This window comes from Mangifera indica, chromosome 1 (genome assembly GCF_011075055.1).
Source record: "Mangifera indica cultivar Alphonso chromosome 1, CATAS_Mindica_2.1, whole genome shotgun sequence".
Classification (NCBI taxonomy): Eukaryota; Viridiplantae; Streptophyta; class Magnoliopsida; order Sapindales; family Anacardiaceae; genus Mangifera; species Mangifera indica.
In genome coordinates, this window is record NC_058137.1 from 13,762,837 (window position 1) to 13,834,925 (window position 72,089).

The following is a 72,089-nucleotide window of genomic DNA, read 5'->3' on the forward strand; positions in this document are numbered from 1 at the left end:
ATTTCAGGTAGTCTATAGCCTTAATCCCTTAACTCCTTTGGATCTAACTTTCTTACCTCTTGATGTGCAAGTTCACAAAGATGCCAAGGAGAAAGCTGATGCCATAAAGAAGCTCCATGAAACCATCAAATTTCAAATCATGAAAACCAATAAAGCTCACAAGAGAATGATCAATAAGTATAAGAAGCCATCCCTCTTCAAACCTGGTGACTTAGTTTGAGTGCATTTAATAAAGGAGCAATTTCCAAGCAAGAGGAAGAGTAAACTTGCTCCAAGGGTTGGTGGACCATTTGAAGTGCTTGAAAGAGTGAATGACAATGCATACAAGGTGAATCTTCTGGATAAGATAAGAGGAGTGTCGACCACTTTCACTATTGGGGACCTTTCACCATACATGGAGGATAACCACTAGGGCTGGATTCGAGCCGAGCTGAGCTCAGCTCGCAGACAGCTCGGGCTCGGCTCGCTTTATTTAGGGGTAGCTCGAGTTCGGCTCGAGCTCGACTCGAGCTGAACTCGGCTCGACTCGAGCTGAACTCGGCTCGGCTCGAGTTCGGCTCGTTTTTTGCTTGGATCGTTTTTGGCTCGGTTCGGCTCATTTTTCATATCAAAACGACATCGTTTTGTGTATATATATATATATCAAAATGACGTCGTTTTGTAAAAAAAATTTTAAAAAAAATCTACCCTGCCAAGCTGAGCCAGCTCGAGCTCGATCGAGCCGAGCAGAGCCCGGCTCATTTCAGGCTCGAACCGAGCTGAGCCGAGCCCGAGCTCAAACTGGCTCGGCTCGAATCCAGCCCTAATAACCACCTTGAGAATTTGAGGGCAAATCCTTCACAACTTGGGGAGGATGATGCATATTTGACCACCTCTTCACTTTCAGCCTCCAAACCTACCCCAAGCCTACTTACAACACAAAAAGCTAAGGAGTAAGAATTTCTAACAATGCACTAGCCTAAGGATATCAACCTTCTTCATTTTTTGCCCAAAACCACTTTTGGGTATAATCTCATTACATGCACCCAAGGTCCAAGTGAATAATTTACTCCAATTGATCCAAAAGTATAACTGTTGAAGTCCATCAATGGCCCAAACATCCAAGCATCATTTTGAGAAGCCCAAAGAGCCCAAAATTGGGTTTTAGTTACATTGGAACTAAGTTAGAATTTAGTTGTTTTAGTTAGGAAACATCATTTCTAAAGTTAAGGAAAAAGCAACTAACTTTTGTTTTTAGTTAATTACTATGTATAGGTTTAGTTTAGAATGAATGGCTTAGCTTAATTCATGCCATTTTAGTTGATTTTTGTGGGAAATATTGTATCGTTGCCATCCATGCCTCCTATATAAAGAGGTGGATCTTCATTTGTAAAAGGTTTGGTTTTGCTCTTGAATGAAAATTTGAAGAAAGCTTGTTGGCTTTTTTTGCTCATTTCTTTTATCCAATCATTCTTAGTGGAAGATTGGTGGTGGAAGACCCCAAGGTTGGTGGAACTTTCCTTTATGCCTTGGTTAATTTTCTTGTTACCCTTGAAATCCAAAGTGTGAAGATTTGAATGTGTGTTGTATGTCTCAGGTACTATTCACAGTGTGTGATTTTACAATTTCTAGTTTTTGCCAACAAACTTTGAAGCTAGTTTTGACTGCCTTATTGATTGAGTTATGGTTGACATTATATACCATTAGAAAGCTCTTTGAATGTTTTTCCAATTATATATAATTTGCATGATTTAGAGGTCATTTGATTGGATAAAAATTGAAGACAAATTGTTGTTGTGCTAAATAAATAGTAACTTCCATAATTGAGTTTGTGTGTTGTTGCATTGTCTTGATGGAAATGCACTAAATCCTTTTGTTTACCATCCTCATTTATAGAAAAAGCTTCAAACCAAGTACTACTTTCAACTATAGAGTTCACTATCTTACTCTTTATTTTCTTCATGTTTTTCACAAGTTTAGACTTGCCACTAAAAGAAAGGATAGAAGACACATGCACATTTTACCTACCAACTAGAACAAATTCTTGAGGGCTGAACTTATTCTTTTGATAGGCACCTTTAATTTCCTTTGCACCAGCAATAGTGATTCGGATGTTTTATTACCAAAGCACTTACATCCATTACATTTTAAATTCTTGAGGGCTAAACTTATTTAAGATCTTTCAAGAGACAAAGTTAGGGCATTCAAAATCAGCATGGATCTCTACACCAATTTTAGCATACTCTTGTCTAATTCCTTCTTCCATAATTGAATCCACATACAATAGCTTCCCTATTACACTTCACTATTTAGAATTCTAGAGGAATGCCATGGAATTTTATCCAAAATGCCACCTCTTGAACATCGTTGATCATCATAGGTAGGTTCATAGCTCATTTCCTAACCAAAAAAGGTTGGCCACCAATCATCCAAAGGCCTTCTTCAACCGCTTTTGTAACGCCATCCATATCTTGGAATTTAACAATAAAGACTTAATAGAGAACAAATGAAATAGAGTGGTAGGTGGAAAACATTCAAAAAGTTGTATAAATGATCCAAAGGAAATAGATGACATCGCATATGATATGGCACCTAAAGATGATGTGGCAACCTATTTATCGATGTGGTGTGATGACATAGAGCCATAAAGGAAGCCTTATGCATGTGAAATAAGGATTCCTAAGTCTTATTTAATTAATATTAGTTTTCCTAAATAAGTTATAAGTCCTATTTTTATTTTTAATAAGTGTCGTATTTTGATTTAGAAAATAATAAGTTTTAGGAAGTTATTGTTTAGGAAAGTTTAACTTAAATAAATTTCCTTGGCTTAGCAAAATATATATATATATATATATATATATATATATATATATATATATATATATATATATATATATATATAGGTTTTCTTACGTTTTATGTTTTTCTAGTCTAGCTAAGAGATATAAGTCTATATAAAGGCATGAGTTTTGTTATTAAAAGCATTCAATTCAAGTTGTTAATAAAACTTCTTATTTGAGTTTTCTTAAGAATTGTTTTGCAAATTGCATTAAATTCTGATTATCTTTTTGTGTCTGTTAAACGATGTCAAGCATAAACGTCTTTGTGAATCATATCACAACCCTATTAACACTTGTCTTGCATGAGTTAGAACCATAATGAAATCACATCATAAGTTAGAACCATGAAGGGACTAACTATATAGGCTAATGAGATACAAGCCAACATATACATATCAGAACCTACATAAACCACTCCTAATCTACAAAAGACAATTCCAATTCTTCCTAGGTGAATACAACTAAGAAAAGAAGAAATTTCTACATAACCTAAGTAAGGAGTTGATGAAGAATCGGAAGGTGATTATACCTCAAAGCCATAAACAAGAGAGAGGAAAGCCTATCAAAATCATGAACCTTACAAACTCAAGGTTGATCTTTCTAGTTTTAATGGTGTAATGGATATTGAGCAATTTCTTAATTGATTGTATGAAGTGGAGCAATTTGTTGATATTATATAGATCAAGCCAGAACAAAAAGCAAGTTTGCTAGCTCATAAATTAAAGAAAGAAGCTGGTGCATGGTAGCAAAGGCATTAAGAATAGTTAAGGATAAGGGGACAACCAATTTGAGAGATTGGGAGTTGATGAAAGCTTTATTAAAGTCTTAGTTTCTACCATTCGATTACAAGTAAACATTGTTCGAACAACTTCAAAATTACTACCAAGGAACCAGAACTGTGGCTACCTATATGGAAAAGTTTCTATGACTACAATCCTGATGTAAGTTAAGTGAGGCTGAATACTAACAAGTTGCGAAGTATGTCAATGGGTTGAACTATTTTATTCAAGATTACTTGGCAATTCAAAGCATATAGTTTATAGATCAAGCTTAAAATTTTGCTATACGAGCTGAAAGAATTTTGAAGAATAGTAGACTTTTGAGGAGCGACATAAATAGGTGACAAAAGATTGAAATAAAGAACCCTATAATTCAAAGTGATGTGAAAACACAACAAACCAAGCCTAAACCAATAAAATTAAAGGGAAAAAAGAAGGTAGAGCCAAGCAAAGGTTTGAAGTGTAGTGAAATTAGGCACAAATCAAGCAATTGTCCTAGGAGGAAATTCATTAACTTGTCATGAAAAAAGAGGATGGAAAAGAATTTAAAGAAGACAACATTGAAGAGGAAGAAAAGATAGAGAAAGTGATAAAAGAACAAGGTGAACACTTGGTATACATGGTAAGATGAATCTTATACTGTTTTATTGAAATTGATGATTCACAATGAGAAGTTAAGTAAAGCTAGACAAAAATAGTCTACCTACCAATAACAATTATATGTAATATTTAGATGCTTTATGACATGAGAGCCTTATTTGTTACCAAGAAGTTTATCATTTATTCAGACCACCAAACCCATCAACACCTTAAGGATCAAAAGCATATAGACTGAATGTTGGCAAGAAGGGTTTCATACCTTGAGATATTTAATTATATGATCATCCATAAATCAAATACAGCCAATAGATTGGTAGATACATTGAGTAAAAAAGCAGCTTTGTTAGTCACAATTGCCTCTAAAATTACCAAAGTTGAGCAACTTAAGAAGCTATATGAGAAGCATGAAGATTTTGCCAAGGTATGGAATAATTGCTTACTTAACCTTCCTATGGGTGATTTCATTATTCATGATGGATATTTGTTTTAGGGGAGTCAATTATGTATTCTAAGGAGCTTATTAAGAGATAAGCTAATTAAATAGTTGCATTCAAGTGATTTGAGTGGACATATGGGTAGAGATAAAATTATAGCTAGATTAGAAAAGAGGTATTATTGGCCCCAATTAAAACGAGATACAGGGAAGTTTGTCGAAAGTTATCTTACTAGCCAAATTAGTAAAGGACAAAAATAAAACACAAGATTATACATGCCATTATTTATCCCTAATGTTCCTCAAAATGATGTTTTCGCAGATTTTGTGTTAGGGTTACCAAGAACTCAAAGGGCATCAACTCGGTGTTTATTATGGTGGATAGATTTTCTGAGATGACCCACTTTATTCCTTATAAGAAGACAACCAATGTTCATCATATGGTCAAGATATTTTTCAAGGAGGTTGTTCGTTTACATAGGGTTCCATTATCAATTGTTTCAAATAAAGATAACAAGTTTTTGGTGGCATTTTGGCTCATTTTATGGAAGAGATTTGAGACTAAATTAAAATTTTGTAGTATTACACATCCAGAAATTGATAGACAAATAGAGGTGGTTAACCATTCCTTGAGAAATTTAATTTGATGCATCTATGAGATAAAGAAAGGCCAATAGGAGTTTGCCTTAACATAAGTAAAATTCGCCTACAACAATTCAATAAATAGATCAATGGGTAAGAGTCTTTTTGTTATAGTTTATACAAAGATCCCAAGACATATGGTTGACTTAGTGAAAGTGTCTATGGGAAGGAGAACTAGTCAATAAGCTTTTAATTGGCTCTTGTTTTATTGTTACCTAATTTTTAATAAAGTTTTTGAATTGAAGTGTGATGCTAGTGGAATTAGGATTGTTTTCTTCAGCAAAAAGTTAAGTGAAGGTAGACAAAAATGGTCCACTTACCAACAAAAATTATATGTAGTATTTAGATTTTTGAAGACATAAGAGCCTTATTTGTTACTGAGGGAGTTTATCATCTATTCAGACTACCAAGCCTTTCAACACTTTAGGGATCAAAAGCATATAGACCGAATTTTAGCAAGATGGTTTCATACCTTGAGAGATTTAATTATATGATCATCTATAAATCAAGTGTAGCCAATACAGTGGTAGATACATTGAGTAGAAAAACAATTTTGTTAGTCACAACTGCCTCTAAAATTATTTGAGTTGAGTAACTTAAGGAGTTATATGAGAACGATGAAGATTTTGCCAAGGTGTGGAATAATTACTTAACCTTCCTATAGGTGATTTCATTTTTCAGGATGGATATTTGTTTAAGAGGAGTCAATTATGTATTCCAAGAAGCTCATTAAGAGATAAGCTAATTAAATAGTTACATTCAAGTGATAGGTAAAGATAAAACTATAGCTGGATTAAAAGAGAGGTATTATTAGCTCCAATTGAAGCAAGATACGAGGAAGTTTGTCAAAAGTTGTCATACTAGTCAAATTAGTAAGGGACAACAACAAAACAAAGGATTATACATGCCATTATCTAACCCTAATGCTTTTTAGGATGATGTTTCCATGGATTTTGCATTAAGGTTACCAAGAGCTCAAAGGGCATCAACTTGGTGTTTGTTGTGGTGGATAGATTTTCCAAGATGACCTACTTTATTCCTTATAGGAAGACAACCAATGTTCATCATGTGGCCATGATATTTTTCAAATAAGTTGTTCATTTACATGAGGTTCCATTATCAATTGTTTCAAATATAGATAACAAGTTTTTGGTGGTATTTTGGCTTACTTTGTAAAAAAGATTTGGAACTGAATTGAAATTTAATAGGATTGCACATCTATAAACTGATAGACAAAGAGAGCTAGTTAACTATTCCTTAAGAAATTTAATTTGATGCATTTATGGGATGAAGAAAGGCTAATAGGACTTTGCCTTCTCACAAGTATAATTATGCCTGCAACAGTTCAATAAATAGATCAACAAGTAAAAGTCCTTTTGTTATGGTTTATATGAAGATCCTAAGACATATGGTTGGCTTAGTGAAGATGCCTATGGGAAGGAGAGCTAGTCAAGGAGCTTTTACATTGGTTGACGATTATGTATCTATGTTTGAGATGGTTAAACAAGCTTTGAAGGAAAGTAATTTGACTTATGAAACTATCATTGATAAATATAAGAGGAGACAAGTGTTTGACATGGAAAATGAAGTTTTGGTGTTTCTTAGAAATGAGAGACTTTCAATAGGTATACATGGTAAATTGAAACAAAAACGTTATGGGCTTTTCAAAATTTTGAAAAATATTAATGATAATGCTTATGTGGTGGACTTAACTAACAACATGGGGATTTCTAACACCTGTAACATGGCTAATTTGACAAAATTCTACTATAAAATTGACTTATACAGTGATAAATCCAATCAAGTTCTTTTCTAGTGGTGGAGAATAATGGATGACCAAGGAAAGAAGGTGGTAAGGTGGAAAGCATTCGAAACATTGTAAAAATGATCCAAAGGAAGATAGATGACATGATACATGATGTGGCACCCAATGATGATATGTCACATGATATGGCAACCTATTTGGCAATATGGTGTGATAATATGGGCGTGCACGATAACATAGAGTCAAAAAGGAAGCTTTATGTATATGAAATAAGGATTTCTAAGTCTTATTTAATTAATAAAGTTTTATTAATATTAGTTTCCCTAAATAAGTTAAAAGTCTTATTTTTATTTCTAGTAAGTGTCCTATTTTGATTTAGGAAATAATAAGTTTTAGGAAGTTATTATTTAGGAAAGTTTAATTAAATAGTTTTTCTTATATTATATGTTTTTCTAGTCTAGCTAGGAGAAATGATCCTATATAAAGGCATGAGTTTTGTCGTCTGAAGCATTCAATTCAAATTATCAATAAAACTTCTTATTTGACTATTCTTAAGAATTGTTTTACAAATTGCATTGAATTTTTGTTATCCATTTGTGTCTATTGAATGATATCAACCCTAAACGTCCTTGTGAATGATATTATAACCTCATCAGCACTTGTCCTACATCAAGACTCCTTGCCCCAACATTGTTACATTAACTATCTCATAAGCAGCCTAGGGATTTTACAAATTTTTTTCACAACCATGTATAGAGGTCTTTTACCAAGGAACTGTAACATCCGAATTCAGGTGTGTCAGTGAACTCCACTTTCAAAATTACCCCTAAAGTTGATTTTATAACTTGTTGTGTAAAGAAATTGCAAAAGAATTATAGAAAACTACTAAATGAGTAATATTTTTTCAAAGGGGGTAAAATGGTCATTTTATAAAAATTCAAGGGACAAAGTGGGAATTAAAATTGAAGGGCACACTTGAAATTATATAGTGGTGCTAAGGGTTTTTGGTAATTGGCTAAGGATAAAATAGTAATTTATGGAAAAGGTTAAGGGCAAAATGGTCCAAAAGGCTTATAAACTTATGCTATTCATTTTCTCTTTCATTTTTGCCGAGAACTCCATGGTTTTAGCTAAGCTTTTTCCCTTAACCAAAATTCGTCCAAAAACCTAGCTAAACCACTTAATTTTCAAAGGCCCTAGTTATAAAAAGTGTAGATCTATCAATTCTGATCAGTTCTAAGGTAAGAAATTTAATTTTTAAGATACGTAAAATTTGGGAGTTTGATGGATGATTATATTTTTGGTTGATTAAGGTTGTCAGAAAGAAGAAAAGAAGGTGAATAAGCTTAAATCACCTATTTGGCAAAGAAAAGGTAAGAATTTCATACTTTACATACTTGAAGTAAATTTGAGTTAGGTTATTTAAATAACTTTTACTTATATCAGTGTGTAAGGTATTAGAATTAAGGTGATTTATGCTTAAAAGGATAAAGAAATTTATTAGGATTCATAATGTAATTTTTGGCCATAAGGGTAAAAAGGTAATTTTGGCCATAAGGGCAAAAATGTCATTTTATGTGATATAGATTAATTTTGCTTAATTATGTGCATAAGATGTGTGATAACCCTTATATTAAGCCTACATTGTATATTTTGAAATTAATTAAATGTATGAGATATATAAATGCATGAGAGGAGAATATGATATTTGATAAAGAATGAAAAGAATAAGAGAAAACAATGAATGAGCATATTTCATATTATGATTATATATGCATACATGAGAAATCATAGCATATGCATGATTTAGAGGAAAAATATTTTTTTAAGTCATGCATACTTTTAGAAAATGGAAAATAAGTATTTTTGGTTTTATAATGACTCATATGATACAGGAAAGCAGAAAACATACTAAAAACCCTTACACGCTGTGTGGACAGCAAAGAAAAAAATCAGCTGTACTGTGTGGACAGCAAAAGAAAAATATCAGCTGTACTGTGTGGACAGCAAAGAAAAATATTAGCTGTACTGTGTGGACAGCAAAGAAAAAATATGCGTGTAAGAGAAAATTATACTTTGTATGGTGACTGCAAGTACTGTCATATGTAGTCTAGACCGGTCAATGAGAAAGAGAGAGAAACAAATTAGTAAATATTTTATGAAAGTAAATTGCATTAGAATCATACATACAAGCCTATGTGGCCGATAAAGAATTAAGAAAGATGTATGATCAGAAAATAGAAAAGTCATGACACTCATACATGCATAAATCATAACGAATGAATCATATTTGTATAGTAAGAAAATGAATAAATTGGTGAAAGAAGAGAATTCTGATATGTGTTTAATGCGTGTCCGTGTCAATAATTTTATATATGAGTAGCCCAGACACGTTGAGTATGAAAGAGATTAATACTGGTATGAAATACTTTAAGTGTTTAGTATAATTTTCTTACTGAGCCGTAGTCGCTCACTCCGTTTAATTTAATATTTTACAGGTAAAGAAATGCAGCAAAGGTTCCCAGGGAGCACTAATGAGACATGAGGCTAAGGGAGGAAGGCACCATATTTTTTATTAATATATATATATGTTTTGATGTATATGTGAATATATGCCTATATATATATATATATATATACAGCTAGTTATGAAAATTGATTATAAAGTTTCTGTGGGTGATAATTTTTATAATTGTTATTATTATGTATTTATTTTACTAATTGTGATTAAGTTGATGAAAATCCAGTCGATTGGTAGGACTGGTTTGTGTGAATTGCAAATTGGGAGTGTTACAGGGCATAATAAAAAAGAGAAAAATATTCCCCGGGCCCTCTAAAATAGGGGAACTCTTGCCATTTTTCTGTAACACACCTATTGATTAGGAGAGGTTACATGAACAAACCAACAACACAATTTTTATGTGTTTGCACCTAACTCAACTACCTCTTAAGGTGGAGAAACACAAATTCAGCCATGTTAATCCTTACCAACTGGTTCAAAGTATTCCAGGGAAGTTTTAGCTTTATGACAAAAGAAAATAGACTTTTAGGATGATTTCGCATCAAGAGCAACTTTGGAGGACAAGGAAGGTAGGGGTGGAGATTGAACAGAACCATTATGAGGAACTATTATAAGGTTACCTGAAGAGGGGAGGGTTAACAAAGAAGAATTATTATAGGTGTTCATTTTAGGAAAGTAGAGAGAGAAACCTAACCGGGATGAAGACTAAATTTAATGTGCAGAATACGTGCACTCCAAACAAAGGCATGCAAGGACGTGAAGAAAGTGATAGCACATAAGACATACCTCAAATGTAACACCTGGATTCAAGAATGCTAGTAAATTATACTTTCAAAATTACCCCTAGAGTTGATTTTATAACTTTTTGTTTAAAGAAATTGTAAAAGAATAATTTAAAACTACTAAATGAGCAATAATTTTCAAAGGGGGTAAAATGGTCATTTTAGAAGGATTTAAGAGACAAAGTGGGAATGTAAATTGAATGGCACACTTGAAATTATATAATGGTATTAAGGGTTTTAGGTAATTGGCTAAGGATAAAATGGTCATTTTGGAGAAGATTAAGGGTAAATTAGTCCAAAATGCTTATAAAACAACCAAACTATTCATTTTCTTCTTCCTTGGCTAAGGTTAAGGGTAAATTACTAAAGTTTTTCTTCAAACAAAACATTCACCAAAAAACCTAACTAAACCACCTAATTTCCAAAGTCTCCAGTTATAAAAAGTATAAATCTATAAATTCTGATAAGTTTTAAGGTAAAAAGTTTAATTTTTAAGAGATGTCAAGTTTTGAGTTTTGATGGATGATTATGCTTTTGGCTGATTAAGGTTGCTAGGAAGAAGAAAAGAAGGAGGATAGACTTAAATGACCTAATTAGCAAAGAAAATATAAGAATTTCATACTTTATATGCTTGAAGTAATTTGAGTTAGGTTATTCAAATAACCTTTACTTATATAAGTGTGAAGGGTATAGAATTAATGTGATTTATGTTTAAAAGAATAAAGAAATTCATTAGGACTTATGATGTAATTTTTTTGACATAAGGGTATTTTAGACATTTCTTATTCCTAGAGTTAGCTTAATTGATTTTGTGTGTTGAGTATGTGAGAAATGATGAATTGATGGAATAATGTGCACTAAGGGTAGGCATATAACTTTTTGCCATAAGGACAAAAGTGTCATTTTATATGATATAAGTTAATTTTGCTTAATTATGTGCACGATATGTGTAAAACCCATCATAGTAAATATGTATATTAATATGGAATGCATAAGATATATGTAAATACATGAAAAAATAATCTAATGCTCAATAATGTTATACATGTATACATGAGGAATCATAGCATATGTATGATTTTATAAAAATAAAGAAAGAGGAACAACATTTTCTAAGTTATACATGTTTTTGGAAAATGGAAAACAAGTGTTTTTGGTTTTATAATGACTCATATGATACAGGAAAGTTGAAAACATGCTTAAAATCCTTACACATTAGTTGTACTGTGTGGACAACAAAGAAAGATATTGATTGTACTGTGTGGGTAGCCTATTGTACTGTGTGGATAGTAAAAAAATATATCAATTATATTGTGTGGACAACAAAGACAAATAGTAAAATATGCATGTAAGAGAGGATTGTATCTCATAGGGTGACTACGTGTACTGTTATATGTAGTCTAGACCGGTCAATGAAAATATTTGACAAACAAAAAAAAAATTAGCAAATGTTTTATGAAAGTCATTTGCATTAGAATCATGCATGCAAGCCCATGTGGCTGACAAAAAGTTGAGAAAGATGTACAATCAGAGAAGATTTAAGACAAGAGAAGAAGATTCTGAAAATAAAAGTCATGGCCCTCATGCATGCATACATCATAACGTGTGAATCATATTTGCATAGTGATAAAGAGAGATATGATATATGGTTAATGCATGTTATGTGTAAATTACCTTGTATGTGACTAGCCCAGACACGCTGAGTATACAAGAGATTAGTACTGGTATGAACGATTTTGAGTATTTAGTATGATTTTCTTACTGAGCCGTGGTCGTTTACTCCATTTAATTTAATATTTTTACAAGTAAAGAGTTGCAATAGAGGTTCTCGGGGAACACTAGTAAGATATTTGGCTGAGGGAGGAAGACACCATATTTTTGCTAATTTATATATTTTTTATGTATATGTTAATATATGCATATATATATACTTGATATAAATATTGGTGGATATGTATATATGTGATTGTGTATACATATCTATATATGTATATATATATGGCTAGTCATTGAAATTGGTTATAAAGTTTCTATAGATGGTAATTTTTATGATGCTTACTATTAAGTATTTATTTTGTTAATTGTGATTAAGTTGATAAAAATCTAGTCGATCGGTAGGACTAGTTTGTATGAATTGCTAATTAGGAGTGTTACAGGGCATAAAAAAAAATTTCTTGGGCCCTCTAAAATAGGAAAACTCTTGTTGTTTTTCTGTAACACATCTATTAGTTAGGAGAGATTATATCAAACCACTAAATAGGTTTTACTTTGAAAAAAGGAAACATAAAGGCAATACCCATTGAACGCTACCAAAGAAGAAAACTAAGGATACCACCTAGATGACACTATAGACCTGAAAGACAGACACTAAACCTGGATTAAAAAAAAGAAAACCAAAGAATAAACACTTGAACACTACAAATTAGGAAGACATAATAGGGATTAACAAATGAGGCAAAATGGAACAGAGTACCAAAAACCATGTGGGTCATTGGAGATAGGGAGGCTGGCACCAAAAGAGTCATCAACTATGAGAGAAAAAAAAAAGAAACCCTAAAAACTATTTTCTACATAATTTTAGTCAAAGATACATGCCAGATAGAAGACTAACATGAAAAAAGCCAAAAAGTTAAAGTTTCAATGATTATAAGTGTGGTCAGAACAAATGTGAGGAGGTTAAGATTTAAATAGAGGTTAGAGGGTGTTTTTTAGAGAGAAAATTGATTTTGCTCCATTTGTTGCTTAGAAATAGGTACTTCTTCACTATTTGCTTAATTATGCTTAATTTTTATTTATTTCAACTTATGCTTGTTTTTGGGCTAAAACCTTATTTTAACTTAAGGAATGTGAGGGGGTGAATTAGGCAATTTTAAAACTTTTTTTTATACCAAATTAAAGGATTAAATCCATTTATGCAACTTAATGAATGATGAATATTTTTAATGCAATTTATGAGAATGTCAAAAGATATTCCAAATAATCAAAACAATCAAAATACCATACAATACAAAATAAGAGTTTAAGGGATGAAAAAATTAAACAAGCAATATGTAGTGGTTTAGCACAACCTATCATACGTCCACTCCTCTAAGTTATCTCCCTTGGTGTATTCCATTAATCGTTGGTTGACAAAACCCCAACCAAGTTTTTCTTCACAATACAAATAGCTTTCAAGGTGCTATTAACCTTTATAAGTGTTATAACTCATTTTCTCTCACTAGAAATCTCTGGTCTTTCCAAGAGTGAACCTCAATCTTTTATGATACAAATTTCTAAGAAAAAAAGTTTAAAACTCTCTCAAAAAGTAAGTATAAAAGTTATAGTTCAATACAACCCAACACAAGTGTATTCAAGAAAATGAATAAGCAAGGGTTTTGATTAAGAATAAAAGATTTTGCAAGTGAGTAGCTCAATAACAGTTTGCTTACAAATGTATGAAAGTTCTTAGTGACACTTCCATAGTGTCCACATAACACTTGCTGTTAGAAAATTCATAGTATAATTTATTCGACTAGAAGGAATTCGATTGATCAGATTTCTAAAAGCCAAAATACATGGTATCTATATACTCCAAAAGCTACCATAAAAAAATAAGGCTGGTCAAAAAACCAAATTTTATTACATTTTACCCTCTAAATTTTGAAAAATTATAATTTCCCCTAAAACTTTGAAAAGTGACAATTTAACCCATTTTGGAAAACTCTTTCAAAACCGGTTTTGAGATATGAAATTTTGGTCCACAAATAATAACAATTTCAAATGAGTTATTGAAATTTGATTAAAAAATTTAGCTTAATTCAATTAGTTTGAAAAACGATATTTTAACCAAAAATTTTATAAGATATGGAAAATGTCAATTTAACATATTTTTGGAAAGCTTGTTCAAACCCGAAATTAAAATATGATATTTTAGTTCACAAGACTTCATAATTTCAAATAGGTCATTGAAATTTGATAAAAATCTATTTAACTCATTAGGTTGAAAAATGACACTTTAACCCCAAAATGTAAAAGATATGAAAACAAGCTTTTGAGTAAGCTTTCACATACAAACAAATTTTCTAATCAAAACCAATGCTTTAAGATACACAAATCGTCTAATTAAACTTGAGCTTTTCTTCAAATCTTCGAGAATTCTTCATTTTAAACCTTGTCTTTAGTTTCCATCTTGATATTATTTCAAGTGCATTAGGTAAAATCTTGCAATCTAAACTCACACTTAAGTAAAGTTATTAGTCAATATGATTAAGGATAAATTAGTTTGTCAAAATAAGAATATAATGACTCATTAAGTCAACAATCTCCTCGTTTTTTATGATGACAAATACATATGCACTTTAAGGAATTTTACAAAGTATGTCAATGAATGTATTTCTTTGAGGTTAAGAAACACTTGATTTTAAGAAAATTTTGCAAGAGTTCACCTTAAAAAATAAAGTTTCCTCCCCTTGAATATATGCACCATAAAAAAATAATAATGTAATTCATGTTAATGTCATATATCCAATATCAAACACATCAAAATATCCACAACATCAATCAACTATTGCATTCATAATCATAATAAGATATATCCATAATCCCTTAATCAACTATATTTATATCTTCGATAGTCAAATATAATATATAACATTTATTACTTCTCCCCTTTTGTCATAATCAAAAGGAAATAAACAAGAAATATAATCAATAAGACAAAGGAAAACAAAAAACTATGAACACAAATTCAAAAATCGAATGCACACTCAAGCTAAAAATAAAGAGAGGAATCCAATGGTATGGTTAGAATTCAAAAATGATGACTAAAAGAGGTTTTTTTTATACAAAAACCAAAATTTGGATGATGAAATTTTGGTTTTTTTTATTTAAGGCTTAAATTCACAAATTGATGGTTGGAAAATGTTAAATAGATGCTAGAGGGGATAAATGTGTGTACAATTTTATAGAAAACAAGAAAAGTTTAGGTGAATTTAAGCAAAAATCGAATTTTTTGGGTTTAAGGTTTCTGGAGATTTTGTTGAAATTTTAAATGAATGATGGTGTTTTTGAAAAGGAATTTCCACTAGAGAGTATAGAAAATATGTTGGGAAGTGTTTTGATGCAAAAAAAAAAAAAAACATTTGGGAGTGATTTTTAAAGTTTCTAAATTCTTGAGGTGAAGAAGAAAAAAATGAGGTTAGAATAGGAAAATGATGTAGAAGTGAAAAATCGTTTGCCCTTATTGTTAAGGTAAGTGTTCTAGAGCCAATTGAATTTGATATTTATGAATATAATTGTAACATCTCCTAACCAATAGATGTGTTATAGAAAAATGGCAAGAATTCCCCTATTTTATAGGGTCTGGGGAATTTTTTTCTCTTTTTTCATTATGCCCTATAACACTCCCAATTAACAATTCACATAAACCAGTCCTACCAACCGACTGGATTTTCATCAACTTAATCACAATTAATAAAATAAGTACATAATAATAACAATTATAAACATTATCACCCACAGAAACTTTATAATCAATTTTCATAACTAGTCATATATATATACATATATAGATATAACTATACAAAATCATATATATACATATCCACCAATATCTACATCAAGTGTATATATATATGCATATATTCACATATACATCAACAAAAATATGGTGTCTTCCTCCCTCAGCCTTATGTCTCATTAGTGCTCCTCGGGAACCTTTGCTGCATTTCTTTACCTGTAAAATATTAAATTAAACGGAGTGAGCGACTATGGCTCAGTAAGAAAATCATACTCACTACTCAAAGTATTTCATACCAGTATTAATCTCTTCCATACTCAGCGTGTCTAGGCTATTCATATATAAAATTATTTACACAGAACACGCACTAAACACATATCATAATTCTCTTATTTCACCAATTTATTCATTTTCTTACTATACATATATGATTCATTCGTTATGATTTATGCATGTATGAGTGTCATGACTTTTCTATTTTCTGATCGTACATCTTTCTCAATTCTTTATCAGCCACATAGACTTGCATATATGGTTCTAATGCAATTTATTTTCATAAAATATTTTCTGATTCTTTCTCTCTTTTTTTTTTCAAATATTTTCATTGACCGGTCTAGACTACATATGACAGTACTTGTAGTCACCATACAAAGTACAATTCTCTCTTACACGTATATATATATATATATATATATATATATATATATATATATATATATATATATATATATATATATATTTTTTTTTTTTTTTTTTTGTCCACACAGTACAGCTCACATGTAAGGATTTTAAGTAGGTTTTCTGTTTTCCTGTATCATATGAGTCATAGTAAAACCAAAAATACTTGTTTTCCATTTTCTGAAAACATGCATAACGTAGAAAATGTTTTTCCTCTTTCTTTATTTTTTCTGAATCATGCATATGCTATGATTCCTCATGTATGCATGTATAACCATAATATGAAATATGCCAATTCATTGTTTTTCCTTATTCTTTTCACTCTTTATCAAACATCATATTACTTCCTCATGCATTTATATATATCTCATACCTCAAATTAATTTCAATTATACAATATAGGCTTAATATAAGGGTTATTCCATATATCATGCATATAATTAAGCAAAATTAACCTATATCACATAAAATGACATTTTTGCCCTTATGGCCAAACATTACATCATGAATCCTAATGAATTTTTGTATCCTTTTAAGCATAAATCACTTTAATTCTAATACATTACACACTTATATAAGTAAAAGTTATTTAAATAACCTAACTCAAATTATTTCAAGTATGTAAAGTATGAAATTCTTATCTTTTCTTTGCTAATTTGGTGATTTAAGCTTATCCTCCTTCTTTTCTTCTTCTTAACAACCTTAATCAACCAAAAAATATAATCATCCATTAAAACCCTAAACTTGACATATCTTAAAAATTAAATTTCTTACCTTAGAACTGACCAGAATTGACAGATCTACACTTTTTATAACTGGAGACTCTGGAAATCATGTGGTTTAGCTAGGCTTTTTGGTGAATTTTAGTTGAAGGAAAGCTTTAGCAAAAATGGTGAAGGCTCTCGGCTAAAAAGAAGAAGAAAATGAATAGGGATATGTTTTATAAGCCTTTTGGACCATTTTGCCCTTAATTTTTCCATAAATGACTATTTTATCCTTAGTCAATTACCAAAAACCCTTAGCACCACCATATAATTTCAAGTGTGCCATTGAATTTTAATTTCCACTTTGTCCCTTAAATCTTTCTAAAATGATCATTTTACCCCCTTTAAAAATTATTGCTCATTTAGTAGTTTTCTATAATTCTTTTGTAATTTCTTTAAATAACAAGTTATAAAATCAACTCTAGGGGTAATTTTGAAAGTAGAGTTCACTGATATACCTAAATCCGGGTGTTACAATAATTTTATATTAATAATTTATAAAATGATTTATTATTATTCAATTCATATGTGACTATTTATACAATTATATAAATAACATGCCTTTAGAAAAATGAGATCAAACGATTGATCATGAGAACCTTATATACGCATTGAGTGGTCATTCTAGAAATATTTGTAATCCCAACATTACAATAAACAAGGGCACATGTAATGATGATGAGATTAACATAATGTTAAGCAACCTAGAGGTTATATGTAACATCCGAATTCAGGTGTGTTAGTAAACTCCACTTCCAAAATTACCCCTAGAATGGATTTTACAACTTGTTGTGTAAAGAAATTGTAAAAGAATTATAGAAAACTGCTAAATGAGCAATATTTTTCAAAAGGGGTAAAATGGTCATTTTATAAAGATTCAAGGGACAAAGTGGGAATTAAAATTGAAGGGCACACTTGAAATTATATGGTGGTGCTAAGGGTTTTTGGTAATCGGCTAAGGATAAAATAGTAATTTATGAAAAAGGTTAAGGGCAAAATGGTCCAAAAGGCTTATAAATTATATAATCTATTCATCTTCTTCCTTATTGCCGAGAACTCCATGAAATTAAGCTAAAGTTTTTCCCTTAACCAAAATTCGTCCAAAAACCTAGCTAAACCACCTGATTTCCAGAGGCCCCAGTTATAAAAAGTGTAGATCTGTAAATTCTGGTCAGTTCTAAGGTAAGAAATTTAATTTTTAAGATATGTGAAATTTGGGAGTTTGATGGATGGTCATATTTTTGGTTGATTAAGGTTGCCAGAAAGAAGAAAAGAAGGTGAATAAGCTTAAATCACCAAATCAGCAAAGAAAAGGTAAGAATTTCATACTTTACATACTTGAAGTAAATTTGAGTTAGGTTATTTAAATAACCTTTACTTATATCAGTATGTAAGGTATTAGAATTAAGGTGATTTATGCTTAAAATGATAAAGAAATTCATTATGATTCAGGATGTAATTTTTGGCCATAAGGGTAATAAGGTAATTTTGGCCATAAGGGCAAAAATGTCATTTTATGCGATATAGGTTAATGTTGTTTAATTATGTGCATGTTATGTGAAATAACCCTTATATTAAGCCTATATTGTATAATTGAAATTAATTTGAGACATGATATATATTTATATATAAATGCATGAGAAAATAACATGATGTTTGAGAAGGAATGAAAAGAATAAGGGAAAATAACAAATGCGCATATTTCATAATATGGTTATATATGCATACATGAGGAATCATAACATATGCATGATTTAGAAAAAAATAAAGAAAGAGGAAAAATATTTTCTAAGTCATGCATGCTTTCATAATGACTCATATGATATAGGAAAGCAGAAAACATACTTAAAATCCTTACACGCCAGCTGTACTGTGTGGACAGCAAATAAAATAATCGGTTGTACTGTGTGGACAACCAGCTGTACTGTGTGGACAGCAAATAAAATAATTGGTTGTACTGTGTGGACAACCAGCTGTACTGTGTGGACAGCAAAGAAAAGAAAAATATCAGCTGTACTGTGTGGACAGCAAAAGAAAAATATCAGCTGTACTGTGTGGACAGCAATGAAAAATATTAGCTGTACTGTGTGGACAGCAAAGAAAAAAAAAATATGCGTGTAAGAGAGAATTATACTTTGTATGGTGACTGCAAGTACTATCATATGTAGTCTAAATCGATCAATGAGAATGAGAGAGAAACAAATTAGTAAATATTTTATGAAAGTCATTTGCATTAGAATTATGCATACAAGCCTGTGTGGCTGATAAAGAGTTGAGAAAGATGTACGATCAGAAAATAAAAATGTCATGGCACTCATACATGCATAAATCATAATGAGTGAATCATATCTGTATAGTAAGGAAATGAATAAATGTGTGAAAGAAAAGAATTATGATATGTGTTAAATGCGTGTTCTGTGTCAATTATTTTGTTGTAAATAGTTCAGACACGTTGAGTATGGAAAAGATTATAAAAGATTAATACTGGTATGAAATACTTTAAGTGTTTAGTATGATTTTCTTACTGAGCCATAGTCGCTCACTCCGTTTAATTTAATATTTTACAGGTAAAGAAATGCAGCAAAGGTTCCCGGGGAGCACTAATGAGACATGAGGCTAAGGGAGGAAGGCACCATAATTTTGTTGACTTAAATGTTATGATGTATATGTAATATATATATATATATGACTAGTTTGGAAAATTAGTTATAAAGTTTCTGTGGGTGATAATTTTTTTTATGATAGTTATTATTATGTACTTATTTTATTTATTATGATTATGTGATGAAAATCCAGTCGATTGGTAGGACTGGTTTGTGTGAATTACAAATTGGGAGTGTTACAGGGCATAATGAAAAAGAGAAAAATATTCCCCGGGCCCTCTAAAATAGGGGAACTCATGCCGTTTTTCTGTAACACACCCAAGGGTTATGAGAGGTTACATTTTGGTATCAGAGCGCGATTTTGGGCGCTTAAAGAAAAATATAATATAATGTGTGGTAATATAATACAATATATCTATGGTTTTGCATTCTAGTATTACACAGGTGCCCCTCATGTCTCACAGATCAGCTCCCGAGAATCGACTGCAGTAAGTTATTTTCTTTACCTGTATTCAAATAATAGAATATTATGTAATTACACTTATGCAGTTATTAGATGATGAGTACCACAAGACGAGGACGAGGACGGGGTCGTGGAAGAGGTATTCAGAAAGAGACGGGAGAACCGTCTAACCCTGCCCCGTCAGTTGGTTCAGGATTTGGGCTAGCAGAAATACGAGATATAGTCCGTCAGGTGTTGACTAAGAGTCAAGATAGACCCACACCTGAAAATATAGCCAGAGATGCCATCCGAGATGAGATTAGAAGTGAGATTCGTGAGGAAGTCATAGAAGAAATCAGAAATGAAATAAGGAATGAAGGGAGAGGAGAAATTAGAGCTCAAAGGCGACTTGAGCCCATTTATTCCTTACCTAATCAGCATACCCCTCCTGAATTTAAAGGTACTCAAGATCCTTTAGTGGCTGATGAATGGATCAAGCAAGTGGAAAGTACTATGGATTTATTTTCTATGACTGATAGAGAAAAAGTTCGGTATGCCAGTTTCTTGATGAGGGGAGAGGCCCGCGTATGGTGGGACCTAGTTAAAGAAACCAGAAATGTAGATCTGATGACCTGGAAAGACTTTAGAAGGGTATTTGAGGCCCAATACAGAACAGCTGATGTGGTAGCAGTCAAAGTTCAAGAGTTCATTTCTTTACAGCAGGGAGAGGGTTCAGTAAAGGATTACTCTACTCGTTTTGATGTCTTAGCCAGTTTTGCTCCAGGTATGGTGAGTACCCCTAGTCTCCGGTTGGACAGATTTCTTCAGGGCCTTAGACCGGAGATAGCCTTGCATGTGCTAGCTGGACCACAACCTCCTCAAACTTATGAAGAGGCATTGGAGAGAGCATTAAGGTTGGAGGTATATGTTAATAAGCTACCCAGGAATACACCTTCTATGTCAACACCTCCATCATTGACAGTACCCCAGACAGTGATGCCAAGTCGGTCAGCTTTACCTGCTTCATTGACTATTTCAGCACCTGCTACAGCATCAGGAGGTAGTTCAATTGGCTCCAGTTTCAGAAACAATAGGGGAAAAAGAAAATTCCAGTCAAAAGCAAATAGAAAAGGCTGGAAGAGTGATAAGAAGCCTAGAAAAGAAAATATTCCCCAATGTCAGATTTGTGGGAGACGTCATAGTGGGGAATGTTGGTACCAGCAGAAACAGGTGATTTGTTATAGATGCCGACAGCCAGGGCATATAGCAAAGGATTGCCCAAGTACCGAAGTGCCAGTTCAGATACAGCCACAACAAAACCTAATTCCACCAGTGCAACCAGGGAGAGGTACTAATGCACGGGTTTATACAGCTACCCATAGTCAGGCGGAGGCTAGTCCATCTGCAGTTACTGGTCAGCTCTTTTTCCACTCGATTTCTTTATATGCATTGATTGATTCAGGAGCTACACACTCCTTTATTGCACCAGGGGTTATTGAAAGGGTAGGTTTAGTGCCTGTTAGATCTACCCATTCCATTAGAATTGAGATGCCAGATGGGGGAAGTGTGATTACAGATAAAATGCTAAAAGACCAGAAGGTAGTGATACATGGGAGAGAGTTAAAGGTGGATTTGATTGTCTTTGATATGCCCGATTTTGATGTTATCTTAGGCATGGATTTCTTAGAAAGATATGGAGTCGAGATTGACTGTAGAAAGAAAAAGGCTCGATTCCAACTCGATAATGGAGATCACTTTAATTTCGGAGAGGGCCATCAGCCTAGTATGATGATCAGTAGTGTAAAGGCACAAAAATTATTAAAAAATGGGTGTACGGGATATTTAGCTCATGTGGTACATGAGCATGATGTTCAAAGATTGGGTGTTCAGGATGTCCCAATAGTACAAGATTTCCCAGATGTCTTTCCTGATGAGCTACCAGGTTTACCTCCAGAGAGAGAGTTAGAGTTTAGTATCGAGTTAGAACCTGGCTCAGCCCCAATTTCAAAAGCCCCTTACCGAATGGCTCCAGCTGAATTACAAGAATTAAAGAAACAGTTGCAAGAACTTTTAGATAAGAGTTTTATTAGACCTAGCCACTCTCCTTGGGGAGCACCCATACTATTTGTCAAAAAGAAAGATGGGTCGCTTCGTATGTGCATAGATTACAGAGAGTTGAATAAATTGACAGTGAAGAATAAATACCCGTTGCCTCGAATTGATGATTTATTTGATCAATTGAAAGGAGCTTCTGTGTTCTCCAAAATTGACTTGAGGTCGGGTTATCACCAGGTGAGGATTGCAGAGCAAGATATTCCAAAGACAGCTTTTCGGACTCGCTACGGGCACTACGAGTTTGTGGTAATGCCCTTTGGATTGACTAATGCTCCAGCAATCTTTATGGATTTAATGAATCGAGTATTTCATGATTGCCTTGACAAATTCTTGGTGGTATTTATTGATGATATCTTGATATACTCCAGATCAGAAGAAGAACATACCGAACACTTGAGATTTGTGCTACAAAGATTGAGAGAAAAGAAATTGTATGCCAAATTCTCTAAGTGTGAATTCTGGTTGGATCGAATAGTATTTTTGGGACATGTGGTTACTAAGGAAGGTATAGCTGTGGACCCCAGTAAAGTAGAAACAATACTTGAATGGGTGAGGCCGAAGACTGTGAAAGAGATTAGAAGCTTTTTAGGGCTAGCCGGCTATTACAGAAGATTTGTTCAAGGTTTTGCTCGGTTGGCCAAACCACTTACAGCTCTTACCAGACAAGGAACTCCTTTTCTATGGACTGAAGCTTGTGAGAAGAGTTTCCAAGAGCTAAAAAGGCGGTTGACTACAGCTCCTATTTTAGTTTTACCAGAGGAATGTGTAGATTATGATATTTATTGTGATGCCTCGTATAATGGCTTGGGAGCCGTGCTGATGCAAAGGGGTAAGGTGATAGCGTATGCCTCTCGACAGTTAAAAGATTATGAAACACGCTACCCTACCCATGATTTAGAGTTAGCAGCAGTAGTTTTTGCTTTAAAAATTTGGAGGCATTATTTATATGGAGTTAAATGTAATATCTACACCGACCATAAAAGTCTAAAATATTTCTTCACTCAGAAAGACTTGAATATGAGACAAAGGAGATGGTTAGAGCTAGTCAAAGATTATGAATGTGATATTAAATATCAACCGGGTAAAGCAAATGTGGTAGCCGATGCCTTGAGTAGAAAGATTGTCATAGCTCACCTCACCATTCAGATAGAGTTGCAAAAAGAGTTTCAGAGGGAACAGATTGAGGTGATAAGAAGTCAAGTGGCCAGATTGGAAATTCAACCTAATCTCTTCAATGAAATAAAAGAGAAACAAGTAGAAGATTTATGGTGCCAGAAAATAAGTCAACAGATATGCGAAGGGAAAACAACTGAGTTTCAAATGATAGATGGAGTGCTCAAGTTCAGAAACAGGGTATGTATTCCCCAAGATCTGGAGTTAAGAAAGAAAATCCTAAGTGAAGCACATGATACACTTTACACTGCTCATTCTGGGGGAGTAAAGATGTATCAGGATTTAAAGAAAGCTTATTGGTGGATAGGTATGAAGAAAGATATTGGAGACTATGTAGCTAAGTGCTTGGTATGTCAACAGGTCAAGGCTGAGCATCAGAGACCTTCAGGTTTGCTTCACCCACTTAGTATTCCTGAATGGAAGTGGGAAGATATTTCAATGGATTTCATCATTGGCCTACCTCGAGTACAAAAAGGCTATAATGCATTATGGGTGATTATAGATAGATTGACTAAATCTGCCCATTTTATTCCAGTGAAAGATAGTTTTACTTCAGATCAATTGGCCCAAATTTATATACGGGAGATTGTGAGATTACATGGCGTACCCAAAACTATTGTGTCAGATAGAGACCCCAAATTTGTTTCAGCTTTTTGGGGTAGTTTACAAAGAGCATTGGGTACGAAGTTGGCATTTAGCACAGCATATCATCCTCAAACAGATGGCCAAACAGAGAGGGTGAATCAAATACTAGAGGATATGTTGAGGGCCTGTTGTTTAGATTATAAAATGACCTGGCATGAAATGATTCCATTGATCGAATTTGCATATAATAATAGTTACCAGTCCACTATTAAAATGGCACCATATGAGGCTCTTTATGGACGAAAGTGTAGATCTCCATTACATTGGGATGATATAGGAGAGCGAGATGATTTGAGTCAAGTTCTTGGGCCTGAGTTAACCCAAAGGATGGTGGAAGATATAAAGATTATCAAGACTAGATTGAAGCAAGCTCAGGACAGACAAAAGAGCTATGCAGATTTGAAAAGGAAAGAAGTAGAGTTTCAACCGGGTGACAAAGTTTTTGTGAAAGTAGCCCCTTATAAGCACGTGATGAGATTTGGAAGAAAAGGGAAACTTGCTCCAAGATTTATTGGCCCATTTGAAATTTTAGAAAAAATGGGCAAGGTGGCTTATAGACTTGCACTTCCACCTAGTATGGATCGAGTTCATAATGTATTTCATATTTCTTTATTGAGAAAATACATTAGCGATCCTTCACATGTCTTAAAATCAGACGATGTGGAATTAAAAGAAGATTTAGCTTATGAGGAGCAACCAGTGCAGATACTGGACAGAAAAATAAAAGAGCTCCGAAATAAGACAATTCCATTAGTGAAAGTATTATGGAAGAATCATAAGGTGGAAGAAGCCACATGGGAGGTTGAGCAACAAATGAGAGAGAGATTTCCCAACTTATTTGTTTAAATTTCGAGGACGAAATTCTTTTAAGGGGGGAAGAAATGTAACATCCGAATTCAGGTGTGTTAGTAAACTCCACTTCCAAAATTACCCCTAGAATGGATTTTACAACTTGTTGTGTAAAGAAATTGTAAAAGAATTATAGAAAACTGCTAAATGAGCAATATTTTTCAAAAGGGGTAAAATGGTCATTTTATAAAGATTCAAGGGACAAAGTGGGAATTAAAATTGAAGGGCACACTTGAAATTATATGGTGGTGCTAAGGGTTTTTGGTAATCGGCTAAGGATAAAATAGTAATTTATGAAAAAGGTTAAGGGCAAAATGGTCCAAAAGGCTTATAAATTATATAATCTATTCATCTTCTTCCTTATTGCCGAGAACTCCATGAAATTAAGCTAAAGTTTTTCCCTTAACCAAAATTCGTCCAAAAACCTAGCTAAACCACCTGATTTCCAGAGGCCCCAGTTATAAAAAGTGTAGATCTGTAAATTCTGGTCAGTTCTAAGGTAAGAAATTTAATTTTTAAGATATGTGAAATTTGGGAGTTTGATGGATGGTCATATTTTTGGTTGATTAAGGTTGCCAGAAAGAAGAAAAGAAGGTGAATAAGCTTAAATCACCAAATCAGCAAAGAAAAGGTAAGAATTTCATACTTTACATACTTGAAGTAAATTTGAGTTAGGTTATTTAAATAACCTTTACTTATATCAGTATGTAAGGTATTAGAATTAAGGTGATTTATGCTTAAAATGATAAAGAAATTCATTATGATTCAGGATGTAATTTTTGGCCATAAGGGTAATAAGGTAATTTTGGCCATAAGGGCAAAAATGTCATTTTATGCGATATAGGTTAATGTTGTTTAATTATGTGCATGTTATGTGAAATAACCCTTATATTAAGCCTATATTGTATAATTGAAATTAATTTGAGACATGATATATATTTATATATAAATGCATGAGAAAATAACATGATGTTTGAGAAGGAATGAAAAGAATAAGGGAAAATAACAAATGCGCATATTTCATAATATGGTTATATATGCATACATGAGGAATCATAACATATGCATGATTTAGAAAAAAATAAAGAAAGAGGAAAAATATTTTCTAAGTCATGCATGCTTTCATAATGACTCATATGATATAGGAAAGCAGAAAACATACTTAAAATCCTTACACGCCAGCTGTACTGTGTGGACAGCAAATAAAATAATCGGTTGTACTGTGTGGACAACCAGCTGTACTGTGTGGACAGCAAATAAAATAATTGGTTGTACTGTGTGGACAACCAGCTGTACTGTGTGGACAGCAAAGAAAAGAAAAATATCAGCTGTACTGTGTGGACAGCAAAAGAAAAATATCAGCTGTACTGTGTGGACAGCAATGAAAAATATTAGCTGTACTGTGTGGACAGCAAAGAAAAAAAAAATATGCGTGTAAGAGAGAATTATACTTTGTATGGTGACTGCAAGTACTATCATATGTAGTCTAAATCGATCAATGAGAATGAGAGAGAAACAAATTAGTAAATATTTTATGAAAGTCATTTGCATTAGAATTATGCATACAAGCCTGTGTGGCTGATAAAGAGTTGAGAAAGATGTACGATCAGAAAATAAAAATGTCATGGCACTCATACATGCATAAATCATAATGAGTGAATCATATCTGTATAGTAAGGAAATGAATAAATGTGTGAAAGAAAAGAATTATGATATGTGTTAAATGCGTGTTCTGTGTCAATTATTTTGTTGTAAATAGTTCAGACACGTTGAGTATGGAAAAGATTATAAAAGATTAATACTGGTATGAAATACTTTAAGTGTTTAGTATGATTTTCTTACTGAGCCATAGTCGCTCACTCCGTTTAATTTAATATTTTACAGGTAAAGAAATGCAGCAAAGGTTCCCGGGGAGCACTAATGAGACATGAGGCTAAGGGAGGAAGGCACCATAATTTTGTTGACTTAAATGTTATGATGTATATGTAATATATATATATATATGACTAGTTTGGAAAATTAGTTATAAAGTTTCTGTGGGTGATAATTTTTTTTATGATAGTTATTATTATGTACTTATTTTATTTATTATGATTATGTGATGAAAATCCAGTCGATTGGTAGGACTGGTTTGTGTGAATTACAAATTGGGAGTGTTACAGGGCATAATGAAAAAGAGAAAAATATTCCCCGGGCCCTCTAAAATAGGGGAACTCATGCCGTTTTTCTGTAACACACCCAAGGGTTATGAGAGGTTACATTATAGGTCTCATGTGTCAAAGTTGTTATAGACAACTTAGTGTAACATATAGGCGCACATTATAGATGTGCCACATGGATGGTTGTTCTAATGTCTATAGAATAAATCCTCTAAATACCACAAGTGCATGTGATCTTTTAACATGGTGTTGTCAAACCATCTCGTGTAAGGATCAGGATGGTTTGACGCTATATAACATGTTGTTGTAACTGTAATAACTATAAATATAGTAATCGGTCATATCGTGAGATACATAAAGGACATGGTTGATCGATAAAGGATTCGTCACTCTTAAGCATAGTAAAAAATATCTCACATGAAAATACTGAATGACATCTATGACCACTTGAATCTATAACCACTTGGGATAAGGTCGTAGCCTAATCATGATGAGAAAGTTCCTCCATTTCATATGGAACAACCTCAATGCACATAAGAGCTATATAGATCTATATGAGTACGTCATGAGCCAAAAAGATTTGGTTTCTCCTAACTCAACACATAGGTCATTAATGATAACAGACTTACGACAAAACTATTTCAAGTCTAGATTCTGATAAATGGTTAGATACCATAAAATCTAAAATAGACTTCATATACTGAAACTAAGACCATAAAATCTAAAATGGACTTCATATACTAAAACTAAGTATGGACTCTAGTGGATGCACCTAAAGGGGTAAAACTCGTAGGGTGCAAATAGGTTTCCAAAAAGAAAATTGGCATGGAAGGTAACGTGCATACTTATAAAACACAATTAGTTGTCAAAGGTTTCACTAAAAAATATGACATTAACTATGATTAAACCTTTACACCGGACAATATATTTAAGTCTATTAGGATTATACTTGTTATAATTACATACTATAACTATAAAATTTTCAAATGGATGTCAGACTACTTTCCTAAACAGTAACCTTGTAGAGGATGTCTATATGGTGCAACCTGATGGTTTTATTCTTGTAAGACAAGTAGACAAAGTATACAAGCTAGAAAAATCTATTTATAGACTTAAGCAAGTTTCGAGAGGCTAGAATATTCATTTTGATGAAGTTGTTTGTGAGTTTGGATTTATAAAAAATAAAGATAAACCATGTGTGTATAAGAATGTCAATGGGAGTGTGACTGATTTTTTAGTATTTTATGTCAGTGACATCTTAAATATTAGAAATGACATACCAAACTTATAGTCAGTAAAGGCTTGGTTTTTGAAGTGTTTCTCTATGAAAGGCTTAGAAGAAGTAACCTAAATTCTTAGGTTTAAAATTTACCAAGATAAAAAGTATGGACTATTAGGCCTAAATCAAAACATGTACATAGATAAGGTATTGACTAGATTTAATATAGAAGAATCCAAGAAAGGATTTCTGCCTATGTCTCATGATGTATATCTTTCGAAAGAGATTTTTTATATACATAATTTGAGAGAGATAAGATAAATAGGATTTCATATGCTTCTGCTATATGATCAATCATGTACGTAATGTTTTGTATAGGGATTGATGTCTCATAAGCCTTAAGCATTTATAGTAGATATTAATCTAATCTAGGGGAAAACAATATATGGTTATCAAGAATATCCTAAAGTACTTAAGAAGGACTAAGTATACATTTTTTGTTTATAAAGGGAATCTAAATCATTATAAGAAGTTGCAGTGATGCTAATTTTCAAACTGATCGAGATAATTATAAATCCCAATCAAGGTTTGTATTTAGTTTGAATGATAGTGTAGTTAGCTGGAAAAGCTCCAAGTAAAGTACAATGGATGATTTTACAATAGAGTTGGAGTAAATTGCCCTATTAAAATTGACAAAAGAGGTTGTATGGATCAATGTGTTTATAACTGAACTTGGAGTGGTTCCGAGCATTGCCAAGCTGATTAAGCTCCATTGCGACAACAATGGAGCAATTGCTCAAGCAAAGGAGCAACAATCTTATCAAAGGCCTAAACATATACTCAGAGTATGTCACCTGATTCAAGAGATTGTATAATGAGATGACATACAAATAACAAAGATTAATACAAATGACAATTTGGTTGACTCATGGACAAAACCTTTGTCATAGTAGAAGCATGATAGACATAAAGCTAAGCTTGACATTAGATATATAACTTTATATATAATTACAATGAATAAGGGCATATATAATGATGAGAGGATTATCATAGTGTTAAACAATGCCACTAAAAGTGGTAACAGTTCTCACTTGTCAAAGTTGTTATAGACAACTTGGTATAACACATAGGTATATGTTATAGACGTGTTTATCAAACTGACCTAACTAGAGCATATCTATATGGATGGTTGCTTTAATGTTAATGGAATAAATCCTTTGAACACACCGATTGCATATGATCTTTTGACTTGAGATTACAAGACCATCTCAAGTAAGGATTAGTATGATTTGATGTTATTTAACATGTCACTGTAATTGGGATAACTATAAAGGTAGTAATCGACCATATCATAAGATACATAAAGGCTATGGTTGATTGATAAAGGATTTATCACTCATAAACATAGGAGAAGGTATCTTACATAAGAATACTGAAAGACATTTATGATCACTTGAATCTGCGGCCACTGTGGGATAAAGTTGTAACCTAATCCATGTTAGTCATTGATATGTATTAGTTTATACCAAGAATTACTAAAATAAACACATTTCTATGTCTCAACCTCAAGAGATATTAGTTGAAGAAAGGATTGAATTGTATGTAACAGTGATGTTGTAAAAGCTTAAAAGATGTCCGCTGACATTTTGTCATCTAGTTAGTCAAGATTCTTTGTCAGAGGTCAATCTAGGTCTATGTTTGAATTTAACCTAAATTTAGACACTACTGGTTTGATAGACAACTTATGGTTCATATGCATATAGGGGTTGATTCGAGCCCAAAGACAAAGATAATTCGGTGATAATCTTGATATTTAAGGAAAGAAATACTTCAATTGACTATGCTTTGACCAAGGTACACTTAGTGTGCATGGTGCTTGGTGGCACTATGCAAAATTATAAAAAGCATAGCAAAACCAAACAAAAGATTATCTAACAGTGCAAGGCTTAAAGCCATGTTGGGTGACACATTTATGGTGCCACATGTGCATGACTTGATGTTTACCATGCGACACACTAGTCTGCCACCTGTGTAAGCATAAAACATGTCGATTGTGCATGTTTGCATGCCAGCCGTGCATGTGTGTTAAAAGTGTCAGTTTTGGATGAAATCCTTCTTGTACTCAGATACTTAAACATATTTAAAAGCGTGCATTAAAATTGAAAATAGATACAAACACGTTCACGACAAAAACCTAGTTGTAGGTTTTCTGTTTTTCTCTCCTTCTTCCTATGAACACATATAATATAGTAAAGAAACCCTAGAAGCCTTCTTCCTAGATTGTCTTTTACATGTTTGTATTTCGTATGGATACCAAGGCATCGCTTCTTGATAATTGGATACTATTCAATCTGAAGCCACATGAAAATTTGAAAAAGCCACAAACCCAAGTTTAAACTTAAAACACCTTGTGAGTGTTTTGCTTGATTCATGAATATATATTCTAAAAGGGGTATCCTAGTTAGGGTTTTTGGGATTTTTTATTTTAAAATTTTAAATTCCATTATGCTGTCAGTTATTGGATCTTTGAAAACTGTACACTTATACACTACAAAATTTTATAGAAAATGGTTAACCAAATTGTGACACATTAGGTCAACCGAATTTTGAAAAAATTAGGTCAACTTCGGTCATCCAAATTATTCAATTCATCAGTCGAATTTCCATAGAATTCTAGAGTATATTTCATGCACTTTATTGTCCCATTTTAAATATAAACAAGCCTAAATGATCCAACTATGCAATTTTTTTTTTGGTAAGTAATAATTTTATACCAAAGATAAAGGATGTACAATTGGTTTATCTAGGACAAACCCCTAGATTAAACCTAACACAAGCATACCTAGGACAAGTCCCTAGGTTATGCAAAATCACAATTGGTGTTAAGGGCACCAAGTTACAATACAAAACAACTTCACTAGAAAGGAAACAAACACAAGGACTAAAGGGAGCAAACTATCCCAAAACTACAAAACCAAACAAGGAAAAAACTAGATACAAGAAACACAAAGACCCAACACTTTACAATATTTGGAACTCAAATAGTTAATGGAATATTGATCTTGGCAGGTCCCATATCAATGCAATGGAGTCATTTATGCATGAGCTTGGAATGTTTGATAAGGACGAAACTCTAGCCTTCACACAATCCTTGATGGCGGCAATGATTCTATCTTTTGGAGATTTGCTCCTACCAAAGAGAACATGGTTACGTTCACACCAAATGTGGTAAATAGTGGCTCCAAAACAAAGCTTACAAATGATGTGGAGTAGAGAGTCTCCCTTCCATTTATTTGCATAATAAGGAACAAGAGTGCTCCATGGTTGGGGGGGATTATCCAAACGGCAAAGATTAGCAATATAATTCCAAATGGTGGCAGAATAGGGGCATAGGAAAAAGAAATGATCTATGCTTTCTAGAGCCAAATTGCAAAGACCACATACATTGCTAGGGATGATGTCGAGGTTATGAAGCTTATCCTTGGTTTTCATACCACCCTTGATACCCATCCATGCAATGAAAGAGTGTCTAAGAAAATGTCTTTTGAACCAAATAATACTATACCACGAAACTTTAGATTTGGATTCCCTTATGCTATTCCAAGCCGATTTGATAGAGAATTGACCATTTGAGCTTGGTTTCCACCATAGGATATCATCACCATGTGATGGATAATGGTATTTTTTTATTTCCAAAAGGGCTGTAGAATTTGTCAATGGCCATTTCCAAGCATCTTCCTCAATCACCTCCTTCACTTTGCAATGCAATGGAAGCCTTGAGTCATAAACCACCCTAGGACCATATTTATCAATGAGGGGTCCTAAAGGGTGCCAATTGTCATGCCAAAGGTGAGTATTCTACCCATTTCCTACAATTTTCTGGATTTTTCCTTTAATGTTTTCCCTAAGCAAAAGCAATTTCCTCCAAACCCAAGAACAATTGCCATTTGGTTTAACCTCCCAATAGCTTTTGTTTCTAAGGTGATTATCATTGATCCAATCGGCCCATAAAGAGGTTCTAGCTTTTTGAAGGAGTTTCCATACATGCTTCATCATTGCGGCCTTGTTCCAAGATTTGCTTTTCATAATGCCCAAACCTCCTTCCTCTTTTGGAAGGCAAATATCATCCCAAGCAACTTTTTCCTTCTTGCTACAGGATATGTCACCACTCCAAAGGAAATTTCTAAGGTAGTTATCAATTACCTTGTGTACTTTTGCGGGAAGGATAAATGTTGAAGACCAATATACTTGGATGCTAAAGAGAATAGCCTTGATGAGAATAAGTCTTCCAGCATAAGAGAGGAACTTACTTTTCCAAGAGGAGATCCTAGCCACAATCTTGTCAATGAAGGGTTTACAATCCTCAGCCCTTAGTTTGGAGGAAATCATAGGTACACCAAGGTATTTAAAAGGAAGAGTGCCAAACTCAATACCAAGGATTGATTTAAGATGTTCTGCTTCAGCATTATTGACTCCGGAAAGGTAGATATTGCTCTTGGTCAGATTTGTTCTAAGTCTAGACCAAGAGTGGAAGCAATCTAATACCTCTTTTATAAGAGATATGGAATGCACATCCACCCTACAAAAAATCATTAGGTCATCCACAAAACACAAGTAAGTAATATTATTTTTCTTACACTTCCAATGATGGCTAAACTGAGCATTCTCCTTAAGGTCAGTAAGCATGCAAGATAGCACCTCCATGGCAATGACAAAAAGGTGTGGAGAGAGAGGATCCCCTTGCCTTAACCCTCTAGCACTTTGAAGAAGCCAACAAGTTCACCATTTAGGCCCACCGAATACATAGGACTAGTGATGCACGCCCTTATCCAATTTATGAATGTTTGCGGCATATCAATGGAAACAAGGGCAGCAAGCAAAAAATCCCAATTTAAAGTGTCATAAGCTTTCATAATATCAATCTTAATGGCACATTTCTTTTCATGAGTGTCCTTTTGGTAGCTATGCATAAGCTCTTGGCATAAAAGGATGTTTTCACCAATGCTACGGCCTTCCACAAAGGTACCTTGAGCATTTTCTCTCATTCCTAGACCATATTGATCTTATTCCTAGGGTATCTTTACCTAATAAGGTAGCCTATAGATGTAATCCTATATAGACTAAAGAGCTTCAAAAGTAAATATATAAGCTAATTTCAAGAGGCTTTGTGAGGGAAAACATAAGTCTTTGTTCGGTGCCAACCTTAATTGCACCAAAGAAGGATGAAACTTATAAGATGTATATGGATAGTAGGGCAATCAACAATATTACCATTAAGTATAGGTATCTTATTCCCTAGTTGGATGATATGCTTGATGAGCTTAATGGTGCTTCCATCTTTTCCAAGATTAACTTGAGGAGTGGTTACCACCAAATTCGAAAAAGATAAGGTGATAAATGAAAGACGGCATTCAAGACCAAAAGTAGGTTGTATGAAGGGATGGTAATGCCAGTTGGCCATTCCAATGCTCCAACTGTAAGGTTTTAGGGAATCGTTAACTGGCAACACAATAAAATTAAAAAATTTTTAAAAATCAAAGATCCTAAAACCCATCTAGGATACCCATTTTAATGCATGGATTCATGAACATGTTAAACACACATAAGATGTTTAGAAATTATACTTATGTTGTTGGCTTTTCGAAGACTTCATATGGGTATGTAAAGATCGCTATCTAACCCTTTTGAGACAATGTCTTGGTATCCACATAGAGCAAGAATGGAAAGTGATCTAGAAAGAAGGTTGTTAGGGATTCTATCAACTAGATCTTGGAAATTAGATCATGACAATAGAAGCTTATGTCAACAAGATTCTAGGCATTAAGATGTATATCTAAGATTATTATGTTAAAAAATTTAATTCAAACTAAACAATTTTATTTAAAAGATGCGCATGAATCCTAAGATAGTTAGAACTCTAACTACTTAAGTGATAAGGTGTCTAAGAGTTCTTATTAAACTAGAACTCTTAATTTATCAAAAGTTTTAATGCATAGGAATGATAATTAAATTAGGATTCCAACTCAACCTAAACTTTCTATCAAACAAAGACTTTGATTTATTGAAAGTTTTAATACATAAGAATCCTAAATAAATTATAATTCCAACTTAACCTAAACTTTCTATCAAACAAGGACTTTGAAAGATCCTTGTTTGATTAAAACACTTTAGCCATGAGTTAACTCAGCCAGTTGACTAGCATCCATCAATTGGCCCAAATTAGTCTGACTCCTAAGTTGGTCTAGTCAAAACCATGCAGTGCATTTGCATAATAATACATGGCATCGTGCACACCAAATGATTATACTCAAAACACATCTATATGTTTCTCTCTTCGATGATCTCAAGATTGTTGTCAAATGATCTTTGCCTCTTGGTTCATATCAACCCTTTAATGTGTGTGACATATAAGCTCTCTATCGAACCGATAGTGCCTAAATTCAAGTCAAATTAAGACATAGACTAAGATTGACTTCTAGCAAAGCCTAAACAATAGAGTGTCAGTGAACATCTTTATAAGCTTTTACAACATCACAATTACATCATTGTGAATAATCCCTAATAGTTCAGCCACCTTTTCACTATGTCTAATGAAAGGTACTTTAGCCATCTACGCAATAGGCATGATTTATACTCATCATAAGATTAGAAGTCAAATGATCATCTCCAGAATGGTCCGGACTCCAAATGAATTGCAACAAAAGCAATATATACATCTCCGGAATACCCCAAGAGGAGAAGACCAAGCTTGTGGATTCTATCAATTTGGAGGTGGGAGAATTGCCTTTCAAGTATCTAGGAGTTCCAATAACTTCCTCAAAGCTCAAAAGAAGTGATTGCAAGCTGCTCATTGATAAGATTGTGGGGAGAATTTATTCATGGCGTAACAAATTCTTATCATATGCGGGAAGATTGTTACTTATCAAGGTTGTCCTATTTAGCATTCAAGTGTATTGGTCTTCCATATTTATTCTTCCTTCAAGTGTGCATAAGGAAATAGATGGAATTTTGAGGAATTTTCTTTGGAATGGTGCTGCCATGGATGGAAGAAAGGCCAAAGTTGCGTGGGATGAGGTATGTGTTCCTAAAGAGGAGGGTGGTCTTGGCATTATGAGGTGCAAAGTGTGGAACAAGGCTGCCATCATAAAGAATATGTGGAAGATTCTCCTTGATAAGGGGAATACACTTTGGGTGGAGTGGATTAAGGCAAACAAGCTTAGAGGTAAAAGTTTTTGGGAGATCAAACCGAAGAGTGAGAGTTCATGGGTTTGGAGGAAAATTTTAAACCTTAGGGAACAAATGAAAACCAAGTTCAAGAAAGTCATCGGCAATGGGGAAAACACTTTTCTTTGGCTTGATAATTGGCACCCCTATGGACCATTAATGGATAAGTACGGAACCCGGATCATCTATGATTCCGGAATTCCTAAGCATGCTTTAGTCAAAGAAGTCATTGATGAGCATGGGTGGAAATGGCCAGCAGCTAATTCTTGCCACCTTATGGAGATAAAGGAAGCTCTCCCTTGCTGCCCAATGGGAGGGGAGGACGTTTTAACATGGTCCCCTAATACTAATGGTAAGTTCACTATCAAATCGGCATGGGAGATCATGAGGAGCAGGAAAGACAAGGTTAGTTGGCACAACATTGTATGGTTTAAAAGGCATTTCCTAAGACATTCATTCATTGTATGGATGGGTATTAGAGGTAAACTATGACAAGGGATAGATTAGTAAGAATTGGCCTTATATCCCACAATGTATGCCCATTATGCAATGAGGATCCGGAAAGCATGGACCACCTATTTTTTAGATGTGTTTTTAGCTCCCAAATCTGGAATGGAATGCTCAATCTTTGCCATCAACAAATCATGTATAGCTCATGGACTTCATTGATCGCGAAATTAGCAAACAAATGGAAGGAAAATAGCTTCAAGAATATTTTGAGTAAACTTTGCTTTGGGGCAGCCGTATACTACATTTGGAAGGCTAGGAATGACCTTTGCTTTGGAAGAGATGGATTACCAAGGGAGAGAGTCCGAATGCTTATTCAAGAATGTGTTAGAGTTAGAGTTTCTTGCTTGAGAAAGGTTACCAAGTCTAGTGAAAATGTGCTTCTTGCAAACAATTGGGATATTCCTCATATAATATTTGAATAGCTTTTGGTGGTGTTGACTTGTAATATGTTTTGGTTTTAGGTTGCAAGGTCATGTCATGTGTTTTGTATCAACTTGTGTTGGGTATGTGATTCGGTATAACCTAGGGGCTTGTCCTAGGTATGCTTGTGAGTTGTGTTGTATCTTTGGATCACTTTGATTCAATGTTTGTTTTTAGTGTTGCTTGTTTGTTGCGGCATGACCTAGGGGCTTGTCCTAGGTATGCTTGTGTAAAGCTTAATCTAGGAGCTTTGTCCTAGATAAGCATTTGTATATCCTTTCTTTGGTATAAACTTATATTAATTACCAAAAAAAAAAAAAGTCAAATGATCATAAGACTTTTTATTTAAGAAGTCTTGATATGTGTTTCAGTCTTGTGTGGCCTAACCTTTAAAGTCATAAATATGTTGATGCGAACCTTGACGATATAATGCAAGACCCAACATTCAAGAAAATATTTTCCCCATGACTAAATCAGTTTCGTCGTTTAGATGATCCTTGACCCGAATCGATATGAAATCAAACAAACCTTGGAATTGTTAATGGTAAACATTGTAAGACGGATCTTGATAAGTTCAAGAGATTGATAATTCAACAATAAATGAAACTATGCAAAAAGTTGGCCAAAGATCCATTCATCATAAAAAAATTAAGTTTTTATAGTGCAATGCCAACTTAACTCTAAAACTACCCATGACCTAATGGACTTCCAAACTTTCTAGATCCATTACCTAATTAACTACCCAAAACACTAATTAAATTAATAGGAAGTATGTCAATTGGGCTCAATAAAGACTAGCCTGATCATAAATAAGACCAAAATCATAAAAACAAAAAATCTTAAATTTGGTAAAACAAAAACTTCCTAATACATATTGAAATAGTCTTTGTTGTTATAGAGCCCGAAACAAGCTTCGCGTTGATATATTATAGGTCTCGTAACTCCTCCCAGATCAAAAGTTCTATTTGCACATTTTGGATTAGATTTCTCCATAAGCTTGGGCTTGAATCAAGCTGACCTCTCTGTTGGCTCCTTCCAGCATCCAATCATCTTTGAGTGAGCCAATTTTAGTATCTAAGCCCTCCACAAGCCCTTTTAAGGCATGTTGCACCTTCTTAGCTCTGTTCTTTATGATTGGCTTAATTGAAATGAATAACAAATCTCTTTGCTAACTCGATGCTTCCACGATGCGTCTATCATATATGGTATTCAATTTATTTGTTTTCAAACGTTTATTATTTTGCACATTGAGAATTTCATTATCTAATTTTAGAATATACAATCCATTATGTAAATCAGTTGTTCTATGAAGAATATTATTAAAGCTAATGGTTATAGTACCACTAACAATCAAAAATGAATATTCTTTATTGTCTAAAATAGACACAAAAATTAAATTTCTAAAAATAAACAAAATATAATAGTATTTATTTAATTTTAAGACAAGCCAACTAGGTAACCTAAGATAATAAATTCTTACAGCTAATGCAACAACTCATGCTTCATTTCTAACTTGTAGGTCAAACTTTTCTTTGGTAAGCAATTTATTGTGTCATAATTCTTGCATATCAAAACAAAATAAGTACCACATCTTGTGTCTACAACCTATGATAAACAAGGAGAATAGTTTATCTCGATGACAAATATACCTGAAGTAAAGGCTTCAGTTGTCTTCTTCTTCTTGTTTTCTAGGAAAGCCTTGCAATGTCTCTTCTGGTGACTAATTTTGCCATAATAGAAGTAGATAACCTTTCCCTTTCCCACACCACCTATTAGCTGAGTAGTAGTATCTGGCTACTTCTTTGTTTTAGGCTTAGGCTCAGTCTTGGCTTTGTCTTTGCCTGTAGCCTTGGATCTAGGTGTATGGGCTTTAACCATAAGCACATTAGTTAAAGCTACCTTTCATACCTCATGTTCTGCCTACATGAGCATTTACACCAATTTCTCAAGGGTTTTCTCCTTTTAGTTTAGGTTAAAGTTCATGATTAAATTAACCCATGATTCAAGAGGGGATTCCAACACTAGATCAATAGTAAGCTTATTGTCCATGATGAAGCCTAAACTTATCAACCGTTCAATATAGCCAGTCATTTTGACCATATGAAGGCTAATTTGTTCTTCTTTAGAGAGTTTGTAATCAAACAATGCACTTAACACATTATATCGTTTAGCCTTCGCACGAATGACATATAATTCTCAAAGGTGTGTTAGTATGGATAAAGCATCTCTTTCCTTATATTATTGTTGAAGCTCAATTGACATAGAAGTTAACATAAGACATTGAACTTCCACAAAGTCATCAAGATACTTATTAAAAGTATCATTTTCCTCTTGGTGGCATCAGGCCTAGGCTAATAGGGCAAGAACCCCTCAAGGATGTATAACCTCTTTTCCTGATACAAAATAATCTGAAGATTTTTGTGCCAATTAGTGAAGTTGCTTTCAATAAGCCTATTTTCTTTTTCAAAAATTGATCGATACATTAGGTTTGACATGATGATAATTTGATTTACAATTTACAAACAAAGATAATTAGTAATTTTATTCATAATTAATATTCATTTTAATTATGGGTTTAATTAATTAAAATGCTTCTACTATTTTTCTCAAGCCAATAACCCTCATTATTGTACTCGAAAAGTTTTAATGAACTTTCTAGTGAATTCAGACCCTATCATATTAATTCTCCTATTTGCTTTGGTGAACAAGTTCGAATAATCCATAGGTAAATTTAAAATTAATCACTGAAAGCCCATGATTTCAAGTTAGTTTTTGGCCTAACAAATCATGCAGCCTCAAATGTAACTCTATCAATAGGGTGGATACTATATATCACCTTGCATCAACAAATGCATTCCTTACTCATGCCTATAATATATTTCACCTTCACTTTGGTAAACAAGCAAATAACACTAGTTAAGTTGAACCCAACATGAACATCTCCTAATTTTCCATCTGGTAGAAGTGTACCCTTCACTTTGGCGAACAAGGTTCTAATGAACAGAGGCTTAATTTAGGCATCATATTGTAATACACCTATTCAATCTTAGACTTAATATTTAAACAAAAGGGTTTTTAATTAATTGGTCTTATCAGATTTTATGTCACATGTTAAGTAATATTTTGAAAAATATAACCATTCACATTCATCTAATAATATGAAATTAAAATATGTTAGTATACAGTCATAACTAATGTCAAACTTCTCAAGCCAAAAAAGGTATGACTAGTCAACCTAGGTGAATATTTTATCTTCAGGTCTTCGTCTTTGCCTTTATCCTTTTTGCCTCTAGCCTTCAATAATTGCATGGTTTCATTTTCTAGTTACTTTATTTTAAGAAAATAAAATAACACCCTAAATTAAGGAAAAAGGGAAACTGAAGCAGGGCGACAAACCCTATTTAAGAATTACAACTCGAAGAAAATAAATAAAATAAAAATATTCATGTTAGTTCATTGGTTATGTATTGGGCACCATGCATACATACATCTATACATACACATCCAATTAAACTAAATTTTGATTATTAATTAGCTAAGTGTTAAATTATATTATTAACCTAAAATTTTGCAAAAATAATTGTTTAACCCTAAGACTTAAGAAAATTTTAGTTTTGGTTCCAATTCAATGAAACTCAAACCAAAATCTAATTCCTAATTTCAAAGGGCATGTAGGCATCTTAAGAGGTATGTCAAAGGCATGATAGAGGACCACCATACACAATTTGCCCTAAAAACAATCACAGCTTAGGTTAAAAAATTACCTAGCCACACATAAGTTCAAGGTGCGACAAGTGCACCAGCAGTAGGGTGCAGCAAATGCACTAGCGACACTGTTGGTTGGTTCAAAGGAAAGCTTATAGGTCCATCTAGTAAAGAGAGAGGTGTGCTATTGGTTTTTTCATTGGAAGAAGAATGTCGTTCCTCCTTGTGAAAAGGTATGCTTTCCGTCATTGGTCCAACTTTGGGCTTATTGACTTTATATCTACTGGAATGGGAGTTTATCTCCTGAAATTCAAGGATGAGGAAGGTATGTTGAAAGTTCTGGAAGAGGAATCATGGATGATAGGTGGGCAGCCCCTTTTTGTTAGAAGATGGGAAAAGAACCTCTCAATGGTGGCGGAAAACATAAAAAAGATTGCGGTATGGATAAAATTTTATGGTGTTCCCCTGGAATATTGGAGCTTAAAGGGTTTTAGCCATATTGCAAGTGTCCTAGGCCGACCCCTCTATGTCGATTCTGTCACGGAGGAAGGTAGTAGATTGGAGTATGCCCGTATTTGTGTGGAGATCAATGTAAACCATGATTTCCCGGAGAAGTTGGAGCTTGTGCTTCCATCAAAAGAAAGAGTTGAAATTCGGCTGGAGTATGCATGGAAACCTGTCAAATGCAGCTTGTGTAATATATTTGGCCATGGAAATGAAGAGTGTAAAAGGAGAAGTGAAAGAGGAGAAGCTGGAAGAGGAAAACATGTTTCACATAAAGGAAAAAAGGTGAATAACATGGAGGAGGCTTCGGATACAAAAGTGGGGATGGTTACTTCTGAAATTCAGCATACGGCTAGGAACAGCAAGGGGAATGGGCGACTAAACTCAATGTTCCCTAGTAATGTGAAGGAGGGGAAGGAAACTCTTGTCAATAGTATGGGGATTATGAATAAAAACAAGTTTGCTGCCTTAGCAAGCAATGAAAACATTGTGACTAATGAAACTCAAACCGAAGGGGAGAATACATTGGTAGATAAAACATATGAGGAGTTAGGCCCTTCAAATAGAGTGGAATCTGTTAGTGGTGCCTCTTCTAGCACTATGACACCAATTGTGGCCGAACCTTCAAAGGTGGAAAAGGTGGGGGGAATTCTCTCTAAAGAGGGTAATTCAGACCTGGAACATTGTGAATCTCCAGCAATTAGTCACTTTGGAGGCAAAATTATGGTTGATGAGGTGGATTTCATAAGGGAGAAAGGTGACACTCTTAGCAAAACTCAACGGAGGAGATTAATGAAGCAAAAGCGAAGTGCTTCCCCCATCAATTCCATCAAATGACCAATATAGCCTGCTGGAATATTAGGGGCCTTAATGCTCCTATTAAGCAAAAGGAGGTTAGTAGATTTATTTTGCAAAATAAGATTGATGTTATGTCCATCCTTGAAACAAAAGTTCGAAGTACTAATATCAATAGAGTGTGTTCTAGCATTTGGGAAGGTTGGGAGCATTGTAGTAATGTGAATAATGGTTCTATAGGCAGAATTTTGATTGGTTGGAATAAAGCTACTATTAGACTTAATGTTATTGCGGAAGATAGCCAATATATGCATTGTGATGTAAAGCTTGTAAAGGAGAACTCTAGCATTGGCTTGACAATAGTCTATGGCAGCAATAATCCTATGGAGAGGAAGGTTCTTTGGTGTAATCTCATAAATCTAGCCCATATGATGCAAAATTCACCTTGGATCATAATGGGAGATTTCAACACCATCAAACACCCACTAGAAAAGATTGGGGGGGCTGCTTGGGGAAATTCCTACTGTGAGGACCTTAGTAATTGTATGAGAGATGCTGAATTGGATGATCTAAGGTACATGGGTCATCTCCTAACTTGGAGCAATTGTAGTGAAGGAGGGAGAAGGATTGCATGCAAACTTGATAGGGCTCTTATCAATGATTCTTGGAAAGATATATTCCCTAATGCCATGGCTCAATTCTTCAACCCCTCCATTTCCGATCATTCTCCATGTTTGGTGAGAATTGGTGCCATTGAGGATAGTAGGAAAGTTCCATTCAAATTCTACAATATGTGGACTCACCATGAAAACTTTCTCAATGTTGTTGCTGAAGTTTGGAACCAAGAAGCACAAGGCAGCCCCATGTTCAATGTGACAAGCAAACTTAAAAAACTGAAAATTGAATTAAGGAAGTTCAATAAGGAGCATTTTGGTCACATATCCGAAAGAGTTTTAGAAGCTAGAAAGCAACTTGAAAATGTCCAAGAGCTTCTCCGGAGAAACCCCTTGGATGAGGATCTTGCTAGGGAGGAAAAAATAAGTCTAGAATGCTATAGATCCATCTCTTTAGCTGAGGAATTTTTGGCTAGACAAAAATCAAGAGTCCATTGGCTTAAGGAAGGTGATCAAAACACTAAATATTTCTTCAAAAGCATTAAAGGCAGAAGAAATAGAAACTCTATATATGGGATCCAAAGGGAGAATGGCACCTTTGTTTATGGCATGGAGGAGGTGAAGGCGGAATTTGTAGATCACTTCAAATCTTTCCTAAATGTAAAGGAGCATTCAAATGTGAACCTTGAGCAGCTCAAAAAGGTAGTCAAATTCCGGCTTGGTGATGAGGAAAAAGGAATGCTTATCAAAGAAGTTTCAGCGGAGGAAATCAAAGAAACCATCTTTGCCATGGATAATAACAAGGCTCCGGGTCCGGATGGATATGGTGCATGTTTTTTCAAGTCGGCATGGAACATCATTGGTGATGATATTATAAGGGCCATCAAACACTTCTTCAAAACAGGCCACCTTTTAAAAGAGGTAAATTGCACTATTCTTGCTCTTGTTCCTAAAGTTGCTAACCCTACTTTTTGCAAGGATTTCAGACCTATTGCTTGCTGCAATACAATGTACAAATGCATCACTAAAATCATGGCAAACCGCCTCAAGGTCCTTCTTCCGCAGTTCATAAACAAAGCTCAAGGAGCCTTTGTGGGAGGCCGTAGCATTGGTGAAAACATCCTTCTATGCCAAGAGCTTATGCAAGGATACCATAAGGACACTCTTGAAAAGAAATGTGCCATAAAGATTGATATTATGAAAGCTTATGACTCTTTGAATTGGGATTTCTTATTTGCTGCTCTTAATACCATTGACATACCGCAAACTTTCATAACTTGGATAAGGAGTTGCATCACTAGTCCTAAGTTTTCAGTGGGCTTAAATGGTGAACTTGGGCTTCTTCAAAAGTACTAGGGGGCTAAGGCAAGGGGATCCGCTCTCTCCTCACCTTTTTGTCATTGCTATGGAGGTGCTCTCTTGCATGCTTAGTGACCTAAAGGAGAATGCTCAGTTTAGCCATCATTGGAAGTGCAAAAAGAATAATATCACCCACTTATGTTTTGCGGATGATCTCATGATTTTTTGTAGGGCGGATGTCTATTCCATATCCCTTATAAAAGAGGTATTAGATTGCTTCCACTCTTGGTCCGGGCTAAAATCAAATCTGTCCAAGAGCAATATTTACCTTTCGGGAGTCAATAATGCTGAAGCGGAACACCTAAAATCAATCCTTGGCATTGATTTTGGCTCTCTCCCTTTTAAATACCTTGGTGTCCCTATGATCTCTTCAAAACTAAGGATTGATGATTGCAAACCCCTTATTGATAAGATTGTGGCAAGGATCTCTTCTTGGAAAAGCAAGTTCCTTTCTTATGCTGGAAGACTTATCCTTATCAAGGCTATCCTCTTTAGCATCCAAGTATATTGGTCTTCTACTTTTATCCTCCCTGCAAAGGTGCATAAGGTAATTGATAGCTACCTTAGAAATTTCCTTTGGAGTGGAGACATATCCTGTAGCAAGAAGGCAAAAGTTGCTTGGGATGACATTTGTCTCCCAAAGGAGGAAGGAGGATTGGGCATTATGAAAAGCAAATCTTGGAACAAGGCTGCCATGATGAAGCATATATGGAAGCTCCTTCAAAATGCTGGAACTTCCTTATGGGCCGATTGGATCCATGACAATCACTTGAGAAATAAAAGCTTTTGGGGGATTAATTCAAGTAGCAATTGTTCTTGGGTTTGGAGAAAATTGCTTTCTCTAAGGGAAAGCATCAAGGGAAAAATCAAAAGAATTGTAGGTAATGGGCAGAATACTCACCTTTGGTATGACAATTGGCACCCTCTAGGCCCTCTCATAGACAAATATGGCCATAGAGTCGTTTATGATTCAAGACTTCCGTTGTATTGTAAAGTAAAGGAGGTGATTGAAGAAGAAGCATGGAAATGGCCTTTGACAAATTCCACAGCTCTTTTGGAACTAAAAAATACCATCATTCCTCCTCCTTCTCATGGTGATGATATCCTTTGGTGGAAACCAAGCTCCAATGGTTTATTCTCCATCAAATCGGCTTGGAATAGCATTAGAGGATCCAAAGCCAAAGTGCCATGGTATAGTATCATTTGGTTCAAAAGACATTTCCCAAGGCACTCATTCATTGCATGGATGGGGATCAAGGGTGGTATGAAGACCAAAGATAAGCTTTATGACCTCGGCATCATTCCAAGCAATATGTGTGGTCTTTGCAATGGGGATCCGGAAAGCATGGATCATCTCTTTTTCAAATGCCCTTATTCTGCCGCCATTTGGAGTCATTTTGCTAATCTTTGCTGGTTTGATATTCCCCCCCTTCCTTGGGACACTCTTGTTCTCTACTATGCCGACAAATGGAAGGGAGATAAACTTCTACACATCATTTGTAAGCTTTGCTTTGGTGCCACTTTATACTACATATGGGTTGAACGCAACAATGTATACTTTGGTAGGAACAAATCTCCGCAAGAAAGGATCATTGCCGCCATCAAGGATTGTGTGAAAGCTAGAACATTGTCCTTATCAAACATTCAAAGATCTTCCGTAAATGACTCCATTGCATTGATATGGGACTTGCCGAGATCCATATTTTGTTAACTTGCTGATTTCCGGATATTGGAATTGTAATGTCTTGTTTTCTTATAGCTAGTTTTATGCTTATGTGATTTCGTATGGCTTGTAGTTTTGGTTGTTTGCTTTCCTTATCCGTAGCTTTGAGTTTTTGGTTGTACTTAGCTTGAGCCTATTTGCTTCTTGTTTGTACTCTTGTGTTACATGCATGATTGTTGGCATAACCTAGGGGCATGTCCTAGGTATGCTTGTGTTAGGTTTAATCTAGGGACATTGTCCTAGATAAACCAATATGTACATTTTGTCTTTGGTATAAAAATCATTAATTACTTACCAAAAAAAAAAGTATGTTGTTTTCACAAGTTTTCCCCTTTTAACTTTAAAAATCTTAAATACCTATCCATGACTGGTTAAAATTAATGCTAGCAAAGGTAAAATCGTTATTTTATCTATAATATTAAAAATAAAATAAAATATAATCTTGTTTTCCTCCTCTAAACTTTGAAAACTAAAAGTTTTCCCCCAATCAAAGCTTTAAAAACTGACAATTTCCCCCTAAGGTTAGTTTCCAAATCTTTGGTGCTAAATCCGATGTCATTACTAGTCGTTTATCCCTTCCAAAGTTTTCTCTCTCTCTAGCGGTCTCTTTCCATCCATTTGGATGCCTATTTGATGTCGATCTTCATCTAGAAGATGAAGAGCTTCATCGGGGAAGACAAAGGTCTTTGTCTTCCTAGATGAAGACAAAGCTAATATCTTTGTCTGGGAAAAAGATCGTTTTCCTAGAAAAAGATGTTTGGGAAGACGATCGTCTTTTCTAATAAAACTTTTCATCTTTCTAATGAAGATCGACATCGATCTAGCATCCAAATAAGTGGAGAGAGACTATGGGAGGGAAAAAGAGCTTTGAGAGGGATAGACGACCAACAACGACATTAGATTTGACATCGGAGATCTAAAAACTAAACCCTAAGGGAGAATTGTCATTTTTTAAAACTTAGATTGAGGGGAAACTTTTAGTTTTTAAAGTTTAAAGGGGAAAAAGAGATAAAATTTTAAAGGGTTAAGGTTCCGTTAATTTTAACTGTTCATAAGTAGATATTTGGGATTTTCAAAGTTAAAAAGGGGATACTTGGGAAAATAGCATACTTCGGGTAAGAAATAATCCTTTGGCCATTTTTAATTCCACTGCACTACTAGTTATTGGCACCTTATAACTTTACATGACAAACTTTTTGAAGTGGAGTGTGATACAAGTGGAGTAGGTATTAGGGTTGTCTTAACTTAATCTAAGAAACCATTGGTCTATTTTAGTGAGACGTTTAATGAGAGATACATATGATAAAGAGTTCTATGCTATTATAAGGGCACTTAACCATTAAAGCCATTACCTTCAACTAAGGCAAATTATCCTTCATTTGGATCATTAAACGTTGAAGTTCCTTAATTGCCAACATAATATCAATCCAAGGCATGCCAAATCGGTAGAGTTGCTCCGATCTTTCTCTTTTGTTTTATCTTATAAGCAAGGTGTTACTAATATGGTTGTTGGTGCATTGTCAAGAAGATATTCTTTGCTTTCCATTCTTAATGTTAGGATTCTCGATTTTCAACTTATGAAAGAGCATTATGTTGATGATAATAATATGATCAAGATCATAAAATAGTGTTCTAGAAGTGCATGTAGAGAGTATACTATGCAAGAATGCTTTTTATTCAAAAGCAATCAACTATGTGTTACAAATAGGCCTTATACAAAGTTGTTAATAAGAGAGACACATTGTGGAGGTTTGGCAAGCCACTTTGGTGTTCACAAGACTTTTGAGATGCTTAAAGAACACTTTTATTGGCAAAAAATGTTGGGAGATGTCAAGCCATCATTACAAGGTGCGGTACTTGCCAAAGAGCTAAAGCTCGCTTCAAATTGGGTTCATATACTCCTTTATCTATTCCAAAGCCACCATAAGAGGATCCAAACATGGATTTCATTGTTATATTGCTAAGAACACAAAAGGTTAAAGACTCTATCATAATGGTGGTGGACCACTTCTCTAAAACAACTCATTTCACTCCATGCAATAAGACCAATGATGCAAGTAAGGTGGCCAAGTTATTCATCAAGGAGATTATGAGCTTGTATGGCATTCCAAGAACCATAGTGCTTGATAGGGATATTAAATTCCTAAGCCACTTTTGGAAGACTTTATAGAGCAAATTAGGAACCAAGCTCTTATATAGTACCTTTCATCATCCACAAATTGATGGTCAAATCGAGATTACCAATAGGACCTTGGGTACACTTTTAAGAACCATAATGAATTGGCATCTTAAAGATTAGGACATGAAGCTAACCCATGCCAAATTTTCATACAACCAAACATCAAGTGTAACAATTGGGCATATCTCTTTTGAGGTAGTTTACAGTGTTAACCCAATTACTCTTATTGAACTAATATCTTTGCCTCTTGATTTTTAACTTCATAAGGATGTTCTAAACAAGGTGAAGGCAATCAAGAAGTTCGATGAAAACATCAAAACTCAAATTGATAATGCAAATGAAGCATATAAAAGGAAAGCCAACAAGCATAGGAAACCTTCTACGTATCAACCCAGGGACTTGTATGGTTGCATTTAAGGAAAAAAAGATTCCCATCCAAAGAAAGAGTAAACTAGTCCCAATAGTCAATGGTCCTTTTGAAATTAGTACATAGGTTAGAGACAATGCATACAAGATGGCAATTATCGATGAATTGGAGGGGTCTCGATAACTTTCCATGTAAAAGACTTGGCACCATAGTTGGAGGATAAGAACCTCCTAGATTTGAAGGTAAATCCTTCTCAACCTGGGGAAGATGATAAAGATTTGGCCAAGACTTTGCAATCAAGATCCAATACTTCCAAAGACATCAAGCAAGTCCAAGCCCAAGTTCATCCTCTCCGTCATTCAACCATCCAAGCTTCAATGGAATTAAACCAATCAATTGGATGTAATATGCTCTCATGGATCCAAGACTAGCACCCAAGCCCAATGAAGCTACTTCTTTATTTAAGTATTGTTTAATTATGTATTAACTAAACATTATTATGAATGTATTAGCTAACATAAGAGGAACACACAAGTCAAAGAAAGCCTAAAACAAGGAGACAAGAATAACAATTGCTAAGCTCAAGGCCTTACCCAATTCGATAAGGATAAAGGATAACACAAAGGCAACTCTTTGTTCCTTTCCTCTTTAGGCATATCACATGATTTTTGATAATTGGGTTGAGATCTCAAGAGAGGCATTATTTTAGTTTATTTTGAATTCAATTTGGCTTATTTTAATGTATTTTGAAGCCTATATAAAAGCGCATCTCTCTTATGTAAGATTTTAGACTTTAATAAATGAAAATCACTTTTGAGCATTTGTTGCAACTTCTTCCTTTATCCTTTCTCTACTTGGCCGAAGAAAAGTGGTGGAGTGTTCTTGGCTGGTGGTTGAACCTTTAAGCTTTTGATGTTTATTTGATCATCTTATTTCCTTACATTGAAAGTCACTTGTTTATGTTTTTTTCTTGTTTGGCTAAAATACTTAGTTAGAAGTTTAGTTGTGAATTCTTGTTTTAACTCACCTAAAACACCATCTAAAGGCTTAGTTGAGCTTGAATCACATTACTAACTCTATAATCCCTAAGGGTTTGTTACATCTACAAGGCTTGGGCACAACAACTACTAGTTGCAATATATTATGCTTTCGCAGTAGATAAGACAATCGAATTTTGTTTTCTTGAAAGCTATGAAACTAATGCATAACCTAGAAAATGACAAGCACCACTACAACTTTTTCTATCTACTTAACTACTAGCAAAGTCAACATCTGAATAACTCACTAGGTCAAATGAAGTTTCTCTAAGATACCACAAGCCTAAAAATCTAGTGTTATATAAATATCTGAAAATTATTTTAATAGTTTTTCAATGAAATTCCTTAGGTTATGATTGGAATCGCGTACACAAGCACATATTAAACATATTATCGAGTTTACTAGTAGTTAAATACAATGGAGAGCTAATCATACCATTGTACTTTTTGACATCAACGTTTTGCCCACTTTCATCTTTGGTGAGTTTGATAGTTGAACTCATTAAAGTACTTAAGGCTTTTAATCCCTTCATGCCAAACTTCCTTAACAAGTCTTTGATTTATGAAGCTTGGTTAAGAAAGATGCCCTTTTTTGCTTTGTTTGATGTTAAGTCCAAGGAAACACTTAAGTTCTCCCATCATGTTTATTTCAAACTCCTTGCACTCATAAGATGTGAAAATTCCTCACACAATGAGACAATAGTAGAACCAAAAATGATACAATCAACATATATTTGAGCTAATGGTATATCATTTTCTTTATGCTTAATAAACAATGTGGTATCTACTTTTCCTATGCATAAACCTTTTTCTAGTAAGAATTTACTCAAACGTTCATACCATGCTCAAAGTGCTTATTTTAAACCATAAAGAGTCTTTTGAAGTTTAAAAACATGGTTTAGAAAATCATGACTTTCAAACCCAAGAGGTTATTCAACATACACTTCCTTTATGATAAATCCATTTAAAAAAATACTTTTGACATCCATTTGATATAAAATAAAATTTTTGAACATGCAAATGCCAAACGCATCCAGTGGATTCTAGTTTAGCTACCAATGCAAAAGTTTCTTCAAAAACTATTCCTTCTTTTTGGTTATAACCCTGAGCCACTAATCTAGCTTTATTTCTAACAACCACTTTGGATTCATCTATTTTGTTTCTAAAAACCTATTTTGTGTCAATAACGAATTGGTGATGCGAACAAGGGACTAGTTCCCAAACATTATTTTTTTTAAATTGATTTAGTTCCTCTTGCATGGCTAAAATCCAAAACTCATTAGTTAATGCATCATGAAATATTTTTTGTTCAAATTGTGAAAGAAAAACAAAATTATTACAAATATTGAAAGATGATCTAGTTTTAACACCTTGAGTTTTCTCACCAATTATCAGTTCTTTAGGATAAGCATTTGCATACCTCCAACCTTAAGGATATCTTATTTATGTTTTGGCTCTTGTTTTGTCTCATCCTTAACCTTATTTGGTGAATCATGAATTTTCATTTGGTCTCCATTCTTAACTTGATCATCATCAATATCAACTTGTACACTAGTTGAAAGATTAGATTCATAAAAAATAACATATATGAATTCCTTAACAACTAGTGTCCTTTTGTTAAACAACCTATATGTTTTGCTAGATGATAAATATCCAAAAAAGATGTCAATGTTTCTTTTGTGTTCAAAATAAAGCACTTGCATCTAAAAACTTTAAAATAACTAATATTTGGCTTTTTGTTTTTTGTTTTTCTAAAGTTCATGAAGAGTTTTATCCAATTATGGTCTTATTAGAACATGATTTAAAACATAACATGCGATATTTACGGCTTCCGCTTAAAAATATTGAGATAAAACTTTTTCATTAAGCATGGTTCTAACCATCTCTTGAATTATCCTACTCTTTCTTTTAATTGCACCATTTTGTTGAAGAGTTCTAGGATAAGAAAATTGATATTCTATACTATGGTATCATAAAAGTTTTCAAACAAGTTATTTTCAAATTCACCTCCATGATCACTTTTAATGCAAGAAATATACATTTCTTCTTTTGTTTGTACTTTCTAGGCAAATTTTGAAAATGCATGGAGAGATCCATCTTTTGATGCAAGAAAAATTACGCAAATGAATCTTAAAAAATCATTAATAATAACAAAAGTATAATGTTTTCTATTTACGCTTGCAGCTCTTGAAGGACGAAAAAGATCAATATGAAAAAGTTGTAAAGGTCTAACTATGGAAATTGAGTTTTTTTTGTTCACCATGAGAACCTGACCAGGCTTTGCTAAATCGATAAACCCCCAAAGCATAATGACTAGACCCATAACTACTGCGCTAGGTAAGAGAAGGTTTCACTAATAATCACAGCACCCGTTCTCGAACCCAGGATCTCCACCCTAAGGATAGTAAGGCTCCACCAATTTTGCTAACCCTTAGGGTTTGGAAATATGAGTTTTATTTTTTTAAAGAGCTTTTTGTTTGTTTGCCAAATTGACATGCATCACAAATTTTGTCTTTAACAAAATCTATTTTTGGAAGACCTTTGATAAGCTCTTTTTTGAAGATTTTTCAAATTAAATCCATGTTAGCACCGCAACCAACTAGTTTCATGCAATCTGGATAAATATGGATTTTCATAAGATGTATTTTCTATATTTATAGTGTAAACATTTCCAATTCTATTTCTTATAAAAAATTGACTTTTTATCATTTATATTTTATATAATACAACTATTTTGCTAAAGAATGATTCTAAATCCTTTATCATATAGTTTACTAATGCTAAGAAAATTATGCTTAAAGTTATCAACCAAGAGAAGATTTTCAATAATAGTATGAGAATTGTTACCAATATCTCCAATGCCAATTATTTTACCTTTCGCATTGTCTCCAAAGGTTACATGTCCTCCATCTTTCTTGCTTAGAGATGAGAATTGAGAGATATCTCTAGTCATGTATCTTAAGCAAACACTATCAACTACCATTTGTTTTTCCATTCCTCATCATTTCTGATTACTATGAAACACATGTTAGCTACTTTATAGTCCTCTTTTTTGGATTCACTATAATCTCATTAGCCTTCATTGCTTTCTTTTTTAATCTTCCTTTTTTAAAGAGAGGGCAATCATATTTGATTTATCTCAGTTTCTTGCATTCATAGCATACAATTTATTCTATCCTTTGCCTTTTTCCTCTTTCACCTTTAGTAGCCTTTTTTTTGGTGAAGTTTCCATTTCTTCTTAATTTCCTATTTCTTAAAAACTTTTCAATCTTCCTAGTTAAAAGAGCAATATCCTCATCTTCATCATTTGACATCTTATTTTCCACTTCTAGGAATTTTTCACTCTCTTTGATGGATAATTTGAAGGCGATGCTTTTTTTCTTCTTCTCCACTTTCTAGATTTGTTGTTGTTTCATAGTAAGTTCATAAGTGAGAAGTGACCCCAAAAGTTCTTCAAAAGGTAAGGTTTTGACTTCTTTTGCTTCTTCAATTATTGTCATTTTGGGATCCTAAGAAAGAGGCAAACGCCTAAAAAGCTTCTTGACATTTTCTTGATTAGTATAAATCTTGTTAAGATTTTTCAATTCAATCACAATTATAATAAATCTAATCAAACATGTCACTAATAGTCTCATCTTCTTTTATTTTGAATAACTCATATGAGTGTGTGAGTATGCTAATTTTAGTCTCTTTAACTTGTGAAGTTCTCTCATTTGATACCACAATGAATCCCAAATTTCTTTAGCCGAGGTACCTTTTTAAAGTTCAATTAATTTAATACATAATATAACACATTCATAGTTATAATATTCATGGTAATATTTTTCTTATCTTGAAAGGTCATTTTCTTTCTAGTTTTGGACACTTATATTTCATCTACTTCTTTCATAGGAACATAAGGTCCATCTTGCACTACATCCCACTACTCATAATCACTTTAAAGGAAAATTAACATACGATTCTTCCAATGGGCATATCCGGTGTCATCAAACAATAGTGGTCTATTAGAGGCAAGTCTTTCACTAACACTATGAGATTTTCATAGGTTCATGGTCATTACTCTAAACAGTTAAGTTTACAGAAATGAGTAACCTCACTCTGATACCAATTAAAGGATCGAATGGCCTGAAAGGGCAATGTGTGAATTACACAATTTTAAAACAGTTTTTTTTCACCAAATTAAATGATTAAACCAATTTATGCAACTTAATAAATGTTGAATATTTTTAATGCAATTTATGAGAATGTCAAAAGATGTTCCAAATAATCAGCACAATCAAAATACCATAAAATACAAAAATGAGTTTAAGGGATGAGAAAATCAAACAAGCGATATGATGCGAATGATCAAGGGATAACTTCACCAAATTCGCACATGGGAAGCATAACGATGGAGGTTCAAATTCTACTTCAACAAACACGAAGAAGTTGGATCCATTGAGCTATGACGGAGGCCCAATTACACGAGCAAGAGCCAAGAAGATGAAAGCGGCAATCATTGGGCTTGTTCAAAGCCATTTGGAGCTTATGGGAAAGAGTCCAAGTGAAGTCAAAAGGGAACTCATGGTCAACGACATGACAAGCATGGAGTGTAGTTCAAGGCTTGTGCATTTAATTCAATTTGAAGAATTAAAAGAGCTTACTTTAACGCAAGGAGCCCAAATACATGAATTGGTCTAAGGGCAGCAAGGAGCACATGTTGGGCTTAGTCAAATATGCATATGGAAGCCCAAGTCACATCAATTCAACTAGCCCTTTTGTGATTAGTTATTATCTAGTTGTTATCCTAGTTTAATTAGGAAAGCTTGTTTAGTTATTATCTAATTGTTATCCTAGTTTAACTAGGAATCCTAGTTTAATTAGGAGAGTGCTTAGTTGTCATGAGTTGTTATTTTCCTTTTTTTTAAAGGATTTATTTCGTTTTTTAGGGTTAGAAGCAACATATATATATGTATTAAACTCAAGATTATGGGAACTTGATTTTAATCCAAAATTCCAAATTTCTCCAAAGTTCTTGTGAGAGTTTTCTTTGAATTCATTTCTTGAGAAAGTTTTGAATTCTTTCTTTGATAATTAGAGTTCCTTGTTGTTAGATAACAAGAGGGTTCTAATTCTTTTGGTTTATGCTAGATAGATCTTTGGGCAAGATTCCAAGAGATTGTTATAGTTCTTGTTAGATCGATTAGCAAGGGTTGTATCACGATATAGAGTGGTTTGGCACAACCCGCCGTACGTCTAGTCTTCCAGGCTATCTCCCTTGAAATATTCTACTAATCTTTGGTTGACAAAACCCTAACCAAGTTTTACTTCATAATACAAATAGCTTTCAATGTGCCATTAACCTTTATAAGTGTTATACCTCACTTTCTTTCACTAGAAATCTTTAGTCTCTCTAAGAGTGAACCTTACTCTTTTGTGATATAAATTTTTGAGAAAATAAAGTTTAAAACTCTCTCAAAAAGTGAATATGAAAGTTATAGTTTGATACAACCCAACATAAGTGTATTTAAGAAAATGAATAAGTAAGAGTTTTGATTAAGAATAAAACATTTTGCAAGTAAATAGCTCAATAACAATTTGCTTGCAAATGTAAGAAAGTTTTTAGTTGCAAAAGTCGTTCACAAGTGGTTTGATTGAGTTTATATAGGGGAAAATGAGGAAAATTACCGTTGTGCACAAAACTAGTCATTTTAATTGTCTAGAAAACATAGAATTCAATTAGTCGAATGTAATTCATCAACTAAATATGATATGACACTTTCATGGCATCTACGTGGCACTAGCTATTAGAAAATTCATAATACAATTGGGTCAACTGAAAGGAATTCGATTGACTAGATTTCTAAAAGCCAAAATACATGGCTTCTGGATAATCAAAAGGTTGTCATAAAAAAATAAGGTCAACCAAATTTTATTACATTTTACCCCAAAATTTTAAAAATTTCATTTACTCCCTAAAACTTTGAAAAGTAATATTTAACTTATTTTGGAAAATTCTTTCAAAACCAATTTTAAGATATGAAATTTTGGTCCACAAAAATTCATAATTTCAAATAGGTCATTAGAATTTGATAAAAATCGGTTTAACTCGTTAGGCTTGAAAAGTGACAATTTAACCCCAAAATGCAAAAGATATAAAAACAAAATTTTGGGTAAACTTTCACATGCAAACAAATTTTTTAATCAAAATTAATGTTTCAAGATAGAAAAACCATTTACCTAAACTTGAGCTTTTTTTTTTTTATAACTGAATTTGTTGAACAGATAAACATAAAGCACAATGACCAGACCCACAATCATTTCACTAGATAAGTTAAATTTCACAAGCGTGGTAGAGGCTCAAACCCAAGCCTTTACCTTAGAAGTTTTAATGTTTTATCAGTTTTGTTAACCTTTAGGGTCATAGCTTGAGCATTCTTCAAAATTTCAAGAATTTTTCATTCTGAACTTTGTTTTTGGTTTCCATTTTGATACTCCTTCAAGTGTATTAAGTAAAATCTTGCAATTTAAACTCACACTCAAGTAAAGATATTAGTCAATATGATTATGAACATATTAATTTGTTATCATCAAAATAAGAGCATAATGACTTCTTAACTCAATATGGTTTTAGGGTTTTGTTAGGATTAGTTAATTCCTAGTTGGTTTAGGATTATTTTTCTTATATAAGGGTTGTGTAACCCTAAACTACAGCGACCGCCTTTGATTATTGAATAAAATTTTTCTCTTTGTTCTTTTACGAACTTTGCAATTTTATTAAATTAACGCTTATGGCAATCAAACATGACTTATCTCCTACCTTCTCAACTTGTTATTAGGAGTGGTGTCTTATACCTTTGGTTCGTGATTGCCCATAATCATTAAGTCAAGGTTATTTTAATAAACTTGTTTTAATCTTTCTTGGGGTTGTGATTCCATGTATTGACTATCGGTGTCATATTAGTATATAGGGTTGGTATCACATTGTAAATCCATTCATTAAATCATAACAAGATGATATCATTAAAATATAAAATATTTAAATACTATAAGTTCTCGAGAATTGAAGGATCCCTCTTAGTCCCTAGAATAATGAAACTTAGCCACTCATATAAAAATTGAAAACATAACAACAAATATATAAAACATTGCGAATTCAAGGTAAAGAAAAAGACTGTGATAACTGCTCATATATGCACTTTGATTTGTTGATTGTCATCCTCTTGTGGATTGCTATTATGCATCAAGTTCATTATCTTCAAGTGGCTCTCAGAAATTCAAAAAGTAAAATGTTATCGATGAATTGTTAGAAAGCTCTTAAACAAAGAAACCTGTAACAAATCTTAAAAGGTTAATAACATTCTTCGTTACTCTTTAGCAAGTCTTTTTATAATGTCTTTCCCTTGTCAAAGTAAGAAACCTTGATTCTATCCAGACCTGCTTAATGTTGAATCCTCATTTTCTGGATCCATATAAAAACATTGCAAATTCAAGGTAAAAAGGAAGATTGTGATTGTTGCTCGTATATGCACTTTGATTTGCTGATTATCATCTTTGGTGGATTGCTATTGTGCATCGAGTTTGTTATCTATAGATGGCTTATAAAAATTCAAAAAGTAAAATGTTATCATTGAATTGCTAGAAAACTTTTAAACACAGAAAATTGTAATAAATTTTAAAGGGTTAAAAGCTTTTTTCACTACTCCTTAGTAAGTCCTTTTATAACCTTTTTCCTTTATAAAAGTAGGAATCTTTGATTCTATCCAAACCTACTCATACCAAATCTATATCTTTCTAGATCCACGTATTTCTTGATTTACACTTAATTTTAGTTGCTTGGATTTCTTTCTTGTTTTTGCGTTGGGCTCCTTGTTTTCCTAATATAATCAGGAAACTTGTCATTATTTCTTCTTTATCTTAGCTTTCTTTTCTTGAATATTCACATTTTTTTCTACAAAAATAAAAATCAACTAATTAACAAAATGGATTATGAGAATTAATAAAAATTTCTCCTAAGTCCAAATTATTTTACCTAAAATGCAACAAAATGTCAATCTAAGACATGGAAATAGACTTAAAATCTAATTGTAACACTATGCGAAATGACTCTTGAATTTTCTTTTCCGAGTTGATGTTGTGTTCTACCAAAAAATTATTTCAAAAAATTGTTTGGTTAGTACCACTCAAAACTTTAAAAAAAAATATTAAACTTTTGCCCAAATATGTTTTTGCATTATTAAAACTTGGTAAAATCATTAATTTTTTCCTTAATTTCATGCTACATTCAACTTTTTTTTTTTATTGTGGGAACCAGACCCACTTCGTTAGACTAGTAAACTCTTGGGGCACAATAACTAGATTTACAACCATTATGCTAAGTAACACAGAGTTTCACTAATAATGGCAAAGCCCATTCTCGAATTGAAGATCTCCGCCCTGAGGATAGTAAGGCTTCACCAGTTTTGCTAACCTTTGGAGTCTACATTCAACATATTTTTCAATTAAATGTCAAGTACAACAAACCCTTACATTTAAAAATCTTGCATTTACACCTCACCCCCCTAAATCCTACATTTTCCCTACACTAAACTTTTACACATAACCCCAGAGCTCATGCAATTAGCGTGAACTCTTAGATTTGGGATGAATCAATTTGATAAATGTAACCTCTCCTAACCATTGGGTGTGTTACAAAAAAACGGCATGAGTTCCCCTATTTTAGAGGGCCCCGGGAATATTTTTCTCTTTTTCATTATGCCCTGTAACACTCCCAATTTGTAATTCACACAAACCAGTCCTACCAATCGACTGGATTTTCATCACATAATCATAATAAATAAAATAAGTACATAATAATAACTATCATAAAAAAAATTATCACCCACAGAAACTTTATAATCAATTTTCATAACTAGCCATATATATATATATATATATATATATATATATATATATATATATATATCATATCCACCAATATCTACATCAAGTATGTATATATATAGGCATATATTCGCATATATATCAAAACATATAAATCAACAACAATATGGTGTCTTCATCCCTCAGCCTCATGTCTCATTAGTGCTTCCCGGGAACCTTTGCTGCATTTCTTTACCTGTAAAATATTAAATTAAACGGAGTGAGCGACTATGGCTCAGTAAGAAAATCATACTCAATACTTAAAGTATTTCATACCAGTATTAATCTCTTTCATACTCAGCCTGTCTGGGCTATTCATATATATACAATTATTGACACGGACACGTATTAAACACATGTCAGAATCCTCTTTTTTCATCAATTTATTCATTTTCTTACTATACAGATATGATTCAGTCGTTATGATTTATGCATGTATGAGTGTCATGATTTTTCTATTTTCTGATCATACATCTTTCTCAACTCTTTATCAGCCACACAGGCTTGTATGCATAATTCTAATGTAAATAACTTTCATAAAAATATCTACTAATTTGTTTCTCTCTCTTTCTTATTGATCGATCTAGACTACATATGATAGTACTTGCAGTCACCATACAAAGTATAATTCTCTTACACGCATATTTTTTTTTTCTTTGCTGTCCACACAGTACAGCTAGTTGTCCACACAGTACAACCGATTATTTTATTTGCTGTCCACACAGTACAGCTGACGTGTAAGGATTTTAAGTATGTTTTCTGCTTTCCTGTATCATATGAGTCATTATGAAAGCATGCATGACTTAGAAAATATTTTTCCTCTTTCTTTATTTTTTTCTAAATCATGCATATGTTATGATTCCTCATGTATGCATATATAACCATATTATGAAATATGCGCATTTGTTATTTTCCCTTATTCTTTTCATTCATTCTTAAACATCATATTATTTGCTCACGCATTTATATATATATATATATATATATATATATATATATATATATATATATATATATATATATATATATATATATATATATATATATATATATATATATATATATATCATGCCTCAAATTAATTTCAATTATACAATATAGGCTTAATATAAGGGTTATTTCACATAACATGCACATAATTAAACAACATTAACCTATATCGCATAAAATGACATTTTTACCCTTATGGCCAAAATTACCTTTTTACCCTTATGGCCTAAAATTACATCATGAATCCTAATGAATTTCTTTATCCTTTTAAGCATAAATCACCTTAATTCTAATACCTTACATACTGATATAAGTAAAGGTTATTTAAATAACCTAACTCAAATTTACTTTAAGTATGTAAAGTATGAAATTCTTACCTTTTCTTTGCCAAATAGGTGATTTAAGCTTATTCACCTTATTTTCTTCTTCTTGGCAACCTTAATCAACCAAAAATATAATCATCCATCAAACTCCCAAATTTCACATATCTTAAAAATTAAATTTCTTACCTTAGAACTGACCAGAATTGACAGATCTACACTTTTTATAACTGGGGCCTCTGGAAATTAGGTGGTTTAGCTAGGTTTTTGAACGAATTTTGGTTAAGGAAAGTTTTTAGCTCAAACAATGGAGATTCTCGGCAAAATGGAAGAGAAAATGAATAGAAATAAATTTATAAGCCTATTGGACCATTTTGCCCTTAATCTTTTCCATAAATTACTATTTTATCCTTAGCCAATTACCAAAAACCCTTAGCACCACCATATAATTTCAAGTGTGCCCTTCAATTTTAATTCCCACTTTGTCCCTTGAATCTTTATAAAATGACCATTTTACCCCCTTTGAAAAATATTGCTCATTTAGTAGTTTTCTCTAATTCTTTTGCAATTTCTTTACACAACAAGTTATAAAATCCATTCGAGGGGTAATTTTGGAAGTGGAGTTTACTAACACACCTGAATTCGGATGTTACAGTTCTTCCCCCCTTAAAAGAATTTCGTCCTCGAAATTTAAACAAATAAGTTGGGAAATCTCTCTCTCATTTATTGCTCAACCTCCCATGTGGCTTCTTCCACCTTATGATTCTTCCATAATACTTTCACTAATGGAATTGTCTTATTTCGGAGCTCTTTTATTTTTCTGTCTAGTATCTGCACCGGTTGCTCCTCATAAGCTAAATCTTCTTTTAATTCCACATCATCTGATTTCAAGACATGTGCAGGATCGCTAATGTACTTTCTCAATAAAGAAATATGAAATACATTATGAACTCGATCCATACTAGGTGGAAGTGCAAGTCTATAAGCCACCTTGCCCACTCTTTCTAAAATTTCAAATGGGCCAATAAATCGTGGAGCAAGTTTCCCTTTTCTTCCAAATCTCATCACGTGCTTGTAAGGGGCTACTTTCACAAAAACTTTGTCACCCGGTTGAAACTCTACTTCTTTCCTTTTCAAATCTGCATAGCTCTTTTGTCTGTCCTGAGCTTGCTTCAATCTAGTCTTGATAACCTTTATATCTTCCACCATCCTCTGGGTTAACTCAGGCCCAAGAACTTGACTCAAATCATCTCGCTCTCCTATGTCATCCCAATGTAATGGAGATCTACACTTTCGTCCATAAAGAGCCTCATATGGTGCCATTTTAATGGTGGACTGGTAACTATTATTATATGCAAATTCGATCAATGGAATCATTTCATGCCAGGTCATTTTATAATCTAAACAACAGGCCCTCAACATATCCTCTAGTATTTGATTCACCATTTCTGTTTGGCCATCTGTTTGAGGATGATATGCTGTGCTAAATGCCAGCCTAGTACCCAATGCTCTTTGTAAGCTACCCCAAAAAGCTGAAACAAATCTGGGGTCTCTATCTGACACAATAGTTTTGGGTACACCATGTAATCTCACAATCTCCCGTATATAAATCTGGGCCAATTGATCTGAAGTAAAACTATCTTTCACTGGAATAAAATGGGCCGATTTAGTCAATCTATCTACAATCACCCATAATGCATTATAACCTTTTTGTACTCGAGGTAGGCCAATGATGAAATCCATTGAAATATCTTCCCATTTCCATTCAGGAATACTAAGTGGGTGCAGTAAACCCGAAGGTCTCTGATGCTCGGGCTTGACCTGTTGACACACCAAACACTTAGCTACATAGTCTCCAATATCTTTCTTTATACCTATCCACCAATAAGTTTTCTTTAAATCCTGGTACATCTTTACTCCCTCAGGGTGGGCAGTGTAAAGTGTATCATGTGCTTCACTTAGGATTTTCTTTCTCAACTCCAGATCTTGGGGAATACATACCCTGTTTCTGAACTTGAGCACTCCATCTATCATTTGAAACTCAGTTGCTTTCCCTTCACATATCTGTTGACTTATTTTCTGGCACCACAAATCTTCTACTTGTTTCTCTTTTATTTCATTGAGAAGATTAGGTCGAATTTCCAATCTGGCCACTTGACTTCTTATCACCTCAATATGTTCCCTCTGAAACTCATTTTGTAACTCTATCTAAATGGTGAGGTGAGGTGAGCTATGGCAATCTTTCTACTCAAGGCATCGACTACCACATTTGCTTTACCCGGCTGATATTTAATATCACATTCATAATCTTTGACTAGCTTCAACCATCTTCTTTGTCTCATGTTCAAGTCTTTCTGAGTGAAGAAATATTTTAGACTTTTATGGTCGGTGTAGATATTACATTTAACTCCATATAAATAATGCCTCCAAATTTTTAAAGCAAAAACTACTGCTGCTAACTCCAAATCATGGGTAGGGTAGCGTGTTTCATAATCTTTTAACTGCCGAGAGGCATACGCTATCACCTTACCCTTTTGCATCAGCACGGCTCCCAAGCCATTGTGCGAGGCATCACAATAAATATCATAATCTACACCTTCCTCTGGTAATACTAAAATAGGAGCTGTAGTCAACCGTCTTTTTAGCTCTTGGAAACTCTTCTCACAAGCTTCAGTCCATAGAAAAAGAGTTCCTTGTCTGGTAAGAGCTGTAAGTGGCTTGGCTAACCGGGCAAAACCTTGAACAAACCTTCTGTAATAGCCGGCTAGCCCTAAAAAGCTTCTGATCTCTTTCACAGTCTTTGGCCTCACCCATTCAAGTATTGTTTCTACTTTACTTGGGTCCACAGCTATACCTTCCTTAGTAACCACATGTCCCAAAAATACTACTCGATCCAACCAGAATTCACACTTAGAGAATTTGGCATACAATTTCTTTTCTCTCAATCTTTGTAGCACAAATCTCAAGTGTTCGGCATGTTCTTCTTCTGATCTGGAGTATATCAAGATATCATCAATAAATACCACTAGGAATTTGTCAAGGCAATCATGAAATACTCGATTCATTAAATCCATAAAGATTGCTGGAGCATTAGTCAATCCAAAGGGCATTACCACAAACTCGTAGTGCCCGTAGCGAGTCCGAAAAGCTGTCTTTGGAATATCCTGCTCTGCAATCCTCACCTGGTGATAACCCGACCTCAAGTCAATTTTGGAGAACACAGAAGCTCCTTTCAATTGATCAAATAAATCATCAATTCGAGGCAACGGGTATTTATTCTTCACCGTCAGTTTATTCAACTCCCTGTAATCAATGCACATACGAAGCGACCCATCTTTCTTTTTGACAAATAGTATGGGTGCTCCCCAAGGAGAGTGGCTAGGTCTAATAAAACCCTTATCTAAAAGTTCTTGCAACTGTTTCTTTAATTCTTGTAATTCAGCTGGAGCCATTCGATAAGGGGCTTTTGAAATTGGGGCTGAGCCAGGTTCTAACTCGATACTAAACTCCAACTCTCTCTCTAGAGGTAAACCTGGTAGCTCATCAGGAAAGACATCTGGGAAATCTTGTACTATTGGGACATCCTGAACACCCAATCTTTGAACATCATGCTCATGTACCACATGAGCTAAATATCCCGTACACCCTTTTTTTAATAATTTTTGTGCTTTTACATTACTGATCATCATACTAGGTTGATGACCCTCTCCGAAATTAAAGTAATCCCCATTATCAAGTAGGAATCGAGCCTTTTTCTTTCTACAGTCAATCTCAACTCCATATCTTTCTAAGAAATCCATGCCTAAAATAACATCAAAATCGGGCATATCAAAGACAATCAAGTCCACCTTTAACTCTCTCCCATGTATCACTACCTTCTGGTCTTTTAGCATTTTATCTGTAATCACACTCCCCTCATCTGGCATCTCAATTCTAATAGAATGGGTAGATCTAACAGGCACTAAACCTACCCTTTTAATAACCCCTGGTGCAATAAAGGAGTGTGTAGCTCCTGAATCAATCAATGCATATAAAGAAACAGAGTGGAAAAAGAGTTGACCAGTAACTGCAGATGGACTAGCCTCCACCTGACTATGGGTAGCTATATAGACCCGTGCATTAGTACCTCTCCCTGGTTGCACTGGCAGAATTAGGCTTTGTTGTGGCTGTATCTGAACTAGCACTTCGGTACTTTGGTAATCCTTTGCTATATGCCCTAGCTATCGACATCTATAACAAATCACTTGTTTTTGCTGGTACCAACATTCCCCGCTATGACGTCTCCCACAAATCTGACATTGGGGAATATTTTCTTTTCTAGGCTTCTTATCACTCTTCCAGCCTTTTCTATTTGCTTTTGACTGGAATTTTCTTTTTCCTCTATTGTTTCTGAAACTGGATCCAATTGAGCTACCCCCTGATGCTGTAGCAGGTGCTGAAATAGTCAATGAAGCAGGTAAAGCTGATTGACTTGGCATCACTGTTTGGGGTACTGTCAATGATAGAGTGGTTGACATAGAAGGTGCATTCCTGGGTAGCTTATTAACATATACCTCCAACCTCAATGCTCTCTCCAATGCCTCTTCATAAGTTTGAGGGGGTTGTGGTCCAGCTAGCACATGCAAGGCTATCTCCGGTCTAAGGCCCTGAAGAAATTTGTCCAATCGGAGACTAGGGGTACTCACTATACCTGGAGCAAAACTGGCTAAGACATCAAAACGGGTAGAGTAATCCTTTACTGAACCCTCTCCCTGCTGTAAAGAAATGAACTCTTGAACTTTGACTGCTACCACATCAGCTGTTCTGTATTGGGCCTCAAATACCCTTCTAAAGTCTTTCCAAGTCATCAGATCCACTTTTTTGGTTTCTTTAACTAGGTCCCACCATACGCGGGCCTCTCCCCTCATCAAGAAACTGGCATACCGAACTTTTTCTCTATCAGTCATAGGAAATAAATCCATAGTACTTTCCACTTGCTTGATCCATTCATCAGCCACTAAAGGATCTTTAGTACCTTTAAATTCAGGAGGGGTATGCTGATTAGGTAAGGAATAAATGGGCTCAAGTCGCCTTTGAGCTCTAATTTCTCCTCTCCCTTCATTCCTCATTTCATTTTTGATTTCTTCTATGACTTCCTCACGAATCTCGCTTCTAATCTCATCTCGGATGGCATCTCTGGCTATATTTTCAGGTGTGGGTCTATCTTGACTCTCAGTCAACACCTGACGGACTATATCTCTTATTTCTGCTAACCCAAATCCTGAACCAATTGACGGGGCAGGGTTAGACGGTTCTCCCGTCTCTCTCTGAATACCCCTTCCACGACCCCGTCCTCGTCCTCGTCTTGTGGTACTCATCATCTAATAACTGCATAAGTGTAATTACATAATATTCTATTATTTGAATACAGGTAAAGAAAATAACTTACTGCAGTCGATTCTCGGGAGCTGATCTGTGAGACATGAGGGGCACCTATGCAATATTAGAATGTAAAACCAAAGATATATTGTATTATATTACCACACATTATATTATATCTTTCTTTAAGCGCCCAAAATCGCGCTCTGATACCAAAAATGTAACCTCTCCTAACCATTGGGTGTGTTACAGAAAAACGGCATGAGTTCCCCTATTTTAGAGGGCCCGGGGAATATTCTTCTCTTTTTCATTATGCCCTGTAACACTCCCAATTTGTAATTCACACAAACCAGTCCTACCAATCGACTGGATTTTCATCACATAATCATAATAAATAAAATAAGTACATAATAATAACTATCATAAAAAAAATTATCACCCACAGAAACTTTATAATCAATTTTCATAACTAGCCATATATATATATATTCATATCCACCAATATCTACATCAAGTATGTATATATATAGGCATATATTCGCATATATATCAAAACATATAGAAAATGGAAGAAAGACAACTTTAAGAACATTGTGAGCAAGTTAAGCTTCGGTGCTGCCATCTATTATATTTGGAAGGTTAGAAATGACATTTGCTTTGGAAGAGGAGGTCTACCGAGGGAAAGAGTAATGGTGCTTATAAAGGAATGTGTTAGAGTTCGGGTGACATGCTTGAACAAGGTAAGCAAGACTAGAGGAAATGAATACATTGCAAGCAAATGGGGTTTCTCCCCTTCGATTTTCATGTAGTCCATGTAGACTGATTTTTGTTTTGATGAATGGTGATATTTGGAGTTTATATGTAATGCTTTTGTTCTTTTGTTCTTGTGTTATTTGCAATACCTAGGGGTTTGTCCTAGGATTGCATGATTAGGCTAAATCTAGGGGCTTTGTCCTAGATAAGCCATTGTAAATCCTTTTCTCTTGGTATAAAATTATTACTTACCAAAAAAAATAACAACAATATGGTGCCTTCATCCCTCAGCCTCATGTCTCATTAGTGCTTCCCGGGAACCTTTGCTGCATTTCTTTACCTGTAAAATATTAAATTAAACGGAGTGAGCGACTATAGCTCAGTAAGAAAATCATACTCAATACTTAAAGTATTTCATACCAGTATTAATCTCTTTCATACTCAGCGTGTCTGGGCTATTCATATATATACAATTATTGACACGGACACGCATTAAACACATGTCAGAATCCTCTTTTTTCATCAATTTATTCATTTTCTTACTATACAGATATGATTCAGTCGTTATGATTTATGCATGTATGAGTGTCATGACTTTTCTATTTTCTGATCATACATCTTTCTCAACTCTTTATCAGCCACACAAGCTTGTATGCATAATTCTAATGTAAATAACTTTCATAAAAATATCTACTAATTTGTTTCTCTCTCTTTCTTATTGATCGATCTAGAGTACATATGATAGTACTTGCAGTCACCATACAAAGTATAATTCTCTCTTGCACGCATATTTTTTTTTTCTTTGCTGTCCACACAGTACAGCTAATATTTTCTTTGCTGTCCACACAGTACAGCTAATATTTTTCTTTTGTTGTCCACACAGTACAGCTGATATTTTTCTTTTGCTGTCCACACAGTACAGCTGATATTTTTCTTTTCTTTGTTGTCCACACAGTACAGCTGGTTGTCCACACAGTACAACCGATTATTTTATTTGCTGTCCACACAGTACAACTGACGTGTAAGGATTTTAAGTATGTTTTCTGCTTTCCTGTATCATATGAGTCATTATGAAAGCATGCATGACTTAGAAAATATTTTTCCTCTTTCTTTATTTTTTTCTAAATCATGCATATGTTATGATTCCTCATGTATGCATATATAACCATATTATGAAATATGCGCATTTGTTATTTTCCCTTATTCTTTTCATTCATTCTCAAACATCATATTATTTGCTCACGCATTTATATATATATATATATATCATGCCTCAAATTAATTTCAATTATACAATATAGGCTTAATATAAGGGTTATTTCATATAACATGCACATAATTAAACAACATTAACCTATATCGCATAAAATGACATTTTTGCCCTTATGGCCAAAATTACCTTTTTACCCTTATGGCCTAAAATTACATCATGAATCCTAATGAATTTCTTTATCCTTTTAAGCATAAATCACCTTAATTCTAATACCTTACATACTGATATAAGTAAAGGTTATTTAAATAACCTAACTCAAATTTACTTTAAGTATGTAAAGTATGAAATTCTTACTTTTTCTTTGCCAAATAGGTGATTTAAGCTTATTCACCTTCTTTTCTTCTTCTTGACAACCTTAATCAACCAAAAATATAATCATCCATCAAACTCCCAAATTTTACATATCTTAAAAATTAAATTTCTTACCTTAGAACTGACCAGAATTGACAGATCTACACTTTTTATAACTGGGGCCTCTGGAAATTAGGTGGTTTAGCTAGGTTTTTGAACGAATTTTGGTTAAGGAAAGTTTTTAGCTCAAACAATGGAGGTTCTCGGCAAAATGGAAGAGAAAATGAATAGAAATAAATTTATAAGACTATTGGACCATTTTGCCCTTAATCTTTTCCATAAATTACTATTTTATCCTTAGCCAATTTCCAGAAACCCTTAGCACCACCATATAATTTCAAGTGTGCCCTTCAATTTTAATTCTCACTTTGTCCCTTGAATCTTTATAAAATGACCATTTTACCTCCTTTGAAAAATATTGCTCATTTAGTAGTTTTCTCTAATTTTTTTGCAATTTCTTTACACAACAAGTTATAAAATTCATTCGAGGGGTAATTTTGGAAGTGGAGTTTACTAACACACCTGAATTCGGATGTTACAATAAATTCTACATTACGCCCATAACTTTTGTAATTCATAGTAGTAACCTCTAACAAATAGGTCTGTTATAGAAAAACAGCAAGAGTTCCCCCATTTTAAAGGGTTCAGGGAAATTTTTTTTTTAATACCCTGTATATATATATATATATATATATATATACACACACACATGCAATCACATATATCCAATAATAAGAAAGATATATATATATATTCCTATGAGTGAATACTATCCATCAGATAGAGGTATAGGCACATCAATACAATAACTACATATATACATATAAGAACCAAAATGTGTATATATATATATATATATATACACACACATATGCACCTATATACGTCAAGGAGATATATATATACACATAAAGTCACATATACATACATATATGCACATAGACAAAAAAAAAAAACATATAAATCGATAAAAATGTGGTTCTCTCCTCCCATAGCTTTATGTCTCTCTAGTGCTTCCCGGAAACCTTTACTGCAACTCTTTACCAGTACTAATCTTTCCATACTCAGCATGTCTGGGCTATTCACATAAAAATAATTAACATAGAACACACATTAAACACATATCATAATTCTCTTCATTCACACATTTATTCATTTTCTTACTATACAAATATGATTCACTCATTATGATTTATGTATGTATGAGTACCATGACTTTTCTATTTTGTGATTGTACATCTTTCTCAACTTTTTATCAGCCACATAGGTTTGCATACATGATTCTAATGCAAATGACTTTCATAAAATATTTGCTAATTTTTTTTTTGTCAAATATTTTCATTGACTTGTCTATACTACATAGGACAATACTTGCAGTCACCATATGAGGTACAATCCTCTCTTACATGCATATTTCACTATTTTTTTCTTTGTTGTCTACACAGTACAGCTGACATATTTTTTTGTTGTCCACACAGTATAGCTGATATATTTCTTTGTTGTCCACACCATACAGCTGATATCCTTCTTTGCTTCCACATAGTACAACTCGTGTGTAAGAATCTTAAGCACGCATTCTACTTTCCTGTATCATATGAGTCATTATAAAACCAAAAACACTTGTTTTCCATTTTCTGAAAACATACATAACTTAGAAAATGTTTTTCCACTTTCTTTATTTTTCTAAAATCATGCATATACTATGATTTCTCATGTATAATGTATAACCATAAGATGAAATATGTCTATTTATTGTTTTTCTTTATTCTTTTCAAGCCTCATCAAGCATCAGATTATTTTCTTATACATTTACATATATCTCATGCATTTCATATGAATATACATATTTATTATAATGGCTTTTACACATATTATGCACATAATTAGAAAAATTAACCTATATCACATAAAATGATATTTTTATCCTTATGGCCAAAAGTTATATGCCTACCCTTAGTGCAAATTATTCAATCAATTCATCATTTCTCACATACTCAATACACAAAATCAACTAAGCTAACCCTACGAATAAGAAATGTCTAAAATACCCTTATGGTAAAAAATTACATCATAAGTCCTAATGAATTTCTTTATTCTTTTAAGCATAAATCACCTTAATTTTATACCCTACACACTTATACAAATAAAGGTTATTTGGATAATCTAACTCAAATTACTTCAAGTATGTAAAGTATGAAATTCTTACCTTTTTTTTGCTAATTAGGTGATTTAAGTCTATCCTTCTTCTTTTCTTCTTCCTAGCAGTCTTAATCAACCAATAACATAATCATCCATCAAAACTCTAAACTTGACATCTCTTAAAAACTAAACTTTTTACCTTAGAACTTACCAAAATTGATAAATTTATACTTTTTATAACTGGAGGCTTTGGAAATTAGGTGGTTTAACTAGGTTTTTTGGTGAATTTTTGTTTGAAGAAAAACTTTAGTAAAATTATGGAGAATTCTCGGCCAAAGAAGAAGAAAATGAATAGTTTGGTTGTTTTATAAACATTTTTTACTAATTTACCCTTAACCTTCTTTATAAATGACTATTTTATCCTTAGCCAATTACCAAAAACCCTTAGCACAATTATATAATTTCAAGTGTGCCATTCAATTTATATTCCCACTTTGTCTCTTAAATCCTTCTAAAATGACCATTTTACCCCCTTTGAAAATGATTGCTCATTTAGTGGTTTTAAATAATTTTTTTACAATTTCTTTAAACAACAAATTATAAAATCAACTCTAGGGGTAATTTTAGAAGTACAGTTTACTGACATACCTAAATCCGAGTGTTACATTTCTTCCCTCTTAAAAGAATTTCATCCTCGAAATTTAAACAAATAGGTTGAGAAATCTCTCTCTCATTTGTTGCTTAACCTCTCATGTGGCTTCTTCCACCTTATGATTCTTCTATAATACTTTCACTAATGGAATTGTCTTATTTCATAGCTCTTTTATTTTTCTGTCTAGTATCTACATCGGTCGCTCCTCATAAGCTAAATCTTCTTTTAATTCCACATCATCTGATTTCAATACTTGTGAAGGGTCGTTGATGTACTTTTTTAGCTAAGAAATATGAAATACGTTATGAACTTGATCAATACTAGGTGGAAGTGCAAGTCTATAAGCCACCTTGCCCATTCTTTCTAAAATTTCGAATAGGCTAATAAATCTTAGAGTAAGTTTCCCTTTTCTTCCAAATCTCATCACGTGCTTGTAAGGGGCTACTTTCACAAAAATTTTGTCACTTGGTTGAAACTCTATTTCTTTCTTTTTTAAATCTATATAGCTCTTTTGTCTGTCCTAAGCTTGCTTCAATCTAGTCTTGATAATCTTTATGTCTTCCACCATCCTCTAGGTTAACTCAAGCCCAAGAACTTAACTTAAATCTGCTCGCTCTCCTATGTCATCCCAATGTAATAGAGATCTACACTTTCTTCCATAAAGAGCCTCATATGGTGTCATTTTAATGGTGGACTGGTAGCTATTATTATATGCAAATTCTATGAACGGAACCATTTCATGCCAAGTCATTTTATAATCTAAACAACAGACCCTCAACATATCCTCTAGTATTTGAATCACCCTTTCTGTCTGGCCATCTGTTTGAAGATGATATATTATGCTAAATGCCAACCTAGTACCTAATGCTCTCTATAAACTACCCCAAAAAGCTGAAACAAATCTAGGGTCTCTATCTGACATAATAGTTTTGGGTATGCCATGTAATCTCACAATTTCCTGTACATAAATCTAGGCCAATTGATCTAAAGCAAAACTATCTTTCACTGGAATAAAATGTGTCAATTTAGTCAATCTATCTACAATCACCTATAATGCATTATAGCTTTTCTGTACTTGAGGTAGGCCAATGATGAAATCCATTGAAATATCTTCCCACTTCCATTCAGGAATACTAAATGGGTGGAGCAAACCTGAAGGTCTCTAATGCTTGGCCTTAACCTGTTGACATATCAAGCACTTGGCTACATAATCACCAATATCTTTCTTTTTACCTATCCACCAATAAATTTTTTTTAAATCTTGATACATTTTTACTCCCCCAGGGTGGGCAATGTAAAGTGTATCATGTGTTTCACTTAAGATTTTCTTTCTCAATTCCAAATCTTGGGGAATACATACACTATTTCTAAACCTAAGCATGCCATCAATCATTTGAAACTTAGTTGTTTTCTATTCACATATCTATTGACTCACTTTCTAGCACCACAAATCTTCTACTTACTTCTCTCTTATTTCATTGAGGAGATTAGGTTGAATTTCTAATCTGGTCACCTGACTCCCTAACATCTCAATTTGTTCCTTCTGAAACTCTTCCTATAGTTATACCTGAGTGGTGAGATGAGCTATGACAATCTTTCTACTCAAGGCATCGACTACCACATTTGCTTTACCCGGTTGATATTTAATGTCACATTCATAATCTTTGACTAGCTCCAACCATTTTCTTTGTGGCATATTCAAGTCTTTCTAAGTGAAAAAATATTTTAGACTTTTATGGTCGATGTAGATATTATATTTAATTCCATATAAATAATGCCTCCAAATTTTTAAAACAAAAACCACTGCCACTAATTCTAAATCATGGGTATGGTAAAGTGTTTCATAATTTTTTAATTGTTGAGAGGCATATGCCATCACCTTACCCTTCTGTATTAGCATGACTCTCAAGCCATTATGTGAGGCATCGCAATAAATATCATAGTCTACACCCTCCTCTGGTAATACTAAAATAGGAGTTGTAGTCAACTGTCTTTTTAGCTCTTAGAAACTCTTTTAACAAGCATTAGTCCATAGAAATAGAGTTCTTTGTCTAGTAAGAGTTGTAAGTGGCCTGGCCAACCGAGCAAAACCTTGTACAAATCTCCTGTAATAGTCGGCTAGCCCTTAAAAGCTTCTGATCTCTTTCACCGTCTTCGGCCTTGCCCATTCAAGTATTGTTTCCACTTTACTAGGTCTATAGCTATATTTTCCTTAGTAACCACAAGTCCCAAAAACATTTGGGAAATCTCATATTATTAGGACATCTTGAACACCCAATCTTTGAATATCACGTTCATGTACAACATGAGCTAAATATCCTGTACACCCTTTTTTCAACAATTTTTGTGTCTTGACATTGCTGATCATTATACTAGACAAATGGCCCTATCCGAAATTGAAGTGATCCCCACTGTCGAGTTGGAATTGAG

At 33.6% G+C, this 72,089-nt stretch overlaps 2 protein-coding genes across 2 annotated transcripts; both read left to right on the plus strand.

Moving 5' to 3' along the window:
• The first annotated feature begins 40,554 nt into the window (after window positions 1-40,554).
• LOC123217066 lies at window positions 40,555-41,685 on the plus strand. The gene has a single exon (XM_044637861.1). The coding sequence runs from the start codon at window positions 40,555-40,557 to the stop codon at window positions 41,683-41,685; it is 1,131 nt and encodes a 376-aa protein (XP_044493796.1).
• A 1,604-nt stretch (window positions 41,686-43,289) lies between these two features.
• On the plus strand, window positions 43,290-43,613 carry LOC123217143. Its single transcript, XM_044637977.1, has one exon. It carries the CDS (start codon window positions 43,290-43,292, stop codon window positions 43,611-43,613), a length of 324 nt encoding a protein of 107 aa, XP_044493912.1.
• Window positions 43,614-72,089: the final 28,476 nt, after the last annotated feature.

Bases quoted from the DNA above. Each gene is read 5' to 3' on its own strand.
- LOC123217066 (XM_044637861.1), top strand. From the start codon at position 40,555: ATGTCGTTCCTCCTTGTGAAAAGGTATGCTTTCCGTCATTGGTCCAAC.
- LOC123217143 (XM_044637977.1), top strand. From the start codon at position 43,290: ATGGCAAACCGCCTCAAGGTCCTTCTTCCGCAGTTCATAAACAAAGCT.